Source organism: Rutidosis leptorrhynchoides, chromosome 1 (genome assembly GCF_046630445.1).
Source record: "Rutidosis leptorrhynchoides isolate AG116_Rl617_1_P2 chromosome 1, CSIRO_AGI_Rlap_v1, whole genome shotgun sequence".
Classification (NCBI taxonomy): Eukaryota; Viridiplantae; Streptophyta; class Magnoliopsida; order Asterales; family Asteraceae; genus Rutidosis; species Rutidosis leptorrhynchoides.
In genome coordinates, this window is record NC_092333.1 from 65,321,604 (window position 1) to 65,393,692 (window position 72,089).

Genomic DNA, 72,089 nt, shown 5'->3' on the forward strand with positions numbered 1-72,089 from the left:
TTTCACATACATTATATTTGATTTGTGTGTCGGCCATTAAAGAAAAGGAGTACACGCAAGCAACCGAAAAACACTTTCACCGTCCCTACTTGATAATCATCATTATTAAAATATATTTATCATTCACCATATATGTTCGAGTATCAACAAAAGGGACATCAGCGACAGTCGTTAGCAACAAAGAAAGGAAGAAAAAAATATATAGAGAGAGAAAGTGGTGGTTTGTGGTGGTTGTATGCGTGTTTTGGTGGTGACGGTCGTAATTGTGATGAAGGTGGTGGAAATGGTATCATGGAGGTGAAGTGGTGATTGTCGTATAGTTTGTTCATTAGGGTGGAAGTGGGTTGGTTTACTCGACAGGAAAACATAAACAACACGGATTATAGTATTTAATCGATGGTAGTTTTGTAGTGATGGAGGTCGATGGTGGTAGCTTCAAGGTGGCGGATGATAGAGTAGTGGCGTGTTAATGTTGATTAAGATGGGAGGTTGTGCTCTCAAGGTGTTGTGTCGAAACAGAAGTAGAATCAGGTAGCATACGCAGCAATAGCTGCTGTAACTGAGCTATTAAACGGTCTGCAGAACAGCGAAAATAAAATATGGTGGTAGCGGTTTATGTCGACAATGAAAGAGAAGAAAGAAGTAAATAAAACAGAAGCTGTTGTAGATGATGGTCTTGGTGGTTCTTTGACAAACGAAGAAGAAGCATAGAAGGGATTTTAAGGATTTTGTTCGGGTTTAGATAATGGTGATGGAAGATATTAGTTAACGTACACATGTATATATATAAAATTTATAGGCTAGTTAAAAGAAAACAATCAAGTAATCAATTTAAAACAGTTTTTAATTAATCATATACAGTAGTTTGGTTTGATATTTCAACAAGTGGGTTAGCAGAGAAAGACATAAAGGTGATGGGATGTGGTTGTATATCTATTTTCATGACCATATGCATATATATAGAATTTATCGTAACATAAAGTAATACTATAATAATCATAATAATAGTAATTTAAACATTCTCGTGAACTTTAATTGTATTCATACAGTTTATCACGGATGACTATATCATGTCCATTGCTAAACAGTTGACGTATGAAAGTGTTCCTAAAAATCCCAAATTTTTAGATTAAACATATTTAATTATTTCACTCATTAACTGTTTGAAACCCGATCAAAAAAAGTTCGATAATTGTTTATTTTTTGTTCCAATTTGTGTGTACGGAGTACTAACATTTAAACTAAACAGATAAAAATATTTCTATTAAACCTAAAATCTTCATAATCAATTTACGATTCAACTTTCAATTTAAATCTTCATAAATTCTTATTAGATTTATATGAACATTAGTGAAATGATAACCGAGTGTTTCTGACATTTACTAATTAGATTCGAAATCACAAATATATATTTAGTTTACTTTAATTTTATATTTTGATCTATTTTAAATAGTAATTGTTATAATATCATATTTATTTTATTTTACATAATTAGTTTTAATAACAATAACATATAATAATTCACATTATATTTCCAATTACTATTTATATACATATATATACACACAGATATATTTACAATTTAATGTTCATGAATCTTCGGAAACAGTCGAAGGTCAATTGAATATATGAATCAGTTCAAAATTTTTGAGACTCAACCTTACAGACTTTGCTTATTGTGTCAAGAATATTAAATCGTATCGAGAGTTTGGTTTAAAATTAGTCAAAATTTTCCGGGTCGTGACACATGATGTGCTCATAAAGAACTCAGATCATTCTTAGTGTGACGCCCCCGCGCAGCTTGAATTGTTTAATCAGGACGTTCACTCTGAACTATCAAGATTCTTGCCGTCTGAAATCTAGAGTTATACCCATTAAGGCTGTAAGTTAGGAAGATACTTGCCTAGATATACTCTAGAATACTATACAGGTGCTAAAAGCATATAATGTGTGAAAACATATGATGTCCCAAAGGCATATAAGAGAAAGTTTAACTTTCGATTCTGCTTTCCATGACAACTTGAACATAAAGAAGTTAAGGGCCTTGAGATTTACTTTATGTGACAACTGGTCATCAGGCAAGTCTGCTTTAACTGTAGACCAATCCCCGCGGTAAATTGTGCACCTATTCGGATAATCCAATATACTCTGAGATCAGCTGAGCCAACTAGATTGAAGATTGTCAAAACATTGGTAGAAGCCAAAGGCTGACAGGGTTATTCAAAATGTCGTGAGAACCATCCTGTTCAATTTGAATGAAGTACATGGAAAGAGATAACGGAAAGTTACGCGTAATGAATTGACAACCTTATAAAAATGCACAATCATAAGTGATGAAAGACTCAGGATTAATGAACTTAGCGTGATCTCAAAAATCACTGCTCTATAATGTTCAAGTAATTAATGCCAACATGATTGTCGAAGTGTCCGGAATGAATATTTTCATGTTTAATGAGGATTGATATCAGTAATTGCATGATAATAGACATAGACTGGATAATTGGAAATGAACAACAGAAATTGATTCAATATGTCAGTTCTGATCCATTTTTTAAAATTGATTAATCATTTTGCTCACAAAAAGAATGTGGATTTATATGTCTTGTATATCTATTCTGTTAATTAGTTTGCATTGTAAACTCAAAACAACAAAAAGATTTTTGTTTTGCATGTTGTTGCATTTCATGATAGAATGTCTTTTATTTGCATGTTTTTAGTTACATGACATTATATTTCAGAAAAGCTATAAAGATTTTGTTTATCTTTATTTTCTGATTAATCCTCTGAATGTGCATTAACATCAGACATAACCTTGTCGAGATCAAGATATTGTTGGACACCAAATCCATGAGAAAGAAGTTTGTAGAGATTGTGATTGTTTGAAGGATTTTATATTTTAAGTGTTAAGGAAGATAAGTTGACATTACACTGTAGGATTTACCTTTGGAACACAGAATGTTTAGGGTAATAACCTTGGTCAGGTTAGGATTTTTCATCTGCCTAAATGTTAATGGTCATTTCTTGAAGGTTTTAGTGATTTATCACTCGAATTAAAGTGTTCATTAGCTTTAAGATTTCCAAACGAGTCGGAATCCTAAGTTTGTGAAAATTTGAAAAATTAGAAATCGCCTAAGTCCTCACACGCACGCTTGATGTGTGAACCGTACGTGTAACCATACGTTTGAGAATTAACCATACGAATGACCCTAATCAAAATTGTCCTAAGGCAATTGGGTCACACGCACGTGTGATGTAGGTGAGACGCTTGTTTGATGGTGGATCGTGTGATCAACCGCACGGTTGATCACGAGAGTATAAATAGGGGTGATGAGCACAGATATGTCACACTTGTGCACCCACTCCCTTTTCTCTCTCTAATTTCGATCATCATCGATCTAGTTTTCCTTTGCAACAAACGTTAAGCATCATTAAACGAATCCAGCGCCACCTATTAGGTACAATTTCATCATGTTTAAGATCCTTAATTTGCTGTTTGAATGCATCGAAACCCTTAGGGTTATAAATCGAACTTTGTGTAATTTGAGCTTGTTTTGAACTGAGTTTGCTATTGTTTTGTGTTAATCGGAACCTTATTATGCTATTGTGATGTTAATCGGTCCATAAAACGTTCGATTATGTGATTAAGATGATTTAAAAAGGCATTTAATATCGGGTTTCATCAGACATGCACGAGTGACATCACTCGCACGCGTGAGACATGACTCGTACGAGTCAGTACACGGTTGATGATCAACTGTGTGGACCCTTAAGGTCATTCATTTGTCATGTTTTGTTGATCACTCGTTTGCAAAAGCTGACATGTGTGCTTACACGCATGAGTCACCGCACGGTTGATTCACTCGCTTAGAATTTTTGCATCAGCCGTGTACCCTGTCTGAAACCATATTACTGCTCAAAAGTGTCAACAGTGACACGAGTGACTGTATCACTCACACGGTTGATCCCTCAGCCGCACGTGTGACACTATCACCCGCACGTTTCATTCTGTATAACATGATTATGACACCTTGATGCAAATGCTTTGATGCTTTATGTTGATTGATTTATATATCTAACATCTCTGTTTACGTTTCAGTTCTTGTTAAGTTATCATCAAATGGCAGAACAACAAGTAAATGTTCTAGTGGCTAATGTTGAAAGACAGGGGGAGCAATAAGCTAATCCTTAAGCTAATCCCGTCAACCCACCTGCTCAACAAGAGATTCCGTTAGAGATGGGCAAACACAACAATCAAGTTGCTCTTTATGACACTACACTGGAAAGAGGCTCTCACTTTAAGGAGATTGTTGAATTCCTTAAGAGATCAAGGATTCACACTGCTATTTCCACTGAATGCACTGCATACTACAGTCATCAGAGAGAATTCTGAAGAAATGCTGTGCTAGATGTTGATGAAGATAAGCTTGTGAGTAAGATTCAAGGTCATGACATTACTGTTTCTAAAGATGTGATCAGAAGGATTTTGGGTTTTAATGATGTAAACTGCTCACATATGACTATCAGTAGAGAACGAATCCATGGTTGTTTTAAGAGATGTGCTTACTCTGGTCAACTAATTGGCAAATCTGAATTGGTGAAGACATGTCTGCCACCACAGTTTAGATATCTTGCTTATGTGATCATGCACTGCTTGAGTGGACGCAAATCAGGCTTTGATAAGTTGAATGAAAAAGTACAGAGTATGTTTGTGGCACTAGTCTTGAAGGCACCATACGATTTCTCAGGGTTTGTTCTACACTACGTCAAAGCGAACCATTTCAGTTCTTCCTAGAAATATCTGATATATGCACGTTTTCTACAATTGATCATTAATGATGCTGCACCTGACCTACCTAAGCTTGAAGAAGATATTATTCACCTTTTACCGATGGCTCCGATTACTTTCCGAAGAATGGAAGAAACGAGAATCAAAGAATTGAAGCCTGACTTTACTCGAAAGCTCATTTGTCACCTTGCCAAGGAGGACTATCGATGCCCTGGTGGTAACGCATGGAGAAATGATAACTCTGACTCTAACTATGAAGGTTCAGATAAGGAAGAAGGTGAAGGTGATAATCAGAGAGCTGCTGGTAATACTCAAGGAGGAGGTAATGTTGTTGATGAGATTATTGAGGGTGACGATGAAGCAACTGAGGAAGATGCCAGTTTGATTCAAAAGAAGAGGAAAGGAAAGGATCCTATGCCCGAGCAACCAAAGATGAAGGAAACAAGAACGAAGTATTCTTATGATTCACCTCAGAGATCATCACAGGGAGGTTCTAAACAACAGGTTTCGAGAAAGCCATCCGGGTTTATGAAGGATACAAGAGCCGCTGTTACCTCACCTAAACCTGCTACAACATTCCCTCAGGTCACTTCGGATGAATACAAGACTCAGCAAAATCTGTTGATGTCTTTGATCACGAAAATAACCAATCTTGAGAATCAAGCCATTGAAGATAAGAAGCTCAGTAATGCTAGGATTGAGTCTTTAGCTGATGAAAACAAAAAGTTATCTGACAGGTTGGATCGTCAGAAGGAGAGAACAGATAAACTGAAGAAGAAGTTTTTGACTGTGAAGAAGAAGAACAGGGAGAAGTTGAAAGCTTTGAATGAAAGAATCGAACAGCTTAACACGGGTAAAACCAAGTTGATAACGGAGAAAGGAGAACAGTATTCTTCTAATTTGGGTGAAGACGTTGAAAGAGATGATGATGATGAAGAAGCTGGAACTGAGGAACCCTCTTTTGAGATACCGTTAGTGATACCTATTCAAAGTTTTAATGAATACGGTGAGGTCTTTACTGCTGAATATTATATGAATTATTCAAATATTTTTAATGATGCAGAAAAGAGGGACAGTCCACCAAGTGATTTCCCAGTGGAACAGCTTGCTGCTCTAGCATACGATAGTGAAAATGATACAAAGAATGCAGAGATAGTTGAAGCTAAGAATATGGCTCCACAAGAAGAGTCATTTGCTAGTATCTCTCCCGAATCAATCTAAAATATCAACTTAAGTGATTTTGATAATTTGTTTGCTGATGAGAAGAGTGAAGATTCTGTTGGTAAGGAAAGTGTTAAAGAGGATGTGATTGTTGAATCCGAGGATGAATTTGTGACAGAATCTGATGAAGAAGAAGAAGAAGAAGAAGTTGAGATTGTTATGCCTTCGCTTGAGCCATACTCGCATCCGTCACTCAACACCTTAAGTGACTTCTTCAATCTGAGTTGTGAGGAGAAAAGAAAGAACTTAATTGAGTTAGAAAAGGCGAGGAAGGTATACAAAGAACAAGTGAAAGATGTTGATGTGTTAATTGAAAGAAACAAAAAGTTCCGTCATGAGAAACTGCTTGCTGAAAAAGGGAGAAAAGAAACTGAGCTGAAGAATAAGAGACTCCAAGCCGAACAAGCCAAGGCCGAGGGATGGAATGAAATAAATGAATGGTTCAAACGAGATAGGGTTAAAGTTAACAGAAATGTTGTAGAAGACGAAATCCGTCAGAGTTGGTGGAAAAAGAATGTCGTTAACCCTGATCAAGTAGACAAACCAGAACTCGAGCCAAAGTTTATTAGTTTTTATGAGAAAGGAAAGAGAACTAAGAAGTATTCCAACGGTAAAATACTGAGCTGGGGTTACTTCAAGGAGATTAATTGCTTTTCTATCAAGAGGGAAGGAGGAGTAGATTATATGGCACGTCCTAGTCACTTCAAAACTCTACCTTACTTCGAGATTATGCAACTTGCGAAGCTGAAGATGTTGAACGCTGAAGATAGTGACATTTCCCGATGGTTTCAGAGAAAACTAAGATATGAATACAAGATAGGGAAATGGGATATCTTTAGGTCAACAGCCACCAGATTCTCCATTCATCCAACAAAGAAGAATTCTAACGGAGGACCTGTTTGTGTTGTAAAGTTCCGTCCAGCTAAGTACATGAAGCAATCTCCCTTGATGCCCTTACCCAAGGATATTTGTAAAAACTTCAGATGGTGGTTCTATGATGAATTGTCAGAGGAAGCAGTGATCTTGACTGCAATTGAGAAGGATGATGGAAGCATACAGTTCGACAATGTGAGGATTCTAGATCCTATGTGGCTAAGGAACTTGTCGAGATTTGATGTGGAGACTCTTCACCACAATCACATTACGTTCAGAGATGATCGAAATGAGGAAGCTATGAGATATCAACGTGTGATCGATGTCCTCTATGCGTACCTCAACAGAGAAAGTGATGCTCAGAGCTCAAATCAAGTTCATGCCAGCTGATGTGTGTCGAATACTGTGATGCGAGTTTGTAATTTTTGTTTTGGTTTTTGATGATGATGTATTTTGGAGAGAGAGAGAATTTGGATCTGTAACAACTTTACTAAATTGTTTGTGTTTATGAACTTGAATGGTTTATGGACGTTTACTTAATTGTAATAGATGCTCTAGGTCCTAGTGTAGTGACCCGAACTTTTCCATGTTTATATATATTAATTGAGATTGATATTTACATGATTAAATGTTTCCAACATGTTAAGCAATCAAACTTGTTAAGACTTGATTAATTGAAATATGTTTCATATAGACAATTGACCACCCAAGTTGACCGGTGATTCACGAACGTTAAAACTTGTAAAAACTATATGATGACATATAATGGATATATATATAGTTAACATGATACTATGATAACTAAACATATAATTAAGTATATTAACAATGAACTACATATGTAAAAACAAGACTACTAACTTAATGATTTTTAAACGAGACATATATGTAACGATTATCGTTGTAAAGACATTTAATGTATATATATCATATTAAGAGATATTCATACATGATAATATCATGATAATATAATAATTTAAAATCTCATTTGATATTATAAACATTGGGTTAACAACATTTAACAAGATCGTTAACCTAAAGGTTTCAAAACAACACTTACATGTAACGACTAACGATGACTTAACGACTCAGTTAAAATGTATATACATGTAGTGTTTTAATATGTATTTATACACTTTTGAAAGACTTCAATACACTTATCAAAATACTTCTACTTAACAAAAATGCTTACAATTACATCCTCGTTTAGTTTCATCAACAATTCTACTCGTATGCACCCGTATTCGTACTCGTACAATACACAGCTTTTAGATGTATGTACTATTGGTATATACACTCAAATGATCAGCTCTTAGCAGCCCATGTGAGTCACCTAACACATGTGGGAACCATCATTTGGCAACTAGCATGAAATATCTCATAAAATTACAAAAATATGAGTAATCATTCATGACTTATTTACATGAAAACAAAATTACATATCCTTTATATCTAATCCATACACCAACGACCAAAAACACCTACAAACACTTTCATTCTTCAATTTTCTTCATCTAATTGATCTCTCTCAAGTTCTATCTTCAAGTTCTAAGTGTTCTTCATAAATTCCAAAAGTTCTAGTTTCATAAAATCAAGAATACTTTCAAGTTTGCTATCTCACTTCCAATCTTGTAAGGTGATCATCCAACCTCAAGAAATCTTTGTTTCTTACAGTAAGTTATCATTCTAATACAAGGTAATAATCATATTCAAACTTTGGTTCAATTTCTATAACTATAACAATCTTATTTCAAGTGATGATCTTACTTGAACTTGTTTTCGTGTCATGATTCTGCTTCAAGAACTTTGAGCCATCCAAGGATCCATTGAAGCTAGATCCATTTTTCTCTTTTCTAGTAGGTTTATCCAAGGAACTTAAGGTAGTAATGATGTTCATAACATCATTCGATTCATACATATAAAGCTATCTTATTCGAAGGTTTAAACTTGTAATCACTAGAACATAGTTTAGTTAATTCTAAACTTGTTCGCAAACAAAAGTTAATCCTTCTAACTTGACTTTTAAAATCAACTAAACACATGTTCTATATCTATATGATATGCTAACTTAATGATTTAAAACCTGTAAACACGAAAAACACCGTAAAACCGGATTTACGCCGTCGTAGTAACACCGCGGGCTGTTTTGGGTTAGTTAATTAAAAACTATGATAAACTTTGATTTTAAAGTTGTTATTCTGAGAAAATGATTTTTATTATGAACATGAAACTATATCCAAAAATTATGATTAAACTCAAAGTGGAAGTATGTTTTCTAAAATGGTCATCTAGACGTCGTTCTTTCGACTGAAATGACTACCTTTACAAAAACGACTTGTAACTTATTTTTCCGACTATAAACCTATACTTTTATGTTTAGATTCATAAAATAGAGTTCAATATGAAACCATAGCAATTTGATTCACTCAAAACGGATTTAAAATGAAGAAGTTATGGGTAAAACAAGATTGGATAATTTTTCTCATTTTAGCTACGTGAAAATTGGTAACAAATCTATTCCAACCATAACTTAATCAACTTGTATTGTATATTATGTAATCTTGAGATACCATAGACACGTATACAATGTTTCGACCTATCATGTCGACACATCTATATATATTTCGGAACAACCATAGACACTCTATATGTGAATGTTGGAGTTAGCTATACAGGGTTGAGGTTGATTCCAAAATATATATAGTTTGAGTTGTGATCAATACTGAGATACGTATACACTGGGTCGTGGATTGATTCAAGATAATATTTATCGATTTATTTCTGTACATCTAACTGTGGACAACTAGTTGTAGGTTACTAACGAGGACAGCTGACTTAATAAACTTAAAACATCAAAATATATTAAAAGTGTTGTAAATATATTTTGAACATACTTTGATATATATGTATATATTGTTATAGGTTCGTGAATCAACCAGTGGCCAATTCTTACTTCCCGACGAAGTAAAAATCTGTGAAAGTGAGTTATAGTCCCACTTTTAAAATCTAATATTTTTGGGATGAGAATACATGCAGGTTTTATAAATGATTTACAAAATAGACACAAGTACGTGAAACTACATTCTATGGTTGAATTATCGAAATCGAATATGCCCTTTTTATTAAGTCTGGTAATCTAAGAATTAGGGAACAGACACCCTAATTGACGCGAATCCTAAAGATAGATCTATTGGGCCTAACAAACCCCATCCAAAGTACCGGATGCTTTAGTACTTCGAAATTTATATCATATCCGAAGGGTGTCCCGGAATGATGGGGATATTCTTATATATGCATCTTGTTAATGTCGGTTACCAGGTGTTCACCATATGAATGATTTTTATCTCTATGTATGGGATGTGTATTGAAATATGAAATCTTGTGGTCTATTGTTACGATTTGATATATATAGGTTAAACCTATAACTCACCAACATTTTTGTTGACGTTTAAAGCATGTTTATTCTCAGGTGAATATTAAGAGCTTCCGCTGTTGCATACTAAAATAAGGACAAGATTTGGAGTCCATGTTTGTATGATATTGTGTAAAAACTGCATTCAAGAAACTGATTTCGATGTAACATATTTGTATTGTAAACCATTATGTAATGGTCGTGTGTAAACAGGATATTTTAGATTATCATTATTTGATAATCTACGTAAAGCTTTTTAAACCTTTATTTATGAAATAAAGGTTATGGTTTGTTTTAAAAATGAATGCAGTCTTTGAAAAACGTCTCATATAGAGGTCAAAACCTCGCAACGAAATCAATTAATATGGAACGTTTTTAATCAATAAGAACGGGACATTTCAGTTGGTATCAGAGCGTTGGTCTTAGAGAACCAGAATTTTGCATTAGTGTGTCTTATCGAGTTTGTTAGGATGCATTAGTGAGTCTGGACTTCGACCGTGTTTACTTGAAAAATGATTGCTTAATAAATTTTGTTGGAAACTATATATTTTTAACATGTGAATATTATGTGATATATTAATCTCTTAACGCGTTTGATATTATGTGATAGATGTCTACCTCTAGAACAAGTCCCATTGACTCACCTAATAATAATGAAGAGTCAAATGTAAATTGGAATGATTCGTGGACTGATTCACAAGTTCCCGAAGAGGAAACGGAAGAAGAGTCGGAACCGGAAGAAGAATCGGAACCGGAAGAAGAATCGGAACCGGATGAAGAAATAGAACCGGTGGGGGAAATAATAAAACGGTTAAGTAAAAGAAAATCCTCAACCAACCGACCAAGGTTAATTATGGTCAATGGTGTTTCCGCCAAAGAAGCAAAATATTGGGAGGATTACCAATTCTCCGATGAATCGGATTCCGACGAGAATTCCGATGATGTTATAGAAATTACCCCAACTGAATTTAAAAAGGCAAAAGAAAATAATAAGGGAAAGGGCATAAAAATAGAGAAATCTAATTACAACCCCGATGAACTTTATATGTATCGTCAACGCCCGAAGTCCTTAAGTTGTAACAATGACCCGGGAACCTCTAAACCACCAGGTTTTTCTAAACCAATGTGGACAACGACGGCTCGTATTAGGGGAACATCATATATTCCTAGAAACTTGGCAAAACGAACTAAAACCGAAGAAGAAGAAACGAGCGAGTCGGAATAAGATAGTTGTATTCGTGTGGTGTAATATATGTAATATAGTGTTCTTATGCTTTATGATATATGTAAAAATTGCTTGTATTAATAAGTATTTTTTTTATGAATCTAACTCTTGTCTATTTTACAGTTTAAAAACACAAAATGGACAGACAACCCAATATTTTAAGAGACCTACCCGGAGACATGATTGATGAAATCTTGTCTAGAGTCGGCCAGAATTCTTCGGCACAACTATTTAAGGCGAGATCAGTTTGTAAGACATTCGAAGAACGTTCCAAGAATGTCTTGGTTTATAAGAGACTTTCGTTTGAAAGATGGGGGATATCACATTGGGAAACCCATAAGTTACGATGTGTTTACTTTGACGCATATATTGCGGGGAACCCAAATGCTATTTTACGCAACGGGTTAAGAAATTATTTTGACTCAATATATCCGAATATTGGACTTCGTGATTTAGAAAAAGCGGCTAACATGCAACATAAAGAAGCATGTTATGCTTACGGATTAGTAATGTTCGCTTCTCACCAAAGTGAGAACAAGAACATCGGGCTACAACTATTAAACAAAACGTTTCCACAAGTGACGGAGTCGGTAATTGGGGTAAGAAATGAGGTTTTTAGATTATTACGGGACTGTTGGACATTACGTAACCCTCGTCCCTTTGACGACGTTACAACACGCTGTCTTATCAACGGCCATAACGGTTATGTTGCACAAGACCAAGGATGGGAAGTAGTCCTAGTAAAACCAGAATGCATGACTTGTTTCTGGACGTATGAATTACGTGTCTTTATTGCCTTTGCTGAACGACTTGTGTACTAGCTAGAATTATCTTCACAACTATCTTGTATCAAAGTTATTGTGTGCTATATTTCATGCTTTATGTAAAATAAGCGGTATTGTAAGTTTGTAAAATATTGTATAAAAGTTTGAACGCGAAATATTATTATAATCAGTTTTTCATATAGAATTGTAGTAGTTGAATTGTATATTAGCTACTAAGTATGAACTTAACGGGTAGGTACTACCCGAATTTAAACTTATAAAACGCTAATATGAAGAAAAAGCTTTTATAAATGAGTTCATATTATGCTACGAAATACTATTAACTACTCTTAATATTCTGTATGATTAACTTGTTCCATTTAACTATTTTGAAGGAAATGGCACCGACTACTCGACACACCGTGAATATGAATGAAGAGGAATTCCGTACTTTTCTAGCTTCAAACATAGCCGCAGTACAGGCTGCGCTACATACCAACAATAACCTTGGATCTAGCAGTACAGGAAATCGTGTAGGATGCACCTACAAAGAATTCACTGCCTGCAAACCTTTGGAATTTGATGGAACCGAAGGACCGATCGGATTGAAACGGTGGACCGAGAAGGTCGAATCGGTGTTTGCCATAAGTAAGTGTACTGAAGAGGACAAAGTAAAGTACGCTACGCATACCTTCACAGGTTCTGCGTTAACATGGTGGAATACCTATCTAGAGCAAGTGGGACAAGACGATGCGTACGCACTACCGTGGTCAGCATTCAAGCACTTGATGAACGAGAAGTACCGTCCCAGAACCGAGGTCAATAAGCTCAAGACAGAACTTAGAGGGTTACGAACCCAAGGATTTGATATTACCACGTACGAAAGACTATTCACAGAATTGTGCCTATTGTGTCCGGGAGCATTCGAAGATGAGGAAGAGAAGATCGACGCGTTTGTGAAAGGATTACCGGAAAGAATCCAAGAAGATATAAGTTCACACGAGCCCGCCTCCATACAACAGGCATGTAGAATGGCTCACAAACTCGTGAACCAAATTGAAGAAAGAATTAAAGAACAGACTGCTGAAGAGGCCAATGTGAAGCAAGTCAAAAGAAAGTGGGAGGAAAACGGTGATAAGAATCACCAATACAACAACAACAGCAATTACAACAATAATCGCAACAATTATCCCAACAATCGCAACATCAATCGCAACTACAACAAACGGCCCAACAACAACAACAATAACAACAACAACAACAGCAACTACAACAATCATCCCAACAACAATAATAACCGCAACAACAACAACAACAATCAGAAGCAGCTATGCCAAAGGTGTGAAAAGAATCACTCGGGGTTCTGCACCAAATTTTGCAACAAGTGTAAAAGAAATGGTCATAGCGCGGCGAAGTGTGAGGTCTATGGACCAGGGGTTAATAGAACGAAAGGAAAAAATGGTGTCGGAACGAGTAATGGCGGAGCAAGTAGTGTCGGATCAAGTTATGCCAATGTAGTTTGTTATAAATGTGGAAAACCAGGCCACATTATTAGAAATTGCCCGAACCAGGAGAACACGAATGGACAAGGCCGTGGAAGAGTTTTCAATATTAATGCGGCAGAGGCACAGGAAGACCCGGAGCTTGTTACGGGTACGTTTCTTATTGACAATAAATCTGCTTACGTTTTATTTTATTCGGGTGCGGATAGAAGCTATATGAGTAGAGATTTTTGTGCTAAATTAAGTTGTCCATTGACGCCTTTGGATAGTAAATTTTTACTCGAATTAGCAAATGGTAAATTAATTTCAGCAGATAATATATGTCGGAATCGAGAAATTAAACTGGTTAGCGAAACATTTAAGATTGATTTGATACCAGTAGAGTTAGGGAGTTTTGATGTGATAATCGGTATGGACTGGTTGAAAGAAGTGAAAGCGGAGATCGTTTGTTACAAAAATGCAATTCGCATTATACGAGAAAAAGGAAAACCCTTAATGGTGTACGGAGAAAAGGGCAACACGAAGCTACATCTTATTAGTAATTTGAAGGCACAAAAACTAATAAGAAAAGGTTGCTATGCTGTTCTAGCACACGTCGAGAAAGTACAAACTGAAGAAAAGAGCATCAATGATGTTCCCGTCGCAAAAGAATTTCCTGATGTATTTCCGAAAGAATTACCGGGATTACCTCCACATCGATCCGTTGAATTTCAAATAGATCTTGTACCAGGAGCTGCACCAATAGCTCGTGCTCCTTAAAGACTCGCACCCAGCAAGATGAAAGAACTACAAAGCCAATTACAAGAACTTTTAGAGCGTGGTTTCATTCGACCAAGCACATCACCGTGGGGAGCTCCTGTTTTGTTTGTCAAGAAGAAAGATGGTACATTCAGGTTGTGTATCGACTACCGAGATTTGAACAAACTTACCATCAAGAACCGCTACCCACTACCGAGAATCGATGACTTATTTGATCAACTACAAGGCTCGTCTGTTTATTCAAAGATTGACTTACGTTCCGGGTATCATCAAATGCGGGTGAAAGAAGATGATATTCCAAAGACTGCTTTCAGAACACGTTACGGTCATTACAAGTTTATGGTTATGCCGTTTGGTTTAACTAATGCACCAGCTGTGTTCATGGACCTTATGAACCGAGTGTGTGGACCATACCTTGACAAGTTTGTCATTGTTTTCATTGATGACATACTTATTTACTCAAAGAATGACCAAGAACATGGTGAACATTTGAGAAAGGTGTTAGAAGTATTGAGGAAGGAAGAATTGTACGCTAAGTTTTCAAAGTGTGCATTTTGGTTGGAAGAAGTTCAATTCCTCGGTCACATAGTGAACAAAGAAGGTATTAAGGTGGATCCGGCAAAGATAGAAACTGTTGAAAAGTGGGAAACCCCGAAAACTCCGAAACACATACGCCAGTTTTTAGGACTAGCTGGTTACTACAGAAGGTTCATCCAAGACTTTTCCAGAATAGCAAAACCCTTGACTGCATTAACGCATAAAGGGAAGAAATTTGAATGGAATGATGAACAAGAGAAAGCGTTTCAATTATTGAAGAAAAAGCTAACTACGGCACCTATATTGTCATTGCCTGAAGGGAATGATGATTTTGTGATTTATTGTGATGCATCAAAGCAAGGTCTCGGTTGTGTATTAATGCAACGAACGAAGGTGATTGCTTATGCGTCTAGACAATTGAAGATTCACGAACAAAATTATACGACGCATGATTTGGAATTAGGCGCGGTTGTTTTTGCATTAAAGACTTGGAGGCACTACTTATATGGGGTCAAAAGTATTATATATACCGACCACAAAAGTCTTCAACACATATTTAATCAGAAACAACTGAATATGAGGCAGCATAGGTGGATTGAATTATTGAATGATTACGACTTTGAGATTCGTTACCACCCGGGGAAGGAAAATGTGGTAGCCGATGCCTTGAGCAGGAAGGACAGAGAACCCATTCGAGTAAAATCTATGAATATAATGATTCATAATAACATTACTACTCAAATAAAGGAGGCGCAACAAGGAGTTTTAAAAGAGGGAAATTTAAAGGAGGAAATACCCAAAGGATCGAAGAAGCATCTTAATATTCGGGAAGACGGAACCCGGTATAGGGCTGAAAGGATTTGGGTACCAAAATTTGGAGATATGAGAGAAATGGTACTTAGAGAAGCTCATAAAACCAGATACTCAATACATCCTGGAACGGGGAAGATGTACAAGGATCTCAAGAAACATTTTTGGTGGCCGGGTATGAAAGCCGATGTTGCTAAATACGTAGGAGAATGTTTGACGTGTTCTAAGGTCAAAGCTGAGCATCAGAAACCATCAGGTCTACTTCAACAACCCGAAATCCCGGAATGGAAATGGGAAAACATTACCATGGATTTCATCACTAAATTGCCAAGGACTGCAAGTGGTTTTGATACTATTTGGGTAATAGTTGATCGTCTCACCAAATCAGCACACTTCTTGCTAATAAGAGAAGATGACAAGATGGAGAAGTTAGCACGACTGTATTTGAAGGAAGTCATCTCCAGACATGGAATACCAATCTCTATTATCTCTGATAGGGATGGCAGATTTATTTCAAGATTCTGGCAGACATTACAGCAAGCATTAGGAACTCGTCTAGACATGAGTACTGCCTATCATCCACAAACTGATGGGGAGAGCGAAAGGACGATACAAACGCTTGAAGACATGCTACGAGCATGTGTTATTGATTTCGGAAACAGTTGGGATCGACATCTACCGTTAGCAGAATTTTCCTACAACAACAGCTACCATTCAAGCATTGAGATGGCGCCGTTTGAAGCACTTTATGGTAGAAAGTGCAGGTCTCCGATTTGTTGGAGTGAAGTGGGGGATAGACAGATTACGGGTCCGGAGATTATACAAGAAACTACCGAGAAGATCATCCAAATTCAACAACGGTTGAAAACCGCCCAAAGTCGACAAAAGAGCTACGCTGACATTAAAAGAAAAGATATAAAATTTGAAATTGGAGAGATGGTCATGCTTAAAGTTGCACCTTGGAAAGGCGTTGTTCGATTTGGTAAACGAGGGAAATTAAATCCAAGGTATATTGGACCATTCAAGATTATTGATCGTGTCGGACCAGTAGCTTACCGACTAGAGTTACCTCAATAACTCGCGGCTGTACATAACACTTTCCACGTCTCGAATTTAAAGAAATGTTTTGCTAAAGAAGATCTCACTATTCCATTAGATGAAATCCAAATCAACGAAAAACTTCAATTCATCGAAGAACCCGTCGAAATAATGGATCGTGAGGTTAAAAGACTTAAGCAAAACAAGATACCAATTGTTAAGGTTCAATGGAATGCTCGTAGAGGACCCGAGTTCACCTGGGAGCGTGAAGATCAGATGAAGAAGAAATACCCGCATCTATTTCCAGAAGATTCGTCAACACCTTCAACAGCTTAAAATTTCGGGACGAAATTTATTTAACGGGTAGGTACTGTAGTGACCCGAACTTTTCCATGTTTATATATATTAATTGAGATTGATATTTACATGATTAAATGTTTCCAACATGTTAAGTAATCAAACTTGTTAAGACTTGATTAATTGAAATATGTTTCATATAGACAATTGACCACCCAAGTTGACCGGTGATTCACGAACGTTAAAACTTGTAAAAACTATATGATGACATATAATGGATATATATATAGTTAACATGATACTATGATAAGTAAACATATAATTAAGTATATTAACAATGAACTACATATGTAAAAACAAGACTACTAACTTAATGATTTTTAAACGAGACATATATGTAACGATTATCGTTGTAAAGACATTTAATGTATATATATCATATTAAGAGATATTCATACATGATAATATCATGATAATATAATAATTTAAAATCTCATTTGATATTATAAACATTGGGTTAACAACATTTAACAAGATCGTTAACCTAAAGGTTTCAAAACAACACTTACATGTAACGACTAACGATGACTTAACGACTCAGTTAAAATGTATATACATGTAGTGTTTTAATATGTATTTATACACTTTTGAAAGACTTCAATACACTTATCAAAATACTTCTACTTAACAAAAATGCTTACAATTACATCCTCGTTCAGTTTCATCAACAATTCTACTCGTATGCACCCGTATTCGTACTCGTACAATACACAGCTTTTAGATGTATGTACTATTGGTATATACACTCAAATGATCAGCTCTTAGCAGACCATGTGAGTCACCTAACACATGTGGGAACCATCATTTGGCAACTAGCATGAAATATCTCATAAAATTACAAAAATATGAGTAATCATTCATGACTTATTTACATGAAAACAAAATTACATATCCTTTATATCTAATCCATACACCAACGACCAAAAACACCTACAAACACTTTCATTCTTCAATTTTCTTCATCTAATTGATCTCTCTCAAGTTCTATCTTCAAGTTCTAAGTGTTCTTCATAAATTCCAAAAGTTCTAGTTTCATAAAATCAAGAATACTTTCAAGTTTGCTAGCTCACTTCCAATCTTGTAAGGTGATCATCCAACCTCAAGAAATCTTTGTTTCTTACAGTAAGTTATCATTCTAATACAAGGTAATAATCATATTCAAACTTTGGTTCAATTTCTATAACTATAACAATCTTATTTCAAGTGATGATCTTACTTGAACTTGTTTTCGTGTCATGATTCTGCTTCAAGAACTTCGAGCCATCCAAGGATCCATTGAAGATAGATCTATTTTTCTCTTTTCCAGTAGGTTTATCCAAGGAACTTAAGGTAGTAATGATGTTCATAACATCATTCGATTCATACATATAAAGCTATCTTATTCGAAGGTTTAAACTTGTAATCACTAGAACATAGTTTAGTTAATTCTAAACTTGTTCGCAAACAAAAGTTAATCCTTCTAACTTGACTTTTAAAATCAACTAAACACATGTTCTATATCTATGTGATATGCTAACTTAATGATTTAAAACCTGTAAACACGAAAAACACCGTAAAACCGGATTTACGCCGTCGTAGTAACACCGCGGGCTGTTTTGGGTTAGTTAATTAAAAACTATGATAAACTTTGATTTTAAAGTTGTTATTCTGAGAAAATGATTTTTATTATGAACATGAAACTATATCCAAAAATTATGATTAAACTCAAAGTGGAAGTATGTTTTCTAAAATGGTCATCTAGACGTCGTTCTTTCGACTGAAATGACTACCTTTACAAAAACGACTTGTAACTTATTTTTCCGACTATAAACCTATACTTTTCTGTTTAGATTCATAAAATAGAGTTCAATATGAAACCATAGCAATTTGATTCACTCAAAACGGATTTAAAATGAAGAAGTTATGGGTAAAACAAGATTGGATAATTTTTCTCATTTTAGCTACGTGAAAATTGGTAACAAATCTATTCCAACCATAACTTAATCAACTTGTATTGTATATTATGTAATCTTGAGATACCATAGACACGTATACAATATTTCGACCTATCATGTCGACACATCTATATATATTTCGGAACAACCATAGACACTCTATATGTGAATGTTGGAGTTAGCTATACAGGGTTGAGGTTGATTCTAAAATATATATAGTTTGAGTTGTGATCAATACTGAGATACGTATACACTGGGTCATTGATTGATTCAAGATAATATTTATCGATTTATTTCTGTACATCTAACTGTGGACAACTAGTTGTAGGTTACTAACGAGGACAGCTGACTTAATAAACTTAAAACATCAAAATATATTAAAAGTGTTGTAAATATATTTTGAACATACTTTGATATATATGTATATATTGTTATAGGTTCGTGAATCAACCAGTGGCCAAGTCTTACTTCCCGACGAAGTAAAAATATGTGAAAGTGAGTTATAGTCCCACTTTTAAAATCTAATATTTTTGGGATGAGAATACATGCAGGTTTTATAAATGATTTATAAAATAGACACAAGTACGTGAAACTACATTCTATGGTTGAATTATCGAAATCGAATATGCCCCTTTTTATTAAGTCTGGTAATCTAAGAATTAGGGAACAGACACCCTAATTGACGCGAATCCTAAAGATAGATCTATTGGGCCTAACAAACCCCATCCAAAGTACCGGATGCTTTAGTACTTCGAAATTTATATCATATCCGAAGGGTGTCCCGGAATGATGGGGATATTCTTATATATGCATCTTGTTAATGTCGGTTACCAGGTGTTCACCATATGAATGATTTTTATCTCTATGTATGGGATGTGTATTGAAATATGAAATCTTGTGGTCTATTGTTACGATTTGATATATATAGGTTAAACCTATAACTCACCAACATTTTTGTTGACGTTTAAAGCATGTTTATTCTCAGGTGAATATTAAGAGCTTCCGCTGTTGCATACTAAAATAAGGACAAGATTTGGAGTCCATGTTTGTATGATATTGTGTAAAAACTGCATTCAAGAAACTGATTTCGATGTAACATATTTGTATTGTAAACCATTATGTAATGGTCGTGTGTAAACAGGATATTTTAGATTATCATTATTTGATAATCTACGTAAAGCTTTTTAAACCTTTATTTATGAAATAAAGGTTATGGTTTGTTTTAAAAATGAATGCAGTCTTTGAAAAACGTCTCATATAGAGGTCAAAACCTCGCAACGAAATCAATTAATATGGAACGTTTTTAATCAATAAGAACGGGACATTTCACCTAGGGGGAGTTGTTGATGCATTTTATGCAAGTCCCTAGACATCTACCCACGTCCATTGTAGGTGCAACAGTTTACAAGATACCATGATCGCTCGTTATTATCCTATCTGTGTTTATATGTGGTTACAGGTATTACAAGAACGCGATAAGGATGTTTGATTATGTTAGACTTAGTCAAACGTACGAGTGAAGCATCACTCGTATGGCTGACAGGCTCATACGCACGGTTGATGCTGAGTTAAGTCATAATTATAACCTAAATGAGAAAACACGAGTGAGTGATCAACCATACGGCCGATGAGGCCAACTCGTACGAGTGATGGATGACACGTACGGTTGAGTCAACAGCTGGGGTATATAAAGGTTTATGTTCTTCATTTTAGGCTAAGCCTCTCTCACACACAATCACTCAGATCTGGTTCACCTGATTCGATTCTCTCTCAACCCAAATCACTCTAGGTAGTGAATAATAGCTCTAGGCATTAATCTAATCACAATCCTTGTTGTGGTTTGACTAATTTAATCCCAAAAAGCTTCCCATATTCACTTTGATTGGTTTGATTCACGAATTCCGCCATTATGTAAATTAAACCTGTTGATCTCGAAGTTCCTAGTCATGTTTCATCAATAACACTAATATTAACATTAATAATGATAAGAGTAATAATGATAATAATTAAAAATGATAATTTTTAGTAATCATACTAATAATGATAATATTGATAAAGATAATAATAATAATATGATAATATTGTTAATAACAATAATTATAATAGTACCAATAGTAACAATAATATAACAAATTACATATAACAATTTCATATTATAATTTTAATAATACTAATAATACTAATATTGATATTATTAATAATAACGAATGTAATAATAATGTAACAATTATAATTAAACTTGTAATTACATTTAATATATAAATATTACAATTTATTAATTAGATAATATTATATGATAACATTTATTGAATATTGAATATTTATATATTTTATATATATCACAATATAATAATAATTATTAATAGAAATCATATATATACATATAGATTCATAATAATATCATGTATATATTTATATATATTCATTTTTAATAGTACTTAATTATTCTGTTTATTATTTCACATTATTAATTCTAATTGATTAAAGTTTATTCAAAATTTTATACACTTATATTTATTTTCATGTATATATATATATATATATATATATATATATATATATATATATATATATATATATATATATATATATATATATATATATACACACATATCTATTTACAATTAATTATTCATGAATCGTCGAACACAGTCAAAGGGTAATTTTACATGAATATAGTTCCAAAGTTTTTGAGACTCAACAATATAGACTTTGCTTATCGTGTTATAAACAGATAAAGATTAAGTTTAAATTTGGTCAGAAATTTTCGAGTTGTCACATGTACCATGCTAAGTCATGCATATAAAAAGAAATAATATGATAGAAATTCAAAACGGTCAAAAGAGCGTATAAAATTAAATAAGAAAAAGGCAAAATTGAAGGCTTACGAGGCCTGGTTACGAAAGATATTTGGGACAAACGGCCTACGGCAGTTTGTCAATGCATAGATCTCGAAAAAATACACGATTTAAAAAAACGGCGACTAAATCGGAGCTACGAGTCAAAAGATACTATAGATCTTGTTGGGATTTAACAAGTTTGAAACACTTAAAACCATTTAAGAATCATTATAAAACGGAAGCGTGAAATTACCAATTTAACTTGTTAATCTTTAGCCATTTAAAGTTAAATCCCAAATAGGATCAAGTTGTGAAACATACTTACAAACTTAGAGTGGGTTTAGAATTCATACCTCCTCAAGCTAGTTGAGGGTTGATTCAAAAGATGATGATGATGATAATGAAGAATGGAGCTTCAAAATGATGAAACCTCAAGGAGAAATACCCCAAGCTTTTGCACCAACACCTAGCCTTTGGTTAGGATTTAATTACACTTGAATAGAGCTTGCAAAAACCAAATGAAGAACCCTTTCTTCCTCCCAAAAGGCCACGAATTCAGCAGGGTTTTTGAGAGTGTTTTGTGCAGATTTTTGATGTGTTTTCATGTGTTTGTGTCTCCAAGAGGTCTTGGTACATATGCACATGGAATCTATGGAAGTGACCACACAAAATGCTAGTCAAGTGCATGCTTGTTTAAGACTCCAATGCCACTTCCATAATTAGTTTTATAAATGAAATGATTTATAAAAGAATTAGTTTTTATAAAACCCTTTTATAAACTTCCATGTACATTTTATATAAAACCCATTTTTATAAAATGTAATATAACATTATTAATTATTTAACTTATAAATAATTAAGTTTTAATTATATAAATTATTCCATAATTTATATACACATCAAGTAATATGATTTTAGAAAACCAATTTTCTTAAAATCTAAGTGTCGCGTATTTAATCAACGATCCAGTCGCTAAGATCAAATACGAATAAGGTGTCGGTAAGCTTATTATTGGGTATGACCCGACTTGGATCATAACACATTGGCCACATTAATTTAATATGTCTCTTGGGCATACGAAGAACCTTCAATCTCCCACTTGCACGAGAAACATAAGAAATTAATGCAAGTGATGGATACCACCTAACGACCGTCCATCACCCCCAATATGCTATGACTTTGTGCCATTCAATAACATCATCCCTTTCAAGTTCCCACCTCGAATATGAATAGGTGAATCTTTCATTATTTCCTTTCGTCCTAGATGTCATGTTAAATCCAAGAGATACAGAGTGATCACTCTCTTTTAGATTTAACTTTATCAGGCCTTAGACATCTGACTCTCAACGAATAAGAGGGACAAATTCCATCTTGACTACATACGTCCTAAATATGTATCTTGCATTATACATGAGCTCTTCCTTGTGAGCTACCATATTTCAGAATAGCGAAGGAAAGAATCAAGGCACAATACTTGATAAATATCCGAACCCAATATGTATCTCAGGTCAGAGGATACAATGATATTCGCCTTTACTCAAGATTACAAGTGATCAACCACAAAGGCTCTATTTAGTAAGTTTTGAGAGCGGGTCTTCCAATATTTGTGTCCCACAAATATCTATGAACCTTGGTTGCAACCTTGCCCCACGTTCATCCCGTGAATGTATACCAATCCAAGTTCAAAATAGTCTAAACCTCACACTTGTTCCCACGAATGTGATCGACTACGGAATTTTAGAATAATTACTTATTCATGGATAAAATATGCAAAATAGGAACATGACTCAAAATAAATTAATACCATAATTATATTAATGAGTTTGAACAATTTCGTTCCGTTACAATACTTAAACGGATCTTGACCAATCACTAGAATATCGAAGCCCTAATGCACAAACATGTCCAGTATGTTTTGCTCCATGTAAGAGCTTCGTGAGAGGGTCCGCTATATTAAGATCTGTGTGAACTTTGCGAATACATATCTTTCCCTTTTCAACTTCATCCCTTATGTAGTTGAATCTCCACTCAATGTGACGGGTCTTTTGGTGAGCGCGAGGTTCCTTGATTTGAGCAATCGCACCCTCGTTGTCACAAAAGATCTCAAGAGGGTCCTGAATGGAAGGGACAACTCCTAAGTCGTCGATAAATTTCTTCATCCATGCAGCTTCCTGAGCTGCCAATGATGCGGCGATGTACTCCGACTCTGTAGTGGATAAAGCAACAACATCCTGTTTTGAACTCTTCCAAGAGACTGCACCTCCATTTAACGTGAAGACATAACCAGATTGTGATCGAGAATCATCTCGATCAGTTTGGAAACTCGCGTCCACGTAACCTTTTACAGCGAGTTCCTCCTCACCAGACCCATATATTAGAAACATATCCTTAGTCCTCCTAAGGTATTTCAATATACTTTTAATAGCAATCCAATGACTGTTTCCTGGGTTATTCTGGTATCTGCTTGTCAGGCTAAGAGCGCATGACACATCCGGTCTAGTACATATCATTGCATACATGATTGACCCAATGGCAGACGCATATGGGACTTTCTTCATTCTCTCTTGTTCATCTTTCGTGGTGGGGCACTGAGATGAACTAAGGAGTCTTCCTCTTTGAATAGGTACCAAACCTTTCTTAGAGTTCTCCATCTTGAACCTTTTCAAGATCTTTTCAATGTATGTACTTTGATTCAAACCTATCAATTTCTTGGATCTATCCCTGTAGATCCCAATCCCCAAGACATATTGTGCTTCTCCAAGATCCTTAATGGAGAAGCATTTACTTAGCCAAGTTTTAACTCTTTGCATTGCCGGAATATCATTTCCAAATAACAATATATCATCCACATATAGTACAAGGAACATGATAGTGCTCCCACTAGCTTTCTTATATACACAAGCTTCATCACCATTTTTAATGAAGCCAAATTTCACGGCTTCCTCATTAAAACGATGATTCCACATTCTAGATGCTTGTTTCAATCCGTAGATTGACTTCTTTAACTTGCATACCTTTTTAGGATATTTCGGATCAACAAAACCTTCAGGCTGAACCATATAGACATCTTCCACAAGATATCTATTTAGGAAAGCGGTCTTGACATCCATTTGCCATATTTCATAATCATAATGAGCAGCAATGGCAAGTAATATCCTAATAGACTTTAGCATTGCCACAGGCGAAAAAGTTTCATCATAGTCAACCCCTTGAGTTTGAGTGAAACCTTTTGCTAAAAGTCTAGCTTTATATGTATCCAAGTTTCCATGTATGTCGGTTTTCATTTTGAAAAGCCATTTACAATCAACTAGCCTTGAGCCAGCAGGTTGTGTAACAAGTTTCCAAACTTGGTTGTCATACATGGATTGCATCTCAGCGTTCATGGCTTCCTGCCATTTATCTTTATCAATCCTTGATAAAGCATCATGGTAGTTTGTTGGCTCATCCAAATCAACCACATAGCAACCATCCATGAGAAACCCATATCTCTCAGGAGGATTACTAATCCTACCAGATCTGCGAACGTCTTGTGTATTTTGATCATCCATTTGACCACTCTCAACATTTTCATGTTGAGTGCTAGTGTCAGCCAATTGTGTATCATCTACTTGATCTTGAACCTCCTCAAGATCTATCTTCCTTTCACTATTTCCTTCCATTAGGAACTTAGTTTCAAGGAATTCCGCCTTCCGAGCAACAAATACATTCTGCTCGGATGGATCATAGAAATAATATCCCATATCATCGTTGGGATATCCTATGAAGATACACTTCGTGGTTCGAGCATTCAACTTATTAGGGATGTAACGCTTAGGGTAAGCTTCACATCCCCATACCTTTAAGTATGATAGAGATGGAGGTTTTCCAAACCACATCTCATGAGGTGTTCGTTCCACTTTCTTGGTTGGGGCCATATTTAAAATACGAGCCGCGGAGCATAGACAATAACCCCAAAATGATAGAGGTAATGAGCTTCTAGCCATCATAGATCGAACCATATCCATTAGGGTTCGGTTCCTCCTTTCAGAAACTCCATTCAGTTGGGGTGTTCCAGGAGGAGTGAGTTGCGAGATAATCCCACAACTTCTAAGATGATATTGGAAAGCATCGCTTAGGTATTCACCTCCTCTATCGGTACGAAGTACCTTGATTGTCTTATTGAGTTGATTTTGTACTTCGCTTTGATACTCTTTGAATGCTTCAAAAGTTTCGTCCTTATGTCTTAACAAGTAGACATATCCGAAACGACTGAAGTCATCAATGAAAGTAACGAAGTATCTTTCACCATTCCTAGTTATGGGCTTAAAGGGTCCACATACATCCGAATGTATTAATCCCAATAAGTCCTTAGCCCTTTCATAGGTCCCTTTGAAAGGTGCTTTAGTTGAAATGTCCCGTTCTTATTGATTAAAAACGTTCCATATTAATTGATTTCGTTGCGAGGTTTTGACCTCTATATGAGACGTTTTTCAAAGACTGCATTCATTTTTAAACAAACCATAACCTTTATTTCATCAATAAAGGTTTAAAAAGCTTTACGTAGATTATCAAATAATGATAATCTAAAATATCCTGTTTACACACGACCATTACATAATGGTTTACAATACAAATATGTTACAACAAAATAAGTTTCTTGAATGCAGTTTTTACACAATATCATACAAGCATGGACTCCAAATCTTGTCCTTATTTAAGTATGCGACAGCGGAAGCTCTTAATAATCACCTGAGAATAAACATGCTTAAAACGTCAACAAAAAATGTTGGTGAGTTATAGGTTTAACCTATATATATCAAATCGTAACAATAGACCACAAGATTTCATATTTCAATACACATCCCATACATAGAGATAAAAATCATTCATATGGTGAACACCTGGTAACCGACAATAACAAGATGCATATATAAGAATATCCCCATCATTCCGGGACACCCTTCGGATATGATATAAATTTCGAAGTACTAAAGCATCCGGTACTTTGGATGGGGTTTGTTAGGCCCAATAGATCTATCTTTAGGATTCGCGTCAATTAGGGTGTCTGTTCCCTAATTCTTAGATTACCAGACTTAATAAAAAGGGGCATATTCGATTTCGATAATTCAACCATAGAATGTAGTTTCACGTACTTGTGTCTATTTTGTAAATCATTTATAAAACCTGCATGTATTCTCATCCCAAAAATATTAGATTTTAAAAGTGGGACTATAACTCACTTTCACAGATTTTTACTTCGTCGGGAAGTAAGACTTGGCCACTGGTTGATTCACGAACCTATAACAATATATACATATATATCAAAGTATGTTCAAAATATATTTACAACACTTTTAATATATTTTGATGTTTTAAGTTTATTAAGTCAGCTGTCCTCGTTAGTAACCTACAACTAGTTGTCCACAGTTAGATGTACAGAAATAAATCGATAAATATTATCTTGAATCAATCCACGACCCAGTGTATACGTATCTCAGTATTGATCACAACTCAAACTATATATATTTTGGAATCAACCTCAACCCTGTATAGCTAACTCCAACATTCACATATAGAGTGTCTATGGTTGTTCCGAAATATATATAGATGTGTCGACATGATAGGTCGAAACATTGTATACGTGTCTATGGTATCTCAAGATTACATAATATATAATACAAGTTGATTAAGTTATGGTTGGAATAGATTTGTTACCAATTTTCACGTAGCTAAAATGAGAAAAATTATCCAATCTTGTTTTACCCATAACTTCTTCATTTTAAATCCGTTTTGAGTGAATCAAATTGCTATGGTTTCATATTGAACTCTATTTTATGAATCTAAACAAAAAAAGTATAGGTTTCTAGTCGGAAAAATAAGTTACAAGTTGTTTTTGTAAAGGTAGTCATTTCAGTCGAAAGAACGACGTCTAGATGACCATTTTAGAAAACATACTTCCACTTTGAGTTTAACCATAATTTTTGGATATAGTTTCATGTTCATAATAAAAATCATTTTCTCAGAATAACAACTTTTAAATCAAAGTTTATCATAGTTTTTAATTAACTAACCCAAAACAGCCCGCGGTGTTACTACGACGGCGTAAATCCGGTTTTACGGTGTTTTTCGTGTTTCCAGGTTTTAAATCATTAAGTTAGCATATCATATAGATATAGAACATGTGTTTAGTTGATTTTAAAAGTCAAGTTAGAAGGATTAACTTTTGTTTGCGAACAAGTTTAGAATTAACTAAACTATGTTCTAGTGATTACAAGTTTAAACCTTCGAATAAGATAGCTTTATATGTATGAATCGAATGATGTTATGAACATCATTACTACCTTAAGTTCCTTGGATGAACCTACTGGAAAAGAGAAAAATGGATCTAGCTTCAATGGATCCTTGGATGGCTCAAAGTTCTTGAAGCAAAATCATGACACGAAAACAAGTTCAAGTAAGATCATCACTTGAAATAAGATTGTTATAGTTATAGAAATTGAACCAAAGTTTGAATATGATTATTACCTTGTATTAGAATGATAACCTACTGTAAGAAACAAAGATTTCTTGAGGTTGGATGATCACCTTACAAGATTGGAAGTGAGCTAGCAAACTTGAAAGTATTCTTGATTTTATGAAACTAGAACTTTTGGAATTTATGAAGAACACTTAGAACTTGAAGATAGAACTTGAGAGAGTTCAATTAGATGAAGAAAATTGAAGAATGAAAGTGTTTGTAGGTGTTTTTGGTCGTTGGTGTATGGATTAGATATATAGGATATGTAATTTTGTTTTCATGTAAATAAGTCATGAATGATTACTCATATTTTTGTAATCTTATGAGATATTTCATGCTAGTTGCCAAATGATGGTTCCCACATGTGTTAGGTGACTCACATGGGCTGCTAAGAGCTGATCATTGGAGTGTATATACCAATAGTACATACATCTAAAAGCTGTGTATTGTACGAGTACGAATACGGGTGCATACGAGTAGAATTGTTGATGAAACTGAACGAGAATGTAATTGTAAGCATTTTTGTTAAGTAGAAGTATTTTGATAAGTGTATTGAAGTCTTTCAAAAGTGTATAAATACATATTAAAACACTACATGTATATACATTTTAACTGAGTCGTTAAGTCATCGTTAGTCGTTACATGTAAGTGTTGTTTTGAAACCTTTAGGTTAACGATCTTGTTAAATGTTGTTAACCCAATGTTTATAATAACAAAAGAGATTTTAAATTATTATATTATCATGATATTATGATGTACGAATATCTCTTAATATGATATATATACATTAAATGTCGTTACAACGATAAACGTTACATATATGTCTCGTTTCAAAATCATTAAGTTAGTAGTCTTGTTTTTACATATGTAGTTCATTGTTAATATAATTAATGATATGTTTACTTATCATAATATCATGTTAACTATATATATAACCATATATATGTCATCATATAGTTTTTTTACAAGTTTTAACGTTCGTGAATCACCGGTCAACTTGGGTGGTCAATTGTCTATATGAAACCTATTTCAATTAATCAAGTCTTAACAAGTTTGATTGCTTTACATGTTGGAAACATTTAATCATGTAAACATCAATCTCAATTAATATATATAAACATGGAAAAGTTCGGGTCACTACAGTACCTACCCGTTAAATAAATTTCGTCCCGAAATTTTAAGCTGTTGAAGGTGTTGACGAATCTTCTGGAAATAGATGTGGGTATTTCTTCTTCATCTGATCTTCACGCTCCCAGGTGAACTCGGGTCCTCTACGAGCATTCCATCGAACCTTAACAATTGGTATCTTGTTTTGCTTAAGTCTTTTAACCTCACGATCCATTATTTCGACGGGTTCTTCGATGAATTGGAGTTTTTCGTTGATTTGGATTTCATCTAACGGAATAGTGAGATCTTCTTTAGCAAAACATTTCTTCAAATTCGAGACGTGGAAAGTGTTATGTACAGCCGCGAGTTGTTGAGGTAACTCAAGTCGGTAAGCTACTGGTCCGACACGATCAATAATCTTGAATGGTCCAATATACCTCGGATTTAATTTCCCTCGTTTACCAAATCGAACAACGCCTTTCCAAGGTGAAACTTTAAGCATGACCATCTCTCCAATTTCAAATTCTATATCTTTTCTTTTAATGTCAGCGTAGCTCTTTTGTCGACTTTGGGCGGTTTTCAACCGTTGTTGAATTTGGATGATCTTCTCGGTAGTTTCTTGTATAATCTCCGGACCCGTAATCTGTCTATCCCCCACCTCACTCCAACAAATCGGAGACCTGCACTTTCTACCATAAAGTGCTTCAAACGGCGCCATCTCAATGCTTGAATGGTAGCTGTTGTTGTAGGAAAATTCTGCTAACGGTAGATGTCGATCCCAACTGTTTCCGAAATCAATAACACATGCTCGTAGCATGTCTTCAAGCGTTTGTATCGTCCTTTCGCTCTGCCCATCAGTTTGTGGATGATAGGCAGTACTCATGTCTAGACGAGTTCCTAATGCTTGCTGTAATGTCTGCCAGAATCTTGAAATAAATCTGCCATCCCTATCAGAGATAATAGAGATTGGTATTCCATGTCTGGAGACGACTTCCTTCAAATACAGTCGTGCTAACTTCTCCATCTTGTCATCTTCTCTTATTGGCAGGAAGTGTGCTGATTTGGTGAGACGATCAACTATTACCCAAATAGTATCAAAACCACTTGCAGTCCTTGGCAATTTAGTGATGAAATCCATGGTAATGTTTTCCCATTTCCATTCCGGGATTTCAGGTTGTTGAAGTAGACCTGATGGTTTCTGATGCTCAGCTTTGACCTTAGAACACGTCAAACATTCTCCTACGTATTTAGCAACATCGGCTTTCATACCCGGCCACCAAAAATGTTTCTTGAGATCCTTGTACATCTTCCCCGTTCCAGGATGTATTGAGTATCTGGTTTTATGAGCTTCTCTAAGTACCATTTCTCTCATATCTCCAAATTTTGGTACCCAAATCCTTTCAGCCCTATACCGGGTTCCGTCTTCCCGAATATTAAGATGCTTCTCCGATCCTTTGGGTATTTCATCCTTTAAATTTCCCTCTTTTAAAACTCCTTGTTGCGCCTCCTTTATTTGAGTAGTAATGTTATTATGAATCATTATATTCATAGATTTTACTCGAATGGGTTCTCTATCCTTCCTGCTCAAGGCATCGGCTACCACATTTGCCTTCCCCGGGTGGTAACGAATCTCAAAATCGTAATCATTCAATAATTCAATCCACCTACGCTGCCTCATATTCAGTTGTTTCTGATTAAATATGTGTTGAAGACTTTTGTGGTCGGTATATATAATACTTTTGACCCCATATAAGTAGTGCCTCCAAGTCTTTAATGCAAAAACAACCGCGCCTAATTCCAAATCATGCGTCGTATAATTTTGTTCGTGAATCTTCAATTGTCTAGACGCATAAGCAATCACCTTCGCTCGTTGCATTAATACACAACCGAGACCTTGCTTTGATGCGTCACAATAAATCACAAAATCATCATTCCCTTCAGGCAATGACAATATAGGTGCCGTAGTTAGCTTTTTCTTCAATAACTGAAACGCTTTCTCTTGTTCATCATTCCATTCAAATTTCTTCCCTTTATGCGTTAATGCAGTCAAGGGTTTTGCTATTCTGGAAAAGTCTTGGATGAACCTTCTGTAGTAACCAGCTAGTCCTAAAAACTGGCGTATGTGTTTCGGAGTTTTCGGGGTTTCCCACTTTTCAACAGTTTCTATCTTTGCCGGATCCACCTTAATACCTTCTTTGTTCACTATGTGACCGAGGAATTGAACTTCTTCCAACCAAAATGCACACTTTGAAAACTTAGCGTACAATTCTTCCTTCCTCAATACTTCTAACACCTTTCTCAAATGTTCACCGTGTTCTTGGTCATTCTTTGAGTAAATAAGTATGTCATCAATGAAAACAATGACAAACTTGTCAAGGTATGGTCCACACACTCGGTTCATAAGGTCCATGAACACAGCTGGTGCATTAGTTAAACCAAACGGCATGACCATAAACTCGTAATGACCGTAACGTGTTCTGAAAGCAGTCTTTGGAATATCATCTTCTTTCACCCGCATTTGATGATACCCGCAACGTAAGTCAATCTTTGAATAAACAGACGAGCCTTGTAGTTGATCAAATAAGTCGTCGATTCTCGGTAGTGGGTAGCGGTTCTTGATGGTAAGTTTGTTCAACTCTCGGTAGTCGATACACAACCTGAATGTACCATCTTTCTTCTTGACAAACAAAACAGGAGCTCCCCACGGTGATGTGCTTGGTCGAATGAAACCACGCTCTAAAAGTTCTTGTAATTGGCTTTGCAGTTCTTTCATCTCGCTGGGTGCGAGTCTGTAAGGATCACGAGCTATTGGTGCAGCTCCTGGTACAAGATCTATTTGAAATTCAACGGATCGATGTGGGGGTAATCCCGGTAATTCTTTCGGAAATACATCGGGAAATTCTTTTGCAAGGGGAACATCATTGATGCTCTTTTCTTCAGTTTGTACTTTCTCGACGTGTGCTAGAACAGCATAGCAACCTTTTCTTATTAGTTTTTATGCCTTCAAATTACTAATAAGATGTAGCTTCGTGTTGCCCTTTTCTCCGTACACCATTAAGGGTTTTCCTTTTTCTCGTATAATGCGAATTGCATTTTTGTAACAAACGATCTCCGCTTTCACTTCTTTCAACCAGTCCATACCAATTATCACATCAAAACTCCCTAACTCTACTGGTATCAAATCAATCTTAAATGTTTCGCTAACCAGTTTAATTTCTCGATTCCGACATATATTATCTGCTGAAATTAATTTACCATTTGCTAATTCGAGTAAAAATTTACTATCCAAAGGCGTCAATGGACAACTTAATTTAGCCCAAAAATCTCTACTCATATAGCTTCTATCCGCACCCGAATCAAATAAAACGTAAGAAGATTTATTGTCAATAAGAAACGTACCCGTAACAAGCTCCGGGTCTTCCTGTGCCTCTACCGCATTAATATTGAAAACTCTTCCACGGCCTTGTCCATTCGTGTTCTCCTGGTTCGGGCAATTTCTAATAATGTGGCCTGGTTTTCCACATTTATAACAAACTACATTGGCATAACTTGCTCCGACACTACTTGCTCCGCCATTACTCGTTCCGACACCATTTGTTCCTTTCGTTCTATTAACCCCTGGTCCGTAGACCTCACACTTCGCCGCGCTATGACCATTTCTTTTACACTTGTTGCAAAATTTGGTGCAGAACCCCGAGTGATTCTTTTCACACCTTTGGCATAGTTGCTTCTGATTGTTGTTGTTGTTGCGGTTATTATTGTTGTTGGGATGATTGTTGTAGTTGCTGTTGTTGTTGTTGTTGTTGTTGGGCCGTTTGTTGTAGTTGCGATTGATGTTGCGATTGTTGGGATAATTGTTGCGATTATTGTTGTAATTGCTGTTGTTGTTGTATTGGTGATTCTTATCACCGTTTTCCTCCCACTTTCTTTTGACTTGCTTCACATTGGCCTCTTCAGCAGTCTGTTCTTTAATTCTTTCTTCAATCTGGTTCACTAGTTTGTGAGCCATTCTACATGCCTGTTGTATGGAGGCGGGCTCGTGTGAACTTATATCTTCTTGGATTCTTTCCGGTAATCCTTTCACAAACGCGTCGATCTTCTCTTCCTCATCTTCGAATGCTCCCGGACACAATAGGCACAATTCTGTGAATCGTCTTTCGTACGTGGTAATATCAAATCCTTGGGTTCGTAACCCTCTAAGTTCTGTCTTGAGCTTATTGACCTCGGTTCTGGGACGGTACTTCTCGTTCATCAAGTGCTTGAATGCTGACCACGGTAGTGCGTACGCATCATCTTGTCCCACTTGCTCTAGATAGGTATTCCACCATGTTAACGCAGAACCTGTGAAGGTATGCGTAGCGTACTTCACTTTGTCCTCTTCAGTACACTTACTTATGGCAAACACCGATTCAACCTTCTCGGTCCACCGTTTCAATCCGATCGGTCCTTCGGTTCCATCAAATTCCAAAGGTTTGCAGGCAGTGAATTCTTTGTAGGTGCATCCTACACGATTTCCTGTACTGCTAGATCCAAGGTTATTGTTGGTATGTAGCGCAGCCTGTACTGCGGCTATGTTTGAAGCTAGAAAAGTACGGAATTCCTCTTCATTCATATTCACGGTGTGTCGAGTAGTCGGTGCCATTTCCTTCAAAATAGTTAAATGGAACAAGTTAATCATACAGAATATTAAGAGTAGTTAATAGTATTTCGTAGCATAATATGAACTCATTTATAAAAGCTTTTTCTTCATATTAGCATTTTATAAGTTTAAATTCGGGTAGTACCTACCCGTTAAGTTCATACTTAGTAGCTAATATACAATTCAACTACTACAATTCTATATGAAAAACTGATTATAATAATATTTCGCATTCAAACTTTTATACAATATTTTACAAACTTACAATACCGCTTATTTTACATAAAGCATGAAATATAGCACACAATAACTTTGATACAAGATAGTTGTGAAGACAATTCTAGCTAGTACACAAGTCGTTCAGCAAAGGCAATAAAGACACGTAATTCATACGTCCAGAAACAAGTCATGCATTCTGGTTTTACTAGGACTACTTCCCATCCTTGGTCTTGTGCAACATAACCGTTATGGCCGTTGATAAGACAGCGTGTTGTAACGTCATCAAAGGGACGAGGGTTACGTAATGTCCAACAGTCCCGTAATAATCTAAAAACCTCATTTCTTACCCCAATTACCGACTCCGTCACTTGTGGAAACGTTTTGTTTAATAGTTGTAGCCCGATGTTCTTGTTCTCACTTTGGTGAGAAGCGAACATTACTAATCCGTAAGCATAACATGCTTCTTTATGTTGCATGTTAGCCGCTTTTTCTAAATCACGAAGTCCAATATTCGGATATATTGAGTCAAAATAATTTCTTAACCCGTTGCGTAAAATAGCATTTGGGTTCCCCGCAATATATGCGTCAAAGTAAACACATCGTAACTTATGGGTTTCCCAATGTGATATCCCCCATCTTTCAAACGAAAGTCTCTTATAAACCAAGACATTCTTGGAACGTTCTTCGAATGTCATACAAACTGATCTCGCCTTAAATAGTTGTGCCGAAGAATTCTGGCCGACTCTAGACAAGATTTCATCAATCATGTCTCCGGGTAGGTCTCTTAAAATATTGGGTTGTCTATCCATTTTGTGTTTTTAAACTGTAAAATAGACAAGAGTTAGATTCATAAAAAAAATACTTATTAATACAAGCAATTTTTACATATATCATAAAGCATAAGAACACTATATTCCATATATTACACAACACGAATACAACTATCTTATTCCGACTCGCTCGTTTCTTCTTCTTCGGTTTTGGTTCGTTTTGCCAAGTTTCTAGGGATATATGATGTTCCCCTAATACGAGCCGTCGTTGTCCACATTGGTTTAGAAAAACCTGGTGGTTTAGAGGTTCCCGGGTCATTGTTACAACTTAAGGACTTCGGGGGTTGACGATACATATAAAGTTCATCGGGGTTGGAATTAGATTTCTCTATTTTTATGCCCTTTCCCTTATCATTTTCTTTTGCCTTTTTAAATTCAGTTGGGGTAATTTCTATAACATCATCGGAATTCTCGTCGGAATCCGATTCATCGGAGAATTGGTAATCCTCCCAATATTTTGCTTCCTTGGCGGAAACACCATTGACCATAATTAACTTTGGTCGGTTGGTTGAGGATTTTCTTTTACTTAACCGTTTTATTATTTCCCCCACCGGTTCTATTTCTTCATCCGGTTCCGATTCTTCTTCCGGTTCCGATTCTTCTTCCGGTTCCGACTCTTCTTCCGGTTCCTCTTCGGGAACTTGTGAATCAGTCCACAAATCATTCCAATTTACATTTGACTCTTCATTATTATTAGGTGAGTCAATGGGACTTGTTCTAGAGGTAGACATCTATCACATAATATCAAACACGTTAAGAGATTAATATATCACATAATATTCATATGTTAAAAATATATAGTTTCCAACAAAAATGTTAAGCAATCATTTTTAAAGAAAACACGGTCGAAGTCCAGACTCACTAATGCATCCTAACAAACTCGATAAGACACACTAATGCAAATTTTCTGGTTCTCTAAGACCAACGCTCGGATACCAACTGAAATGTCCCGTTCTTATTGATTAAAAACGTTCCATATTAATTGATTTCGTTGCGAGGTTTTGACCTCTATATGAGACGTTTTTCAAAGACTGCATTCATTTTTAAACAAACCATAACCTTTATTTCATCAATAAAGGTTTAAAAAGCTTTACGTAGATTATCAAATAATGATAATCTAAAATATCCTGTTTACACACGACCATTACATAATGGTTTACAATACAAATATGTTACAACAAAATAAGTTTCTTGAATGCAGTTTTTACACAATATCATACAAGCATGGACTCCAAATCTTGTCCTTATTTAAGTATGCGACAGCGGAAGCTCTTAATAATCACCTGAGAATAAACATGCTTAAAACGTCAACAAAAAATGTTGGTGAGTTATAGGTTTAACCTATATATATCAAATCGTAACAATAGACCACAAGATTTCATATTTCAATACACATCCCATACATAGAGATAAAAATCATTCATATGGTGAACACCTGGTAACCGACAATAACAAGATGCATATATAAGAATATCCCCATCATTCCGGGACACCCTTCGGATATGATATAAATTTCGAAGTACTAAAGCATCCGGTACTTTGGATGGGGTTTGTTAGGCCCAATAGATCTATCTTTAGGATTCGCGTCAATTAGGGTGTCTGTTCCCTAATTCTTAGATTACCAGACTTAATAAAAAGGGGCATATTCGATTTCGATAATTCAACCATAGAATGTAGTTTCACGTACTTGTGTCTATTTTGTAAATCATTTATAAAACCTGCATGTATTCTCATCCCAAAAATATTAGATTTTAAAAGTGGGACTATAACTCACTTTCACAGATTTTTACTTCGTCGGGAAGTAAGACTTGGCCACTGGTTAATTCACGAACCTATAACAATATATACATATATATCAAAGTATGTTCAAAATATATTTACAACACTTTTAATATATTTTGATGTTTTAAGTTTATTAAGTCAGCTGTCCTCGTTAGTAACCTACAACTAGTTGTCCACAGTTAGATGTACAGAAATAAATCGATAAATATTATCTTGAATCAATCCACGACCCAGTGTATACGTATCTCAGTATTGATCACAACTCAAACTATATATATTTTGGAATCAACCTCAACCCTGTATAGCTAACTCCAACATTCACATATAGAGTGTCTATGGTTGTTCCGAAATATATATAGATGTGTCGACATGATAGGTCGAAACATTGTATACGTGTCTATGGTATCTCAAGATTACATAATATATAATACAAGTTGATTAAGTTATGGTTGGAATAGATTTGTTACCAATTTTCACGTAGCTAAAATGAGAAAAATTATCCAATCTTGTTTTACCCATAACTTCTTCATTTTAAATCCGTTTTGAGTGAATCAAATTGCTATGGTTTCATATTGAACTCTATTTTATGAATCTAAACAAAAAAAGTATAGGTTTCTAGTCGGAAAAATAAGTTACAAGTCGTTTTTGTAAAGGTAGTCATTTCAGTCGAAAGAACGACGTCTAGATGACCATTTTAGAAAACATACTTCCACTTTGAGTTTAACCATAATTTTTGGATATAGTTTCATGTTCATAATAAAAATCATTTTCTCAGAATAACAACTTTTAAATCAAAGTTTATCATAGTTTTTAATTAACTAACCCAAAACAGCCCGCGGTGTTACTACGACGGCGTAAATCCGGTTTTACGGTGTTTTTCGTGTTTCCAGGTTTTAAATCATTAAGTTAGCATATCATATAGATATAGAACATGTGTTTAGTTGATTTTAAAAGTCAAGTTAGAAGGATTAACTTTTGTTTGCGAACAAGTTTAGAATTAACTAAACTATGTTCTAGTGATTACAAGTTTAAACCTTCGAATAAGATAGCTTTATATGTATGAATCGAATGATGTTATGAACATCATTACTACCTTAAGTTCCTTGGATGAACCTACTGGAAAAGAGAAAAATGGATCTAGCTTCAATGGATCCTTGGATGGCTCAAAGTTCTTGAAGCAAAATCATGACACGAAAACAAGTTCAAGTAAGATCATCACTTGAAATAAGATTGTTATAGTTATAGAAATTGAACCAAAGTTTGAATATGATTATTACCTTGTATTAGAATGATAACCTACTGTAAGAAACAAAGATTTCTTGAGGTTGGATGATCACCTTACAAGATTGGAAGTGAGCTAGCAAACTTGAAAGTATTCTTGATTTTATGAAACTAGAACTTTTGGAATTTATGAAGAACACTTAGAACTTGAAGATAGAACTTGAGAGAGTTCAATTAGATGAAGAAAATTGAAGAATGAAAGTGTTTGTAGGTGTTTTTGGTCGTTGGTGTATGGATTAGATATAAAGGATATGTAATTTTGTTTTCATGTAAATAAGTCATGAATGATTACTCATATTTTTGTAATCTTATGAGATATTTCATGCTAGTTGCCAAATGATGGTTCCCACATGTGTTAGGTGACTCACATGGGCTGCTAAGAGCTGATCATTGGAGTGTATATACCAATAGTACATACATCTAAAAGCTGTGTATTGTACGAGTACGAATACGGGTGCATACGAGTAGAATTGTTGATGAAACTGAACGAGAATGTAATTGTAAGCATTTTTGTTAAGTAGAAGTATTTTGATAAGTGTATTGAAGTCTTTCAAAAGTGTATAAATACATATTAAAACACTACATGTATATACATTTTAACTGAGTCGTTAAGTCATCGTTAGTCGTTACATGTAAGTGTTGTTTTGAAACCTTTAGGTTAACGATCTTGTTAAATGTTGTTAACCCAATGTTTATAATAACAAAAGAGATTTTAAATTATTATATTATCATGATATTATGATGTACGAATATCTCTTAATATGATATATATATACATTAAATGTCGTTACAACGATAAACGTTACATATATGTCTCGTTTCAAAATCATTAAGTTAGTAGTCTTGTTTTTACATATGTAGTTCATTGTTAATATAATTAATGATATGTTTACTTATCATAATATCATGTTAACTATATATATAACCATATATATGTCATCATATAGTTTTTTTACAAGTTTTAACGTTCGTGAATCACCGGTCAACTTGGGTGGTCAATTGTCTATATGAAACCTATTTCAATTAATCAAGTCTTAACAAGTTTGATTGCTTAACATGTTGGAAACATTTAATCATGTAAACATCAATCTCAATTAATATATATAAACATGGAAAAGTTCGGGTCACTACATTAGTCATCTTGCCTTGTAAACAAGATTCACATACATCAAACGAGTCTAGTTCATTTGATTTCAAAAGGCCATTCTTTTGAAGTGTATGCATTCGATTCTTGTTTATGTGACCAAGGCGACAATGCCATAAGTAGGAATCACTCAAATCCCTTTTGAGTTTCTTGGTGCTAGTATGGTATATTGAGCTACTAGATGATGTGTCATCATGAACCAATTCATAAATTCCATTTGAAGGCGAAGCCTTAAAATAGAATACATTATCTAAATAAACGTGGATATCATCATTAACAAAATTACGATAAAAACCACATTGTTTTAAACGGGAAACTGAAATAATGTTTCGACATAAATCCGGTGCATACAAAACATTGTTCAAAATAAGTTCCAAACCACTTGGAAGCTTTAATACAAAGTCTCCTTGAGCCTTCACTTGCACTTTGGCTCCATTACCCATAAAGAGACTTGATGTTCCCGTTTTCTTGCTACTTCTTTTGAACCCCTGCAAAGAATTGCAAATGTGAGTTCCACATCCAGTGTCTAATACCCATGTATTAGAAGAAGTAATACTAAGCTCTATATATACCATATATATATTACCTGAGGCTTGCCCCGTATCCCTCTTTTCCTTCAACTCCTTAAGGTAGACCGGGCAGTTTCGTTTCCAGTGACCCATTTCACCGCAACCGAAGCACGGGTCTTCCTTGGGGTTTGCTTGTCCGGCAACCTTTTGCTTCTTGTTCTTGTTTTTGGTTGGGGTAACCATCCTCCCGTTTCCCTTGCCATGATGGGCGGGTCCTTTCCTCTTAGCCGCCTTTGGCTTAGAGGTGTTATTACCTTTGGACCCACCATCATTGATCATTAGCACGGGTGAAGCCCTCTTACCCATGCTAGTTTCTGCTGTCCTAAGCATGCCATGAAGTTCGCCAATGGTCTTATCCATCCCATTCATATTGTAATTAATTACAAATTGGTCAAACCTCTTTGACAAGGAGTTTAGGATAAGATCTGTGGCTAGCTCATTAGATATGTTTAGATTAAGACGGTTTGCGCGATTAATGAGGCTTTTCATCTTAAGGACATAAGATGAAACGGATTGGGAGTCGTCCATACGACATGCATCAAGCGCTCGGACCGTTTCAAAGCACTCGACACGAGCTTGTTGAAGGAACATCTCCTTTAATTGCGTGATCATGTCGTATGCAGTGTGATGCTCGAAATCCTTTTGGAGTTCGGGTATCATAGTCCCAAGCATTAGGCAAGCGACTTGCACCGAATCGGTGCAATACTTATCCCAATAAGCCATGCCTTCCGTATCATCCTCATCGGGTTGATCGGGAATGGGGTCTTCCAACACATACGCCTTATCCTCAAGTTTGAGGACAATCCTAAGATTCCGGAACCAATCCATAAAGTTCGTATGGTTGAGTTTGTCTTTCTCGAGGAGAGACCTTAACGATAGGTTATTCAAGTTAATAGGTGCGTTTTGCATGTTGTTGTTATTGGCGGCCATCTACAAAATTTAACAAAGTTCATTTAAGTATCGATTTTAAATTTAACAATCAATACCCTTTAAATCCAATTGATATATATATTAAATTTTAGAATCCAACAGTAAACCAAATTTCGGTTAGGTGACCTTTATCCCGTCATTTGATTTAGCTAGGTAGTCATTATATGACAATTGCAATCCTTTTGCAACTTCTAAATTATGGGATCATGCAATCCTTTTGCATGGCATATTTATCCCATCAACGCCTATTTGTTCCTCATTCTTCGGTGACCCTAAGTTCATGATTCCCAAATCAAGTCGTCCTAATTGTGTAAACATGTAAAATTAACATACAAGTGGTTAGGTGACCTTTATCCCACAAGCATGCGAATTTTACCTTAACCATATTAGTTAGCTCATAATGGTTAGGTGACCTTTATCCCATTTATGAGTTCCCTACTATGTTTAAGTGTCCCACAAAAGGATGGCGTTAAACTTGTTTACCTTGTCGATTAAGGGATTTTAAGTTTTCGTTAATTCTAGTTTAAGAAAACATTTATGCCATACACCAACATGCATTTAGTGTATGGTTCATTTGAAATCCATTTTCATGTCTATAAACCATTTTATATATATGATCCTAATCATGTTCTTAATAACCGTTTATTAATGTCCTTTTAGCCATTTTTAATTTAACCAATTAAATTGTCGTTTTGCTTGTTGTTAACTTGTGTGATTAACTTGTAGCATACAACCATACAATCCACAATCATACAATAAACAACCATGCATGCAAAACAAATATGTTCACAATCAAGCCATTTTGGTAGACATTTGTTTAGCCGAAAACAAATGCCACCGGATAAGGGGTTATAACACAAAGTAGGAGATTTAAAATCTCCCACTTAACCTTGCATCCAAATGCTTCTTCATGTGTTCTTCAAGTCTTCATCATTCTTCATCATTTTACAAAATATATCCTAATACATTTTGTCTAAAAAATGAAATTACAACCTAATCTATTTTACATACCAAATATAAAATAAATTACATAACCAAATGAATTATTACATGCCAAATGAATAAATATTATTACAAACCAATTGAATAAATATCAATCAACCATGCATGCAACCAAACACAAGGTCAAGGCTTAGATTGTGAACTTTAACTACATAAGAGATAGGCAATACAGAATCACAAGTGATTGGAAGTACAGAATCACAAGTGATCGGCAGTACAGAATCACAAGTGATCGGCAGTACAGAATCACAAGTGATTGGCAGTACAGAATCACAAGTGATCGGCAGTACAGAATCACAAGTGATTGGCAGTACAGAATGCAGAATCACAAGTGATTGGCAGTACAGAATGCAGAATCACAAGTGATTTTGGCCAAAATGACAAACCACCCAAAACCGAAAATTTTACATTCTCCTTCATGCATGTTCATAGAATGCAAAATTATAGTGGGTTTAATAAATCATCTCGAAGCATATTCCATCAACTTCGGCTCTAGATACCATTGTTGGGATTTAACAAGTTTTAAACACTTAAAACCATTTAAGAATCATTATAAAACGGAAGCGTGAAATTACCAATTTAACTTGTTAATCTTTAGCCATTTAAAGTTAAATCCCAAATAGGATCAAGTTGTGAAACATACTTACAAACTAAGAGTGGGTTTAGAATTCATACCTCCTCAAGCTAGTTGAGGGTTGATTCAAAAGATGATGATGATGATAATGAAGAATGGAGCTTTAAAATGATGAAACCTCAAGGAGAAATACCCCAAGCTTTTGCACCAACACCTAGCCTTTGGTTAGGATTTACTTACACTTGAATAGAGCTTGCAAGAACCAAATGAAGAACCCTTTCTTCCTCCCAAAAGGCCACGAATTCAGCAGGGTTTTTGAGAGTGTTTTGTGCAGATTTTTGATATGTTTTCATGTGTTTGTGTCTCCAAGAGGTCTTGGTACATATGCACATGGAATCTATGGAAGTGACCACACAAAATGCTAGTCAAGTGCATGCTTGTTTAAGACTCCAATGCCACTTCCATAATTAGTTTTATAAATGAAATGATTTATAAAAGAATTAGTTTTTATAAAACCCTTTTATAAACTTCCATGTACATTTTATATAAAACCCATTTTTATAAAATGTAATATAACATTATTAATTATTTAACTTATAAATAATTAAGTTTTAATTATATAAATTATTCCATAATTTATATACACATCAAGTAATATGATTTTAGAAAACCAATTTTCTTAAAATCCAAGTGTCGCGTATTTAATCAACGATCCAGTCGCTAAGATCAAATACGAATAAGGTGTCGGTAAGCTTGTTATTGGGTATGACCCGACTTGGATCATAAAACATTGGCCACATTAATTTAATATGTCTCTCGGGCATACGAAGAACCTTCAGATCTAACATTTTCGCCAAAGACAAAAAACACCAAGCACCACGAACCGTCGGTGGTGTTTGGTGTGTGGTGTGAATTTGAGAGGAAATATGTCATTTTCGGAATTTAGACGGCCTCGAATGGCAAGAACGTTTAGAGAGTCTTTCTCGTTGAGCCGATTTAGGGTGATCTGAGAATTTCAGGACAATATGAAAACAAAGGTTATGCGCCGCAGAATGTCACTCTATCTGGCAGCGCATATTAATGATTTAAAAAGCATGTTTAATGAAGTGACATCAGACTCAAAATATGAGTTATACAAAATTACAGTGTGAGTGAAATAATAGGCCTTAAAACTATATATATCATGCTAAGTCATGTATACACAAAAGTAATAATACGATATATATTGAAAACGTTCAAGAAAACATTAATAATGAGTAAAATGTCTTTTTTCTGCATCCTGGCGACCTCGAATGGAAATAAACTTTTCGAGAGTCTTGATGTTAGGGTCGTTTTAGGGTGATCTTGAAAATTTTAACACAATTTGAAATGAAAGGTTATGCGCTGCCAAATGGTACTCCATTTGGCATCGCATATGATTGATATAAAAAGTGCATTTAATGAAGTGATATTAGATTCAAAATTATATGCGTTATACATAATTACATTGTGAGTGAAATAATAGGCCTTAAAACAATATGTACCATGCTAAGTCATGCATACTAAAAGAAATAATATGATAGAAATTCAAAATGGTCAAAAGAGCGTCTAAAATTAAATAAAAAAGGCAAAAAAGAAGGCTTTCGAGGCCTCGTTTCAAAAAATATTTGGGACAAACCACCTAGGCAGTTTGCCAACGTATAGTTCTCGAAAATTATACGATTTAAAAAAACGGTGACTAAATCGGAGCAACGCGTCAAAAGATATCTAACATTTTGGCTAAAGACAAAAATCACCAAGCACCACGAACCGTCGGTGGTGTTTGGTGTGTGGTGTGAATTTGCGAGCAAAGATGTCTTTTTCGAAATTTAGATGACCTCGAATGGCAAGCACGTTCAGAGAGTCTTGCTCGTTGGGCCGATTTAGGATGATCCTGAGAATTTCAGGACAATCTGAAACCAAAGGTTATGCGCCGCCGAATGTCACTCCATCTGGCGGTGCATATTAATGATTTAAAAAGCATGTTTAATGACGTGACATTAGACTCAAAATAATATGAGTTATACATAATTACAGTGTGAGTGAAATAATAGGCCTTAAAACTATATATATCATGCTAAGTCATGTATATACAAAAGTAATAATACGATATATATTGAAAACGTTCAAAAAAACATTAATAATGAGTAAAATGTCTTTTCGGCGTCCTGACGACCTCGAATGGCAATAAACTTTCCGAGAGTCTTGATGTTATTGTCGTTTTAGGGTGATCTTGATAATTTTAACACAATTTGAAACGAAAGGTTATGCGCTGCCAAATGGTACTCCATTTGGCGGCGCATATGATTGATATAAAAAGCGCGTTTAATGAAGTGACATTAGATTCAAAATTATTTGAGTTATACATAATTACATTGTGAGTCAAATAATAGGCCTTAAAACAATATGTACCATGCTAAGTCATGCATACAAAAAAAATAATATGATAGAAATTCAAAACGGTCAAAATAGAGTCTAAAATTAAACAAAAAAGGCAAAATTAAAGGCTTTCGAGGCCTCGTTTCGAAAAATATATGAGACAAACTGCCTACTGCAACATTTCAACGCATAGATCTTGAAAAAATATACGATTTAAAAAAAACGGTGACTAAATCGGAGCTACGAGTCAAAAGATACTATTGATCTAACGTTTTGGCTAAAGACAAAAATCACCAAGCACCACGAACAGCCGGTGGTGTTTGGTGCGTGGTGTGAATTTGCGAGGAAAGATGTCTTTTTCGTAATTTACACTACCTCGAATGGCAAGCATGTTCAGAGAGTCTTTCTCGTTGGGCCGGTTTAGGGTGATCCTGAGAATTTCAGCACAATCAGAAACCAAAGGTTGTGCGCCGCCAAATGTCACTCCATCTGGCGGCGCATATTAATGATTTAAAAAGCATGTTTAATGAACTGACATTAGACTCAAAATAATATGAGTTATACATAATTACAGTGTGAGTGAAATAATAGGCCTTAAAACTATATATACCATGCTAAGTCATGTATACACAAAAGTAATAATACGATATATATTGAAAGCGTTCAAAAAAACATTAATAGTGAGTAAAATGTCTTTTTCGACATCCTGACGACCTCGAATGGAAATAAACTTTCCTAGAGTCTTGATGTTAGGGTTGTTTTAGGGTGATCTTGAGAATTTCAACACAAACTGAAACGAAAGGTTATGCGCCGCCAAATGGTAGGCCATTTGGTGGGGCATATGACTGATATAAAAAGCGCGTTTAATGAAGTGACATTAGATTCAAAATTATATGCGTTATACATAATTACATTGTGAGTGAAATAATAGGCCTTAAAACAATATGTACCATGCTAAGTCATGCATACAAAAAGAAATAATATGATAGAATTTCAAAACGCTCAAAAGAGCGTCTAAAATTAAACAAAAAAGGAAAAATTGAAGGCTTACGAGGCCTGGTTACGAAAAATATTTGGAACAAACCGCCTACGGCAGTTTGACAATCCATAGATCTCAAAAAAATACACGATTTAAAAAAAAAACTTTTCGAGAGTCTTGATGTTAGGGCCGATTCAGGGTGATCCAGAGAATTTCAGGTCAATCTGAAACCAAAGGTTATGCGCCGCCGAATGTCACTCCATCTGGCGGCGCATATTAATGATTCAAAAAGCATGTTTAATGAAGTGACATTAGACTCAAAATAATATGAGTTATACATAATTACAGTGTAAGTGAAATAATAGGCCTTAAAACAATATATACCATGATAAATCATGTATACACAAAAGTAATAATACGATATATATTGAAAACGTTAAAAAAACATTTATAGTGAGTAAAATGTCTTTTTTCGACATCATAACGACCTCGAATGACAATAAACGTTGCGAGAGTCTTGATGTTAGGGTCCTTTTAGGGTGATCTTGAAAATTTCAACACAATCTGAAACAAAAGGTTATACGCCGCCAAATGGTACTCCGTTTGGCGGCGCATATGATTGATATAAAAAGTGCGTTTAACGAAGTGACATTAGATTCAAAATTATTTGCGTTATGCATAATTACATTATGAGTGAAATAATAGGCCTTAAAACAATATGTACCAAGGTAAGTCATGCATACAAAAAGAAATAATATGATAGAAATTCAAAACGGTCAAAAGAGCGTCTAAAATTAAACAAAAAAAGGCAAAATTGAAGGCTTTCGAGGCCTCGTTTTGAAAAATATTTGGGACAAACTGCCTACTGCAGTTTTTCAATGAATAGATCTCGAAAAAATACACGATTTTAAAAAAACGGTGACTAAATCGGAGCTACGAGTCAAAAGATACTATTGATCTAACATTTTGGCTAAAGACAAAAATCACCAAGCACCACGAACCGTCGGTGGTGTTTGGTACGTGGTGTGAATTTGCGAGGAAAGATGTCTTTTTCGGAATTTGGATGACCTCGAATGGCAAGCATGTTCAGAGAGTCTTGCTCGTTGGGCCAGTTTAGGGAGATCCTGAGAATTTCAGCACAATCTGAAACCAAAGGTTATGCGCCGCCAAATGTCACTCCATCTGGCGGCACATATTAATGATTTAAAAAACATGTTTAATGAAGTGACATTAGACTCAAAATAATATGAGTTATACATAATTACAGTGTAAGTGAAATAATAGGCCTTAAAACTATATATATACCGTGCTAAGTCATGTATATACAAAAGTAATAATACGATATATATTGAAAACGTTCAAAAAAAACATTAATAGTGAGTAAAATGTCTTTTTTTGACATCCTGACGACCACGAATGGCAATAAACTTTCCGAGAGTCTTGATGTTAGGGTCGTTTCAGGGTGATCTTGAGAATTTCAACACAATCTGAAACGAAAGGTTATGTGCCGCCAAATGGTAGTCCATTTGGCAGGGCATATGACTGATATAAAAAGCGCGTTTAATGAAGTGACATTAGATTCAAAATTATATGCGTTATACATAATTACATTGTGAGTGATATAATAGGCCTTAAAACAATATGTACCATGCTAAGTCATGCATACAAAAAGAAATAATATAATAGAATTTCAAAACGGTCAAAAGAGCATCTAAAATTAAACAAAAAAAGGAAAAATTGAAGGCTTACGAGGCCTGGTTACGAAAAATATTTGGAACAAACCGCCTACGGCAGTTTGACAATGCATAGATCTCGAAAAAATACACGATTTAAAAAAAACGGGGACTAAATCGGAGCTACGAGTCAAAAGATACTATAGATCTAACATTTTCGCCAAAGACAAAAAACACCAAGCACCACGAACCGTCGGTGGTGTTTGGTGCGTGGGGTGAATTTACGAGGAAAGATGTCTTTTTCGGAATTTAGATGACCCCGAATGGCAAGCACGTTCAGAGAGTTGCTCGTTGGGCCGATTTAGGGTGATCCTGAGAATTTCAGGACAATCTTTAACCAAAGGTTATGCGCCGCTGAATGTCACTCCATCTATCGGCGCATATTAATGATTTAAAAAGCATGTTTAATGAAGTGACATTAGACTCAAAATAATATGAGTTATATATAATTACAGTGTAAGTGAAATAATAGGCCTTAAATGTAGTGACCCGAACTTTTCCATGTTTATATATATTAATTGAGATTGATATTTACATGATTAAATGTTTCCAACATGTTAAGCAATCAAACTTGTTAAGACTTGATTAATTGAAATATGTTTCATATAGACAATTGACCACCCAAGTTGACCGGTGATTCACGAACGTTAAAACTTGTAAAAACTATATGATGACATATATATGGATATATATAGTTAACATGATACTATGATAAGTAAACATATCATTAAGTATATTAACAATGAACTACATATGTAAAAACAAGACTACTAACTTAATGATTTTTTAACGAGACATATATGTAACGATTATCGTTGTAAAGACATTTAATGTATATATATCATATTAAGAGATATTCATACATGATAATATCATGATAATATAATAATTTAAAATCTCATTTGATATTATAAACATTGGGTAAACAACATTTAACAAGATCGTTAACCTAAAGGTTTCAAAACAACACTTACATGTAACGACTAACGATGACTTAACGACTCAGTTAAAATGTATATACATGTAGTGTTTTAATATGTATTTATACACTTTTGAAAGATTTCAATACACTTATCAAAATACTTCTACTTAACAAAAATGTTTACAATTACATCCTCGTTCAGTTTCATCAACAATTCTACTCGTATGCACCCGTATTCGTACTCGTACAATACACAGCTTTTAGATGTATGTACTATTGGTATATACACTCCAATGATCAGCTCTTAGCAGCCCATGTGAGTCACCTAACACATGTGGGAACCATCATTTGGCAACTAGATTAAAATATCTCATAAAATTACAAAAATATGAGTAATCATTCATGACTTATTTACATGAAAATAAAATTACATATCCTTTATATCTAATCTATATACCAACGACCAAAAACACCTACAAACACTTTCATTCTTCAATTTTCTTCATCTAATTGATCTCTCTCAAGTTCTATCTTCAAGTTCTAAGTGTTCTTCATATATTCTACAAGTTCTAGTTACATAAAATCAAGAATACTTTCAAGTTTGCTAGCTCACTTCCAATCTTGTAAGGTGATCATCCAACCTCAAGAAATCTTTGTTTCTTACAGTAGGTTATCATTCTAATACAAGGTAATAATCATATTCAAACTTTGGTTCAATTTCTATAACTATAACAATCTTATTTCAAGTGATGATCTTACTTGAACTTGTTTTCGTGTCATGATTCTGCTTCAAGAACTTCGAGCCATCCAAGGATCCGTTGAAGCTAGATCCATTTTTCTCTTTTCCAGTAGGTTTATCCAAGGAACTTAAGGTAGTAATGATGTTCATAACATCATTCGATTCATACATATAAAGCTATCTTATTCGAAGGTTTAAACTTGTAATCACTAGAACATAGTTTAGTTAATTCTAAACTTGTTCGCAAACAAAAGTTAATCCTTCTAACTTGACTTTTAAAATCAACTAAACACATGTTCTATATCTATATGATATGCTAACTTAATGATTTAAAACCTGGAAACACGAAAAATACCGTAAAACCGGATTTACGCCGTCGTAGTAACACCGCGGGCTGTTTTGGGTTAGTTAATTAAAAACTATGATAAACTTTGATTTAAAAGTTTTTATTCTGAGAAAATGATTTTTATTATGAACATGAAACTATATCCAAAAATTATGGTTAAACTCAAAGTGAAAGTATGTTTTCTAAAATGGTCATCTAGACGTCGTTCTTTCGACTGAAATGACTACCTTTACAAAAACGACTTGTAACTTATTTTTCCGACTATAAACCTATACTTTTTCTATTTAGATTCATAAAATAGAGTTCAATATGAAACCTTAGCAACTTGATTCACTCAAAACGGATTTAAAATGAAGAAGTTATGGGTAAAACAAGATTGGATAATTTTTCTCATTTTAGCTACGTGAAAATTGGTAACAAATCTATTCCAACCATAACTTAATCAACTTGTATTGTATATTATGTAATCTTGAGATACCATAAACACGTATACAATGTTTCGACCTATCATGTCGACACATCTATATATATTTCGGAACAACCATAGACACTCTATATGTGAATGTTGGAGTTAGCTATACAGGGTTGAGGTTGATTCCAAAATATATATAGTTTAAGTTGTGATCAATACTGAGATACGTATACACTGGGTCGTGAGAATACACTGGGTTGTGATCAATATATATTTATCGATTTATTTCTGTACATCTAACTGTGGACAACTAGTTGTAGGTTACTAACGAGGACAGCTGACTTAATAAACTTAAAACATCAAAATATATTAAAAGTGTTGTAAATATATTTTGAACATACTTTGATATATATGTATATATTGTTATAGGTTCGTGAATCAACCAGTGGCCAAGTCTTACTTCCCGACGAAGTAAAAATCTGTGAAAGTGAGTTATAGTTCCACTTTTAAAATCTAATATTTTTGGGATGAGAATACATGCAGGTTTTATAAATGATTTACAAAATAGACACAAGTACGTGAAACTACATTCTATGGTTGAATTATCGAAATCGAATATGCCCCTTTTTATTAAGTCTGGTAATCAAAGAATTAGGGAACAGACACCCTAATTGACGCGAATCCTAAAGATAGGTCTATTGGGCCTAATAAACCTCATCCAAAGTACCGGATGCTTTAGTACTTCAAAATTTATATCATATCCGAAGGGTGTCCCGGAATGATGGGGATATTCTTATATATGCATCTTGTTAATGTCGGTTACCAGGTGTTCACCATATGAATGATTTTTATCTCTATGTATGGGATGTGTATTGAAATATGAAATCTTGTGGTCTATTATTATGATTTGATATATATAGGTTAAACCTATAACTCACCAACATTTTTGTTGACGTTTTAAGCATGTTTATTCTCAGGTGATTATTAAGAGCTTCCGCTGTCGCATACTTAAATAAGGACGAGATTTGGAGTCCATGCTTGTATGATATTGTGTAAAAACTGCATTCAAGAAACTTATTTTGTTGTAACATATTTGTATTGTAAACCAAAATGTAATGGTCGTGTGTAAACAGGATATTTTAGATTATCATTATTTGATAATCTACGTAAAGCTTTTTAAAACCTTTATCTATGAAATAAAGGTTATGGTTTGTTTTAAAAATGAATGCAGTCTTTGAAAAACGTCTCATATAGAGGTCAAAACCTCGCAACGAAATCAATTAATATGGAACGTTTTTAATCAATAAGAACGGGACATTTCAGTTGGTATCAGATCGTTGGTCTTAGAGAACCAGAATTTTGCATTAGTGTGTCTTATCGAGTTTTTTAGGATGCATTAGTGAGTCTGGACTTCGACCGTGTTTACTTGAAAAATGATTGCTTAACAAATTTTGTTGGAAACTATATATTTTTAACATGTGAATATTATGTGATATATTAATCTCTTAACGCGTTTGATATTATGTGATAGATGTCTACCTCTAGAACAAGTCCCATTGACTCACCTAATAATAATGAAGAGTCAAATGTAAATTGGAATGATTCGTGGACTGATTCACAAGTTCCCGAAGAGGAACCAGAAGAAGAGTCGGAACCGGAAGAAGAATCGGAACCGGAAGAAGAATCAGAACCGAATGAAGAAATAGAACCGGTGGGGGAAATAATAAAACGGTTAAGTAAAAGAAAATCCTCAACCAACCGACCAAGGTTAATTATGGTCAATGGTGTTTCCGCCAAGGAAGCAAAATATTGGGAGGATTACAAATTCTCCGATGAATCGGATTCCGACGAGAATTCCGATGATGTTATAGAAATTACCCCAACTGAATTTAAAAAGGCAAAAGAAAATAATAAGGGAAAGGGCATAAACATAGAGAAATCTAATTCCAACCCCGATGAACTTTATATGTATCGTCCACCCCCGAAGTCCTTAAGTTGTAACAATGACCCGGGAAAGACTAAACCACCAGGCTTTTCTAAACCAATGTGGAAAACGACGGCTCGTATTAGGGGAACATCATATATCCCTAGAAACTTGGCAAAACGAACCAAAATCGAAGAAGAAGAAACAAGCGAGTCGGAATAAGATAGTTGTATTCGTGTGGTGTAATATATGTAATATAGTGTGCTTATGCTTTATGATATATGTAAAAATTGCTTGTATTAATAAGTATTTTTTTTTTATGAATCTAACTCTTGTCTATTTTACAGTATAAAAACACAAAATGGATAGACAACCCAATATTTTAAGAGACCTACCCGAAGACATGATTGATGAAATCTTGTCTAGAGTCGGTCAGAATTCTTCGGCACAACTATTTAAGGCGAGATCAGTTTGTAAGACATTCGAAGAACGTTCCAAGAATGCCTTGGTTTATAAAAGGCTTTCGTTCGAAAGATGGGGGATATCACATTGGGAAATCCATAAGTTATGATGTGTTTACTTTGACGCATATATTGCGGGGAACCCAAATGCTATTTTACGCAATGGGTTAAGAAATTATTTTGACTCAATATATCCGAATATTGGACTTCGTGATTTAGAAAAAGCGGCTAACATGCAACATAAAGAAGCATGTTATGCTTACGGATTAGTAATGTTCGCTTCTCACCAAAGTGAGAACAAGAACATCGGGCTACAACTATTAAACAAAACGTTTCCACAAGTGACGGAGTCGGTAATTGGGGTAAGAAATGAGGTTTTTAGATTGTTACGGGACTGTTGGACATTACGTAACCCTCGTCCCTTTGACGACTTTACAACACGCTGTCTTATCAAAGGCCATAACAGTTATGTTCCACAAGACCAAGGATGGGAAGTAATCCTAGTAAAACCAGAATGCATGACTTGTTTCTGGACGTATGAATTACGTGTCTTTATTGCCTTTGCTGAACGACTTGTGTACTAGCTAGAATTATCTTCACAACCATGTTGTATCAAATTTATTGTGTGCTATATTTCATGCTATATGTAAAATAAGCGGTATTGTAAGTTTGTAAAATATTGTGTAAAAGTTTGAACGCGAAATATTATTATAATCAGTTTTTCATATAGAATTGTAGTAGTTGAATTGTATATTAGCTACTAAGTATGAACTTAACGGGTAGGTACTACCCGAATTTAAACTTATAAAACGCTAATATGAAGAAAAAGCTTTTATAAATGAGTTCATATTATGCTACGAAATACTATTAACTACTCTTAATATTCTGTATGATTAACTTGTTCCATTTGACTATTTTGAAGGAAATGGCACCGACTACTCGACACACCGTGAATATGAATGAAGAGGAATTCCGTACTTTTCTAGCTTCAAACATAGCTGCAGTACAGGCTGCGCTACATACCAACAATAACCTTAGATCTAGCAGTACAGGAAATCGTGTAGGATGCACCTACAAAGAATTCACTGCCTGCAAACCTTTGGAATTTGATGGAACCGAAGGACCGATCGGATTGAAACGGTGGACCGAGAAGGTCGAATCGGTGTTTTCCATAAGTAAGTGTACTGAAGAGGACAAAGTGAAGTACGCTACGCATACCTTCACAGGTTCTGCGTTAACATGGTGGAATACCTATCTAGAGCAAGTGGGACAAGACGATGCGTACGCACTACCGTGGTCAGCATTCAAGCACTTGATGAACGAGAAGTACCGTCCCAGAACCGAGGTCAATAAGCTCAAGACAGAACTTAGAGGGTTACGAACCCAAGGATTTGATATTACCACGTACGAAAGACGATTCACAGAATTGTGCCTATTGTGTCCGGGAGCATTCGAAGATGAGGAAGAAAAGATCGACGCGTTTGTGAAAGGATTACCGGAAAGAATCCAAGAAGATATAAGTTCATACGAGCCCGCCTCCATACAACAGGCATGTAGAATGACTCACAAACTAGTGAACCAGATTGAGGAAAGAATTAAAGAACAGACGGCTGAAGAGGCCAATGTGAAGCAAGTCAAAAGAAAGTGGGAGGAAAACGGTGATAAGAATCACCAATACAACAACAACAACAACAATTACAATAATAATCGTAACAATTATCCCAACAATAGCAACATCAATCGCAACTACAATAAACGGCCCAACAACAACAACAACAACAACAACAACAACAACAACAACAACAACAGCAACTACAACAATCATCCCAACAATAATAACAACCCCAACAACAACAACAATCAGAAGCAGCTATGCCAAAGGTGTGAAAAGTATCACTCGGGGTTCTGCACCAAATTTTGCAACAAGTGTAAAAGAAATGGTCATAGCGCGGCGAAGTGTGAGGTCTACGGACCAGGGGTTAACAGAACAAATGGTGTCGGAACGAGTAATGGCAGAGCAAGTAGTATCAGAGCAAGTTATGCCAATGTAGTTTGTTATAAATGTGGAAAACCGGGCCACATTATTAGAAATTTCCCGAACCAGGAGAACACGAATGGACAAGGCCGCGGAAGAGTTTTCAATATTAATGCGGCAGAGGCACAGGAAGACCCGGAGCTTGTTACGGGTACGTTTCTTATTGACAATAAATCTGCTTACGTTTTATTTGATTCGGGTGCGGATAGAAGCTATATGAGTAGAGATTTTTGTGCTAAATTAAGTTGTCCATTGACGCCTTTGGATAGTAAATTTTTACTCGAATTAGCAAATGGTAAATTAATTTCAGCAGATAATATATGTCGGAATCGAGAAATTAAACTGGTTAGCGAAACATTTAAGATTGATTTGATACCAGTAGAGTTAGGGAGTTTTGATGTGATAATCGGTATGGACTGGTTGAAAGAAGTGAAAGCAGAGATCGTTTGTTACAAAAATGCAATTCGCATTATACGAGAAAAAGGAAAACCCTTAATGGTGTACGGAGAGAAGGGCAACACGAAGCTACATCTTATTAGTAATTTGAAGGCACAAAAAATAATAAGAAAAGGTTGCTATGCTGTTCTAGCACACGTTGAGAAAGTACAAACTGAAGAAAAGAGCATCAATGATGTTCCCATTGCAAAAGAATTTCCCGATGTATTTCTGAAAGAATTACCGGGATTACCCCCACATCGATCCGTTGAATTTCAAATAGATCTTGTACCAGGAGCTGCACCAATAGCTCGTGCTCCTTACAGACTCGCACCCAGCGAGATGAAAGAACTGCAAAGCCAATTACAAGAACTTTTAGAGCGTGGTTTCATTCTACCAAGCACATCACCGTGGGGAGCTCCTGTTTTGTTTGTCAAGAAGAAAGATGGTACATTCAGGTTGTGTATCGACTACCGAGAGTTGAACAAACTTACCATCAAGAACCGCTACCCACTACCGAGAATCGACGACTTATTTGATCAACTACAAGGCTCGTCTGTTTATTCAAAGATTGACTTACGTTCCGGGTATCATCAAATGCGGGTGAAAGAAGATGATATTCCAAAGACTGCTTTCAGAACACATTACGGTCATTACGAGTTTATGGTCATGCCGTTTAGTTTAACTAATGCACCAGCTGTGTTCATGGACCTTATGAACCGAGTGTGTGGACCATACCTTGACAAGTTTGTCATTGTTTTCATTGATGACATACTTATTTATTCAAAGAATTACCAAGAACACGGTGAACATTTGAGAAAGGTGTTAGAAGTATTGAGGAAGGAAGAATTGTACGCTAAGTTTTCAAAGTGTGCATTTTGGTTGGAAGAAGTTCAATTCATCGGTCACATAGTGAACAAAGAAGGTATTAAGGTGGATCCGGCAAAGATAGAAACTGTTGAAAAGTGGGAAACCCCGAAAACTCCGAAACACATACGCCAGTTTTTAGGACTAGCTGGTTACTACAGAAGGTTCATCCAAGACTTTTCCAGAATAGCAAAACCCTTGACTGCATTAACGCATAAAGGGAAGAAATTTGAATGGAATGATGAACAAGAGAAAGCGTTTCAGTTATTGAAGAAAAAGCTAACTACGGCACCTATATTGTCATTGCCTGAAGGGAATGATGATTTTGGGATTTATTGTGACGCATCAAAGCAAAGTCTAGGTTGTGTATTAATGCAACGAACGAAGGTGATTGCTTATGCGTCTAGACAATTGAAGATTTACGAACAAAATTATACGACGCATGATTTGGAATTAGGCGCGGTTGTTTTTGCATTAAAGACTTGGAGGCACTACTTATATGGGGTCAAAAGTATTATATATACCGACCACAAAAGTCTTCAACACATATTTAATCAGAAACAACTGAATATGAGGCAGCGTAGGTGGATTGAATTATTGAATGATTACGACTTTGAGATTCGTTACCACCCGGGGAAGGCAAATGTGGTAGCCGATGCCTTGAGCAGGAAGGACAGAGAACCCATTCGAGTAAAATCTATGAATATAATGATTCATAATAACCTTACTACTCAAATAAAGGAGGCGCAACAAGGAGTTTTAAAAAAGGGAAATTTAAAAGATGAAATACCCAAAGGATCGGAGAAGCATCTTAATATTCGGGAAGACGGAACTCGGTATAGGGCTGAAAGGATTTGGGTACAAAAATTTGGATATATGAGAGAAATGGTAATTAGAGAAGCTCATAAAACCAGATACTCAATACATCCTGGAACGGGGAAGATGTACATGGATCTCAAGAAACATTTTTGGTGGCCGGGTATGAAAGCCGATGTTGCTAAATACGTAGGAGAATGTTTGACGTGTTCTAAGGTCAAAGCTGAGCATCAGAAACCATCAGGTCTACTTCAACAACCCGAAATCCCGGAATGGAAATGGTAAAACATTACCATGGATTTCATCACTAAATTGCCAAGGACTGCAAGTGGTTTTGATACTATTTGGGTAATAGTTGATCGTCTCACCAAATCAGCACACTTCATGCCAATAAGAGAAGATGACAAGATGGAGAAGTTAGCATGACTGTATTTGAAGGAAGTCGTCTCCAGACATGGAATACCAATCTCTATTATCTCTGATAGGGATGGCAGATTTATTTCAAGATTCTGGCAGACATTACAGCAAGCATTAGGAACTCGTCTAGACATGAGTACTGCCTATCATCCACAAACTGATGGGTAGAGTGAAAGGACGATACAAATGCTTGAAGACATGCTACGAGCATGTGTTATTCATTTCGGAAACAGTTGGTATCGACATCTACCGTTAGCAGAATTTTCCTACAACAACAGCTACCATTCAAGCATTGAGATGGCGCCGTTTGAAGCACTTTATGGTAGAAAGTGCAGGTCTCCGATTTGTTGGAGTGAAGTGGGGGATAGACAGATTACGGGTCCGGAGATTATACAAGAAACTACCGAGAAGATTATCCAAATTCTACAACGGTTGAAAACCGCCCAAAGTCGACAAAAGAGCTACGCTGACATTAAAAGAAAAGATATAGAATTTGAAATTGGAGAGATGGTCATGCTTAAAGTTGCACCTTGAAAAGGCGTTGTTCGATTTGGTAAACGAGGGAAATTAAATCCAAGGTATATTGGACCATTCAAGATTATTGATCATGTCGGACCAGTAGCTTACCGACTTGAGTTACCTCAACAACTCGCGGCTGTACATAACACTTTCCACGTCTCGAATTTGAAAAAATGTTTTGCTAAAGAAGATCTCACTATTCTGGTAGATGAAATTCAAATCAACGAAAAACTTCAATTCATCGAAGAACCCGTCGAAATAATGGATCGTGAGGTTAAAAGACTTAAGCAAAACAAGATACCAATTGTTAAGGTTCGATGGAATGTTCGTAGAGGACCCGAGTTCACCTGGGAGCGTGAAGATCATATGAAGAAGAAATACCCGCATCTATTTCCAGAAGATTCGTCAACACCTTCAACAGCTAAAAATTTCGAGACGAAATTTATTTAACGGGTAGGTACTGTAGTGACCCGAACTTTTCCATGTTTATATATATTAATTGAGATTGATATTTACATGATTAAATGTTTCCAACATGTTAAGCAATCAAACTTGTTAAGACTTGATTAATTGAAATATGTTTCATATAGACAATTGACCACCCAAGTTGACTAGTGATTCACGAACGTTAAAAATTGTAAAAACTATATGATGACATATATATGGATATATATATAGTTAACATGATACTATGATAAGTAAACATATCATTAAGTATATTAACAATGAACTACATATGTAAAAATAAGACTACTAACTTAATGATTTTTAAACGAGACATATATGTAACGATTATCGTTGTAAAGACATTTAATGTATATATATCATATTAAGAGATATTCATACATGATAATATCATGATAATATATTAATTTAAAATCTCATTTGATATTATAAACATTGGGTTAACAACATTTAACAAGATCGTTAACCTAAAGGTTTCAAAACAACACTTACATGTAACGACTAACGATGACTTAACGACTCAGTTAAAATGTATATACATGTAGTGTTTTAATATGTATTTATACACTTTTGAAAGATTTAAATACACTTATCAAAATACTTCTAGTTAACAAAAATGTTTACAATTACATCCTCGTTCAGTTTCATCAACAATTCTACTCGTATGCACCAGTATTCGTACTCGTACAATACACAGCTTTTAGATGTATGTACTATTGGTATATACACTCTAATGATCAGCTTTTAGCAGCCCATGTGAGTCACCTAACACATGTGGAAACCATCATTTGGTAACTAGCATAAAATATCTCATAAAATTACAAAAATATGAGTAATCATTCATGACTTATTTACATGAAAATAAAATTACATATCCTTTATATCTAATCTATACTCCAACGACCAAAAACACCTACAAACACTTTCATTCTTCAATTTTCTTCATCTAATTGATCTCTCTCAAGTTCTATCTTCAAGTTCTAAGTGTTCTTCATATATTCTACAAGTTCTAGTTACATAAAATCAAGAATACTTTCAAGTTTGCTAGCTCACTTCCAATCTTGTAAGGTGATCATCCAACCTCAAGAAATCTTTGTTTCTTACAGTAGTTTATCATTCTAATACAAGGTAATAATCATATTCAAACTTTGGTTCAATTTCTATAACTATAACAATCTTATTTCAAGTGATGATCTTACTTGAACTTGTTTTCGTGTCATGATTCTGCTTCAAGAACTTCGAGCCATCCAAGGATCCGTTGAAGCTAGATCCATTTTTCTCTTTTCCAGTAGGTTTATCCAAGGAACTTAAGGTAGTAATGATATTCATAACATCATTCGATTCATACATATAAAGCTATCTTATTCGAAGGTTTAAACTTGTAATCACTAGAACATAGTTTAGTTAATTCTAAACTTGTTCGCAAACAAAAGTTAATCCTTCTAACTTGACTTTTAAAATCAACTAAACACATGTTCTATATCTATATGATATGCTAACTTAATGATTTACAACCTGGAAACACGAAAAACACCGTAAAACCGGATTTACGCCGTCGTAGTAACACCGCGGGCTGTTTTGGGTTAGTTAATTAAAAACTATGATAAACTTTGATTTAAAAGTTGTTATTCTGAGAAAATGATTTTTATTATGAACATGAAACTATATCCAAAAATTATGGTTAAACTCAAGGTGAAAGTATGTTTTCTAAAATGGTCATCTAGACGTCGTTTTTTCGACTGAAATGACTACCTTTACAAAAACGACTTGTAACTTATTTTTCTCACTATAAACCTATACTTTTTCTATTTAGATTCATAAAATAGAGTTCAATATGAAACCATAGCAATTTGATTCACTCAAAACGGATTTAAAATGAAGAAGTTATGGGTAAAACAAGATTGGATAATTTTTCTCATTTTAGCTACGTGAAAATTGGTAACAAATCTATTCCAACCCTAACTTAATCAACTTGTATTGTATATTATGTAATCTTGAGATACCATAGATACGTATACAATGTTTCGACCTATCATGTCGACACATCTATATATATTTCGGAACAACCATAGACACTCTATATGTGAATGTTGGAGTTAGCTATACAGGGTTGAGGTTGATTCCAAAATATATATAGTTTGAGTTGTGATCAATACTGAGATACGTATACACTGGGTCGTGGATTGATTCAAGATAATATTTATCGATTTATTTCTGTACATCTAACTGTGGACAACTAGTTGTAGGTTACTAACGAGGACAGCTGACTTAATAAACTTAAAACATCAAAATATATTAAAAGTGTTGTAAATATATTTTGAACATACTTTGATATATATGTATATATTGTTATAGGTTCGTGAATCAACCAGTGGCCAAGTCTTACTTCCCGACGAAGTAAAAATCTATGAAAGTGAGTTATAGTCTCACTTTTAAAATCTAATATTTTTGAGATGAGAATACATGCTGGTTTTATAAATGATTTACAAAATAGACACAAGTACGTGAAACTACATTCTATGGTTGAATTATCGAAATCGAATATGCCCCTTTTTATTAAGTCTGGTAATCTAAGAATTAGGGAACAGACACCCTAATTGACGCGAATCCTAAAGATAGATCTTTTGGGCCTAACAAACCCCATCCAAAGTACCGGATGCTTTAGTACTTCGAAATTTATATCATATCCGAAGGGTGTCCCGGAATGATGGGGATATTCTTATATATGCATCTTGTTAATGTCGGTTACCAGGTGTTCACCATATGAATGATTTTTATCTCTATGTATGGGATGTGTATTGAAATATGAAATCTTGTGGTCTATTATTATGATTTGATATATATAAGTTAAACCTATAACTCACCAACATTTTTGTTGACGTTTTAAGCAAGTTTATTCTCAGGTGATTATTAAGAGCTTCCGCTGTCGCATACTTAAATAAGGACGAGATTTGGAGTCCATGCTTGTATGATATTGTGTAAAAACTGCATTCAAGAAACTTATTTTGTTGTAACATATTTGTATTGTAAACCATTATGTAATGGTCGTGTGTAAACAGGATATTTTAGATTATCATTATTTGATAATCTACGTAAAGCTTTTTAAAAGCTTTATCTATGAAATAAAGGTTATGGTTTGTTTTAAAAATGAATGCAGTCTTTGAAAAACGTCTCATATAGAGGTCAAAACCTCGCAACGAAATCAATTAATATGGAACGTTTTTAATCAATAAGAACAGGACATTTCATTAAAACAATATATACCATGCTAAGTCATGTATACATAAAAGTAATAATACGATATATATTGAAAACGTTCAAAAAAACATTTATAGTGAGTAAAATGTCTTTTTTCGACATCATTACGACCTCGAATGGTAATAAACTTTCCGAGAGTCTTGATGGTAGGGTCGTTTTAGGGTGATCTTGAGAATTTCAACACAATCTGAAACGAAAGGTTATACATCGCCAAATGGTACTCCATTTGGCGGCGCATATGATTGATATAAAAAGTGCGTTTAATGAAGTGACATTAGATTCAAAATTATTTGAGTTATACATAATTACATTGTGAGTGAAATAATAGGCCTTAAAACAATATGTACCATGCTAAGTCATGCATACAAAAAGAAATAATATGATAAAAATTGAAAACGGTCAAAAGAGCGTCTAAAATTATACAAAAAGGCAAAATTAAAGGCTTTCGAGGCCTCGTTTCGAAAAATATTTGGAACAAACCGCCTACAGCAGTTTGTCAACGCATAGATCTCGAAAAAAATACACGATTTAAAAAAAACGGTGACTAAATCTTAGCTACGAGTCAAAAGATATTATAAATCTAACATTTTGGCCAAATACAAAAATCACCAAGCACCACGAACCGTCGGTGGTGTTTAGTGCGTGGTGTGAATTTGCGAGGAAAGATGTCTTTTTCGGAATTTAGACGACCTCGAATGGCAAGCACGTTCAGAGAGTCTTGCTCATTGGGCCGATTTAGGATGATCCTGAGAATTTCAGGACAATCTGAAACCAAAGGTTATGCGCCGCCAAATGTCACTCTATCTGGTGGCGCATATTAATGATTTAAAAAGCATGTTTAATGAAGTGACATTATACTCAAAATAATATGAGTTATACATAATTACAGTGTGAGTGAAATAATAGTCCTTAAAACTATATATACCATGCTAAGTCATGTATACACAAAAGTAATAATACGATATATATTGAAAACGTTTAAAAAAACATTAATAGTGACTAAAATGTCTTTATTCGACATCATGACGACCTCGAATGGCAATAAACTTTCCGAGAGTCTTGATGTTAGGGTCGTATTAGGGTGATCTTGAGAATTTCAACACAATCTGAAACGAAGGGTTATGCGCCGCCAAATGGTACTCCATTTGGAAGCGCATATGATTGATATAAAAAGTGCGTCTAATGAAGTGACATTAGATTCAAAATTATTTGCGTTATACATAATTAGATTGTGAGTGAAATAATAGGCCTTAAAACAATATGTACCATGCTAAGTCATGCATACAAAAAGAAATAATATGATAGAAATTCAAAACGGTCAAAAGAGCGTCTAAAATTAAACAAAAAAGGCAAAATTGAAGGCTTTCGAGGCCTCTTTTCAAAAAATATTTGGGACAAACCGCCTACGGAAGTTTGCCAACTCATAGATCTCGAAAAAATACACGATATAAAAAGAACGGTGACTAAATCGGAGCTACGAGTCAAAAGATACTATAGATCTAACATTTTCGCCAAAGACAAAAAACACCAAGCAGCACCACGAACCGTCAGTGGTGTTTGGTGCGTGGTGTGAATTTGCAAGGAAAGATGCCTTTTTCGGAATTTAGACGACCTCGAATGGCAAGCACGTTCAGAGAGTCTTGCTCGTTGGGCCGGTTTAGGGTGATCCTGAGAATTTCAGCACAATCTGAAACCAAAGGTTATGCGCCGCCAAATGTCACTCCATCTGGCGGCGCATATTAATGATTTAAAAAGTATGTTTAATGAAGTGACATTAGACTCAAAATAATATGAATTATACATAATTACAGTGTGAGTGAAATAATAGGCCTTAAAAATATATATACCATGCTAAGTAATGTATACACAAAAGTAATAATACGATATATATTGAAAACGTTCAAAAAACATTAATAGTGAATAAAATGTCTTTTTCGACATCCTGACGACCTCGAATGGCGATAAACTTTTCGAGAGTCTGGATGTTAGGGTCGTTTTAGGGTGATCTTGAGAATTTCAACACAATCTGAAACGAAAGGTTATGCGCCGCCAAATGGTACTCCATTTGGCGGCGCATATGATTGATATTAAAAGTGCGTTTAATGAAGTGACATTAGATTCAAAATTATTTGCATTATACATAATTACATTGTGAGTGAAATAATAGGCCTTAAAACAATATGTACAAAGCTAAGTCAGGCATACAAAAATAAATAATATGATAAAAATTTGAAACGGTCAAAAGAACGTCTAAAATTAAACAAAAAAGGCAAAATTGAAGGCTTTCGAGGCCTCGTTTCGAAAAATATTTGGGACAAACCGCCTACAAAAGTTTGCCAACGCATAGATCTCGAAAAAATATACGATTTAAAAAAAACGGTGACTAAATCGGAGCAACTAGTCAAAAGATACTATTGATCTAACATTTTGGCCAAAGACAAAAATCACCAAGCATCATGAACCGTCGGTAGTGTTTGGTGCGTGGTGTGAATTTGCGAGGAAAGATGTCTTTTTCAGAATTTAGACGACTTCAAATGACAAGCACGTTCAGAGTGTCTTGCTCGTTGGGCCGATTTAGGGTGATCCTGAGAATTTCAGGACAATCTGAAACCAAAGGTTATGCGCCGCCAAATGTCACTCCATCTGGCGGCGCATATTAATGATTTAAAAAGCATGTTTAATGAAGTGACATTAGACTCAAAATAATATGAGTTATACATAATTATAGTGTGAGTGAAATAATAGGCCTTAAAACTATATATACCATGCTAAGTATTTTATACACAAAAGTAAAAATACGATATATATTAAAAACGTTCAAAAAAATTTAATAGTGAGTAAAATGTCTTTTTCGACATCATGACGACCTCGAATGGCAATAAACTTTCCGAGAGTCTTGATGTTAGGGTCGTATTAGGGTGATCTTGAGAATTTCATCACAATCTGAAACGAAAGGTTATGCGCTGCCAAATGGTAATCCATTTGGCGGCGCATATGATTGATATAAAAAGTGCGTTTAAAGAAGTGACATTAGATTCAAAATTATTTACGTTATACATAATTACATTGTGAGTGAAATAATAGGCGTTAAAACAATATGTACCATGCTAAGTCTTGCATACAAAAAGAAATAATATGATAGAAATTCAAAACGGTCAAAAGAGCGTCTAAAATTAAACAAAAAAAGACAAAATTGAAGGCTTTCGAGGCCTCGTTTCGAAAAATATTTGAGACAACGACCTTCGGCAGTTTGCCAATGCATAGATCTCGAAAAAATATACGATATAAAAAGAACAGTGACTAAATCGGAGATACGAGTTAAAAGATACTACAGATCTAACATTTTCGCCAAAGACAAAAAACACCAAGTAGCACCACGAACCGTCGGTGGTGTTTGGTGCGTGGTGTGAATTTACGAAGAAAGATGTCTTTTTTGGAATTTAGACGACCTCGAATGGCAAGCACGTTCAGAGAGTCTTGCACGTTGGGCCGGTTTAGGGTGATCCTGAGAATTTCAGCACAATCTGAAACCAAAGGTTATGCGCCGCCAAATGTCACTCCATCTGGCGGCGTATATTAATGATTTAAAAAGCATGTTTAATGAAGTGACATTAGACTCAAAATAATATGAGTTATACATAATTACAGTGTGAGTGAAATAATAGGCCTTAAAACTATATATACCATGCTAAGTCATGTATACACAAAAGTAATAATACGATATATATTGAAAATGTTCAAAAAACGTTAATAGTGAGTAAAATGTCTTTTTCGACATCCTGACGACCTCGAATGGCAATAAACTTTCCGAGAGTCTTGATGTTAGGGTCGTTTTAGGGTGATCTTGAGAATTTCAACACAATATGAAACGAAAGGTTATGCGCCGCCAAATGGTACTCCATTTGGCGGCGCATATGATTGATATAAAAAGTGTGTTTAATGAAGTGACATTAGATTCAAAATTATTTGCATTATACATAATTACATTGTGAGTGAAATAATAGGCCTTAAAACAATATGTACCAAGCTATGTCATGCATACAAAAAGAAATAATATGATAAAAATTCAAAACGGTCAAAAGAGCGTCTAAAATTAAACAAAAAAAGGCAAAATTGAAGGCTTTCGAGGCCTCGTTTCGAAAAATATTTGGGACAAAACGCGTACGGAAGTTAGCGAACGCATAGATCTCGAAAAAATACACGATTTAAAAAAACGGTGACTAAATCGGAGCTACTAGTCAAAAGATACTATTGATCTAACATTTTGGCCAAAGATAAAAATCACCAAGCATCACGAACCGTCGGTAGTGTTTGGTGCGTGGTGTGAATTTTGAGGAAAGATGTCATTTTCGGAATTTATACGACTTCGAATGGCAAGCACGTTCAGAGAGTCTTGCTCGTTGGGCCGATTTAGGGTGATCTTGAGAATTTCAGGACAATCTAAAACCAAAGGTTGTGCGCCGCCAAATGTCACTCCATCTGACAGCGCATATTAATGATTTAAAAAGCATGTTTAATGAAGTGACATTAGACTCAAAATAATATGAGTTATACATAATTACATTGTGAGTGAAATAATAGGCTTTAAAACTATATATACCATGCTAAGTCTTGTATACACAAAAGTAATAATACGATATATATATTGAAAACGTTCAAAAAAACATTAATAGTGAGTAAAATGTCTTTATTCGACATCATGACGACCTCAAATGGAAATAAACTTTCCGAGAGTCTTGATGTTTGGGTCGTATTAGGGTGATCTTGAGAATTTCAACACAATCTGAAATGAAAGGTTATGCGCCGCCAAATGGTACTCCATTTGGCGGCGCATATGATTGATATAAAAAGTGTGTTTAATGAAGTGACATTAGATTCAAAATTATTTGCGTTATACATAATTACATTGTGAGTGAAATAATAGGCCTTAAAACAATATGTACCATGCTAAGTCATGCATACAAAAAGAAATAATATGATAGAAATTCAAAAAGGTCAAAAGAGCGTCTAAAATTAAACAAAAAAGCCAAAATTGAAGGCTTTCGAGGCCTCGTTTCAAAAAAAATTTGGGAAAACCGCCTACGGCAGTTTCTAACGCATAGATCTCGAAAAAATACACGATATAAATGTGAAGACCCGTCCTAATCCATCCGGACGAAGTCCATATCGATTATAAACGATTCACAACAGTTGATTACATCGCGAGGTACTTGACCTCTATATGATACATTTTACAAACATTGCATTCGTTTTTGAAAAGACAATCTTTCAATACATCGAAAGTTGACGGCATGCATACCATTTCATAATATATCCAAATATAATTGACTTAATAATAATCTTGATGAACGCAACGACTCGAATGCAATGTCTTTTGAAATATGTCATGAATGACTCCAAGTAATATCTTTTAAATGATCAAATGCACAGCGGAAGATTTCTTTCGTACCTGAGAATAAACATGCTTTCAAGTGTCAACCAAAAGGTTGGTGAGTTCATTAGTTTAGCATAAATAATCATTTCATAATTTTAATAGACCACAAGATTTCATATTTCCATTTCTCATAAACATACGTCCCATGTATAGAGACAAAAATATCATTCATATGGATTGAACACCTGGTAACCGACATTCACAATATGTATATAAGAATATCCCATCATTTCGGGATCCTCCTTCGGACATGATATAAATTTCGAAGTACTAAAGCATCCGGTACTTTGGATGGGGCTTGTTGGGCCCGATAGATCTATCTTTAGGATTCGCGTCAATTAGGGTGTCTGTTCCATAATTCTTAGATTACCAGACTTAATAAAAAGGGGCATATTCGATTTTGATAATTCAACCATAGAATGTAGTTTCGATTACTTGTGTCTATTTCGTAAAACAGTTATAAAAATTGCGCATGTATTCTCAGCCCAAAAATATAAAGAGTAAAAGGGAGCAAATGAAACTCACGCATATAAATATTGTAAAACAGTTAATAAAGCATTTGCATGTTTTCTCAGCCCAAAAATGTAATGAGTAAAAAGGGAGCAAATGAAACTCACGCATATAAATATTGTAAAACAGTTAATAAAGCATTTGCATGTATTCTCAGCCCAAAAATGTAATGAGTAAAAATGGAGCAAATGAACTCACCTAATGTATTTTGTAGTAAAAATACATATGACTGTATTTAACAATGCAGGGTTGGCCTCGGATTCACGAACCTATATCAAGTATACATATTAACACCTATAATTGTAATCAAATAATTTCACCTATTAATTAAATAATATTTATATATTTATTGTTTGCAGTTTATATAGAATTTTTACTAAATCCAAATATACATTTTAGTTATATCTTAAATTATATATTATATATATTTATTTTGTATATAATGAAAATTAATATTTATTCATATAGTTATATTAATATATGTATATAAGTAATTAATAATTGGTTATATGTAATATTTATATAATTAATGTTAATTTGTTTATCCCAAGATTTTATGTAATACTAATATAATTATGTACCAAATATGTTTTTATGTATTTAATATTTATTTGATAAAATAATGTTAATAATAATAATAATAATAATAATAATAATAATAATAATAGTAATAATAATAATAATAATAATAATAATAATAATAATAATAATAATGATAATGATAAAAAATGATATTTTTATCAATTAATGACAACAACAATAAATAATGTTAATAATAATAATAATAATAATAATAATAATAATAATAATAATAATAATAATAATAATAATAATAATAATAATAATAATAATAATAATAATAAATAATATTAATAATAATAATAAATGAAGACTACCTTTAAAAGCTTTTCCTAAAATAAATGCCTCAGACCGGGTTCGAACCCACAACCTCTCGCTCCACAAACATACACCCAAACCATTGAACTGTTTAATACTTCCTGAATTAATTAGCTCATTAAATCCCTCTATCTCATATTTGTATGTTGCCTTCTTAAAACTCAATTAAGAACTAAGTGGGTTTTTATCATGGCCCATTAGTAGTCCAATATTAACATGGTCTATGAGCTGCCCAATTTGTTGTGGGCTAAAATTGACAGAAAAAAATATGAAACAGAAACGAGATAGCAACTAAACTCGACAGGTGGGTTCGGTTCTTCCTCATCATCATTATAATAGCATCATCTTTTCTTATCATCTAATCCTCATCATTAATATCATTATCATCATCGTTCTTTATCATTCACGAGATCATTAATACCGTTATTCAAATCATCCTCATCCTTAATCGTCATCACCCCTTCATTATAATAACCGGAACAACAAAAAAAAATATAATAGCAGCAGCAGTGAATCACGTACCAATTGTTAGTATCATATCGTTGGACCTTTCATATGGTCAGGTTGTTTGCTAGGCTCTAGTTCAAGTGAAGGCCCAAGAGAAGATTAGCAGCCCAGTTAGTAAAGGTTAAGTAGAAGGATAGCAGCCCAACAAGTTTAAGATCAAAATATCAACGTTCAAGGATGGTATTTGGGGTCCATCCGAATAGAAACAAAAAGCACATCAATAATTCGATCTGTAGCAGTAGTAGCAACAAATAAAATAAAATTTTTGATGCTAGTGGAAACCGGAACAGAAACTAATAATCAGAAGACGCAATTGATCAACTAACAGCAGTTCAAGTATTTCTCGTTTTGGTTAGGTTCGCACAATTAGACAAATAACAGCTGTAACCTTCAACTTGGCTGCTATTCATCGATCGAAAATAGAAACAGGTTATAGTGTTCGATCAGTAGAGCAACAATAACAGAATAGCGTAATAATACTCCATCACCATTGTATATCATTACCGTCATCACAACTATTTTTACAGAATCATCATTATATCATTATATCATAATCGTTTTCATATCATCTTCTACACTATTCATTGTCTTCTTCATCATAACCATCTCCTATCATTTATCCATTATCATCATCACATCATCCTATCGTCACCGTAGTATCATACATAGCTCATATCATCCTTCATTCCACATCATCCGCATCGCCCTGCTCATTATTGGTCGTAGGTTATGGTTTTAACGAAGCAATCCAGCAGAGAGCATATGATACGTTAACGAGCTGGGTGCAAATTTCGGTTTGTACATGCGTGCAGCAAGTGGGTGTTTTGGTGGTGGTTTGCGATGGTGATTGTTTGAGAGTGAAGGTGGCGGGTTTAATGATGATTCACGTAGGGTGGTTTGTGGTTTCAACGAAGAAGAAGAAGATGGTGCGAGGTTTAACTTAGTGGCGGTTAATTGGTCCATTATAGATGATGGTTATGGTGAGGCATAAGATATCGAACAATAGGAAGAAGAAACGGCAGTTGCATCATCATGGGTTGTTGGATTCTCTTTTGGCTCATCAAAAGAAGGAAACATAAATAGTAAAGTAATCACAAGTAGTAATTATGTAGCAAGGTAAACGTGATGATGATTTGGTCTTTGTGAGTAGGGAAACAAAGGTGGCAGAAATCGATTGATTAAAATAAGTGGGTTTGAAATGGTGGTTTGCTTGTAATCAAGTCAGGAAAAGAAAGACAAGGAAAGAAGCAAGTGGGGTATTTGTGTGGATATATTATATAGTGTAAATATAGATATGGATATATAGTCCGTTAGATTAATCAAGTGAAGGGAAAAGAAAAGCAAAAAGTTGAACAATAATTCAATCATAATATCAATTTGGAACAATATCAATATCAATTAGATACATAATATCAATTAGGTACAGTGAAGTTTAGTTTATTCTATCGATAAACAGTTCTATTAGGGATAGTATTTCGTGCCCCGTTGTTTAAACAGTAACGGATAAAAGTATTTAGAAAAAAATCTCTTATTTTTAAATTAACTATATTTATTTATTTTGGTCATTATGGTATAAAATTTGAGCATTAATTTATTAAATAAAAATTACATCTACTGTCCCTCTCAATCATGAGTAACATATGAAAAGTGTTAAAACTTAACAAGTAATTCCTAAATACATTTTTAATAAGCCTAAAATTTATAGAACTCATTTTCTTATCACCGTTTATTTTAAAATTACTTAAGTTTGAATTTAACTTGCTTAATATCAATCGAAACATCAAACGAGTATTACAATCATTTAATATTTATTTTTAATATCCTTTATTTATATATAGAGATATATTTTAAATAATAATTATTATAATATCCTATTTTTTTATTTCATTAATTTTTAATAACAACAACATATAATACTTCAAATTATATTTCGAATTATTATTTATATATACATACTCATATATCTATTTACAATTAATTGTTCGTGAATCGTCGAGAGCAGTCGAAGGTCAATTGAATATATATGAAACAGTTCAAACTTTTGAGACTCAAACTTACAGACTTTGCTTATCGTGTTGAAATCATATAAAGATTAAGTTTAAATTTGGTCGGAAATTCCCGGTTCGTCACAGTACCTACCCGTTAAAGAAATTTCGTCCCGAAATTTGAGTGAGGTGGTCATGGCTAACAATAAAAATGTTTTCATGACGAATATGAGTTGATAAATAGAGTTTTATCATTATTGAGTAATATGGATAAAACAATTCGATTATTCGAAGAGTACGAATGAAGCTATCACAAAAGAGCGAAATTAAGTGAGTATCGGTTCGTTTTGACTTTTGACGTTGTCTAGGTTGAATTCCGGAATTCAAGGGATTTCAACGGAAATCTTCAAAATCTATAAGATCTGATTCTTCGGGATTTAAGGAAATTAGGATCTCTTTAATTAAATACGATGATCTGTCCCGTTTACTACGTCTGATATTTCCATTATAAATTTACCTTTTCCGTTCCATTAGTTTTCACCACTTCTATACTCAATTCCCAGATTCAAAATGCTTAATCCCATTCTAATCCTTGATATTTTTCTAATTATCACTTCTGTCATCCTTCTTTTCAATCTTCCACCAGAAGAATCTGTTTACTTCGACTATTACCTTGGGGTAATAGTATTCTTAATTCTACCGTGTCTTTATATTGCTATTCGTATTAATATCCACGGTTTGTAACCTTCGTGTTGTTATTGGGCTTTATATTTTTTCTTATATTTTGGAGCTCTTTGCCTTTTTATTCTCCTCTCGACTCTTAGTAAAGCGAGCAACGGTCCAGAATTCATAGATATGAATTTCGAAATGAACATAGTTAATGTTCTAAGAAAGAAATGGTAATAGCACGATCTTGATTCGTCAAATTACCAGAATATCCGGGAAAGATAGAACTATCAAGAAAATATGTTCTTGATATATTTATATATCAGATAAAATGTAAGAGTCGTGTAACATGGCACATGATGACGTTATAATCTGTGAATCATCATGTCCCATTTAGAAACTCAGCATGACTTACTATAATATAATCACGTTGATCAAGTGTCATTATATTATTCTAACTCATGCATCAGTTCCCAACATTACTTCAATAGCATTCATATTTTAAGCTCGAAAGTTTACAGAATATAGAAACTAACAGTTTCTATATGATGTAATACTGATAGCACGAAGAGATTAATGATTTTTGATAAGAATAGTTATAAAAATATCTTTAGAAATATGGAAGATATTTATAATGAAAGATACGATGATATCTTGGAATTTCTAATATCGAAGGATGGTGAAGAATATCGTCCACAAGGGTTTAGAGTAAGGAGCAAGATATTCGCTAAAGA